The sequence below is a fragment of the Leucopleurus acutus genome (assembly GCF_964270905.1).
Source record: "Leucopleurus acutus genome assembly, chromosome: 3".
Taxonomy (NCBI): domain Eukaryota; kingdom Metazoa; phylum Chordata; class Mammalia; order Artiodactyla; family Delphinidae; genus Leucopleurus; species Leucopleurus acutus.
The window spans coordinates 1,454,960-1,523,393 of record NC_139145.1 but is presented as its reverse complement, the minus strand read 5'-3'; the positions used below and the strand labels follow the sequence as shown (position 1 = coordinate 1,523,393).

The 68,434-nt window shown below is 57.0% G+C and overlaps 2 protein-coding genes across 2 annotated transcripts; one reads left to right on the top strand and one right to left on the bottom strand.

Moving 5' to 3' along the window:
- Nucleotides 1–19,642: 19,642 nt before the first annotated feature.
- On the bottom strand, nt 19,643–24,407 carry LSM7 (LSM7 homolog, U6 small nuclear RNA and mRNA degradation associated). The gene is made up of 4 exons (XM_082835264.1): nt 24,393–24,407; nt 24,173–24,263; nt 21,351–21,422; nt 19,643–19,891 (listed from the first exon to the last, which is right to left on the bottom strand). The coding sequence occupies exons 1-4, from the start codon at nt 24,396–24,398 to the stop codon at nt 19,749–19,751; spliced, it is 312 nt and encodes a 103-aa protein (XP_082691390.1). The 5' UTR covers nt 24,399–24,407; the 3' UTR covers nt 19,643–19,748.
- Nucleotides 24,408–24,570: 163 nt separating this feature from the next.
- Nucleotides 24,571–39,633, top strand: SPPL2B (signal peptide peptidase like 2B). The gene is made up of 15 exons (XM_082835080.1): nt 24,571–24,634; nt 29,647–29,766; nt 30,332–30,514; nt 30,910–30,999; nt 31,601–31,740; nt 32,304–32,446; nt 32,616–32,712; nt 33,543–33,659; nt 35,391–35,472; nt 36,189–36,263; nt 36,343–36,405; nt 36,491–36,590; nt 36,924–37,001; nt 38,391–38,551; nt 39,332–39,633. The coding sequence occupies exons 2-15, from the start codon at nt 29,665–29,667 to the stop codon at nt 39,557–39,559; spliced, it is 1,659 nt and encodes a 552-aa protein (XP_082691206.1). The 5' UTR covers nt 24,571–24,634; nt 29,647–29,664; the 3' UTR covers nt 39,560–39,633.
- The last annotated feature ends 28,801 nt before the right edge of the window (nt 39,634–68,434 follow it).

Genomic DNA, 68,434 nt, shown 5'->3' with positions numbered 1-68,434 from the left:
AGCCCCCAGGCATCCCCTGACTAACCCCTGACACATGCTTACTGCCTGTTTCCTCACTGTTCCCACAGGCCCGGCTCAGCAAAGACCCAGGCTGTAGATCCTCATCTGCTAAACAGCGGTGTGGCCAGCTCCAGCCTTCCTGGGCCCTTTTGGGAATTTTAGGTGAGCATGAACACACACAGAGCCCTGAGTAACTTAATGCCAGAGGTGAACCATACGTCACTGGGGGGAGAGTTTGTACTTTGCAGGGGTCATCAATTTAAGATGAGGTCATACTGGAGCAGGGTGGGCCCTGATCCAATGACTGGTGTCCTTATAAAAGGGGAAATTTTGATGCAGACACTCAGGGAAGATGGCCACGTGACAACAAAGGCAGAGACTGGAGTGATACCAAAGATTGCCAGTAACCATCAGAACCTGGAAAAAGCAGGCAAGGATCCACGCCTAGAATCTCTGGAGGAAGCACAGCCCTGCTGACACCTTGATTTTGAACGTCTGGCCTCCAGAACAGAGAGAAGAACTTTCTGTTGTTTTAAGCCACCGTGTTTGTGGCATTTCATCGTGGCAGCTACAAGACCTGACGGGATATCCATGGATCCGTAAGAAAAACTCACACGTGGGAGCAGGGTGAACAAGGAGGTTTGCTGCAGGGTCGTTTGGAACCGCAAAAACTGGGACTCACCTAGATATCCATCAATAGGGGATCAGGTAAATAAATTGTGGTCCGTGCCCGCTGTGGAACACAGGGAGACTTGTATGTACCAGTGAAGAAAGACAGTGATGTAGTTATATGGGGGGGCAGTGAATAAAAATCCCCAAACTAACCTAAGTGTCCATCGATACGGGATTAGTTAAATAAACTGGGGTCTGTGCCTGCTGTGGAATCAAGGAGATCTGTGTGTACTCAGTAGAAAAAGGGAGCTGAGATCTAGTTACATGGAGGAAAAATGAACTAACCTTAGCACCCATCAATAGGGGATCAAATAAGCCATAATCTATGGTTATTGTGCAAGGCTGGGAGATTCAAATGTACCCACAAGGAAAGCTGGCTGAGGTGTAGTTCCACAGGAGGCCAGGGGGAAGCAAGGTTGCCAAACAGTCACAGACAGCACAATCCTATTCGTGGCGAAATAAAACCAAACACCAAACTCAGTTCTTGATTTGGGCGGGCACATAAACACAAGCGCAGGTGCCCCTGAAACGCCTGGGAACTCACACACGTTCGGGACAGCACTGTGAGTGGCGGGAAGGGAGTTGCCGTAGTGGAGGGTGCGGTCCCATCATGAGGAAACCGAGGCGCCCCTGGCCTCCAGGAGGTCACGGGTCTTAGCTCCCTGTCCCCGGCTGGGAAACCCAGCAGGGAGGCAGAGGGAGGGAGGGAGAGGCATCTGGCTGTGCCTTCCCACTGCAACTGTCCTTAATCCCGACCTGGGCATTGCAGGGAACATAATCCTCCCCTGAGGCAAACTTCTTTCCCGGCTCTTTTTCTAGGTCATTCCCTCCCGTGTAGTTGCCCTGGAGAGCATGTGGAGAGGCCGTGTCCCAGGAGGGGACATGACAGTCAGAATTGATGGTTCCCTGTTCAGCTGTCTCTTTTCTACGTTAAAGGGGCTCTGAGGTCACTCCCAGGTCGCCAGCCCAGCCCAGGCCGCTCCCTGTGGTCAAGGGATAACGGTCCCCCAGCCGGGGATGGGGCACAGCTCCTCAGCAGTCTGCTTTGGAGGAGCAAGGCCCTCCCTGGCTCTGCCCCAAGAAGGAAATGGCTGGTATTGTTCAGCCCCCCAAACAGACTCCTTGTGGGGGCAGAGCTGCCTGCATTGTGCCTTCTGCAGGAGAGAATTTCACGCGCCCGGCCTCTCCTTGCCTCCCCCTCCTCCCTCTCTCCCCCTCGCTCTCTCTGCTCCAGCCCCACAGGCCTCCTCGCTGTTTCTCCAACATGCCTGCTGTGGTCCTGCCCCAGGGCCTTTGCACGGGCTGTGCAAGACCCAGACCACTGTCCCTTCATGGCTCTCTCCCTGACTTTATTTGGGTCTCGCCCCCAGTGTCACTTCCCTGGTGACTCTCTGCACTAAACTACCCCTCCCCTCCCCCCAGGCTCTCTGAAATGCACCTTAAACCCTGTTCAAAGCTGGTCTTTATTCCTGGACTGGAAACATCATCTTCATCATTATCATCATCTTCATCAAAATGGCAAACTCTGGGGGCTTCCCTGGTGGCGCAGTGGTTGAGAGTCCGCCTGCCGATGCAGGGGACACGAGTTCGTGCCCTGGTCCGGGAAGATCCCACATGCCGCGGAGCGGCTAGGCCCGTGAGCCATGGCCGCTGAGCCTGCGCGTCCGGAGCCTGTGCTCCGCAACGGGAGAGGCCACAACAGTGAGAGGCCTGCGTACCGCAAAAAAAAAAAAAAGGCAAACTCTGCTATAGGCTCTGCTCTGGGCCAGCCCTGGGCTAAGGCTCTGCCTGGATCGGCCCATTTAATTCCCACAACAACCTCACAGGGGTGGGTCATGCCCACTTTACAGATGGGAACACTGAGGCTCAAAGCAACATAAGTCACCCGCTCAGGTTCACACCGCATGTCAGAGGTGGCAGGGGATAGTCTCGGAGTGAGGTGGGGTGGTGCTAATACCCTGTAACACTCGCTAATTTTTTTTTTTTTTTTTTTTTTTAACAGAGGCAGGAGAGGGTCCTGGCAGTTCATTCCGCTAGAATTCAAAATACGGCTCTGTTTTTGCTGGACCTGTTTTCATCGTCACCTGCAGAGATCTGTAACACTGGTCTCCTCTCATTCGTTGATTCCGTCCGTCAGTCAGTCAACAAACATCTACTGTGCCAGGCATTTTCCACGTGCTGAGGACACACAGTGCGTGAGACAAAGGGGTCAGCTTTCTTGGAGCCCACGGATAATAAAAGAGGTAAGTAAATACACTCTCTCCCACCTTAGGTGGCCATAAGTGGAGAGAAATAAATCCAGGAAAAGGGCGAAGGGGGTGTTGAGGGGATTGCAATGATCTAATTTGCCAAGGAAGGGACATTCATACAAAGACTTAGGGAGGGAGAAAGGGAGCCAAGTGGGGCGGGGCGGGGGGGCAGGCAGCAGGACTGGGCCATTCAGCCACGGAGTCCGGGGTCGGGCGCTGCAGAGAGAGGAAGGTGGACTTCTTACAAACTTAAATTTTTTTTTTTTAAGTTGGAAAGAATTTAAAAAAAAATAGTTGTCACAGAACAGTATCAGGAAGGAAGTACTTAAGTGACAAGAGGCCAGCACGGCCAGGGCACAGCCACTGTGACACAGTCGCAGAAAGGCCGGCAGAGACCTCGGTTCTGACGCGCTGTGTGACCTCTAATGAAAAGTGCGCCCTCTCTGAACCTCGCCTGTCAAAGGGAGCAAGTCCGGGGGCGCCCTCGGAGCACTCGCGCTGTAACTGCTCCCGGGATGAGAGGATAGCTGGTCCTTGGCGCCCAGCGGGGTCTGCTCCAGCTGTGACCCAGTTTGTGAGCTATAACCTCTCCCCCCAGCATGGGCCTGTCATCTCTGTGTGGGGTGGATGGACTCACAGCTGGGCTGGAGCTTGTGATGCCTCCCCCTCCACTGTGGAAAGGTCTGGTCGGGGCGAGGGAGCAGCGGGGACTTGACTCTGTCTCTAGCAACCCTGTTCATTCACTTACCTCGACGTTGGCTGAACTGGGAAGCGGGAGAGCTCGCGGGAGGGTGGTCTCGGTGGAGGGCTGGGTGCCCTGAGCAAGTGAGTCACCCTCTCTGGGCCTGTTTCCTCGCGTGGAGGCCTGGGCCTTGAGGTGGGGTTAGAAGGCCAGGATCCCAGGTCCCAATTAGGGTGGGGGTCTGGATTCCAGTCCTGCTTTTGCTGCTACGTTTTCAGGGCATCGGGTCCATTTCCTGAAAGGTGGTGAGAAGGCCAGCCGGCTGTGAATGGTGGTGGGAAGGGCAGGCGGGGGGTGGGAGGGACAGGTCTGGCAAAGGCCGCTCAGTGGGGCCATGCTGGGTGGTAAAATGAGGCCATGTGGACAGGTCCATGTTGATGCTACACCTTCTCTGCCCCTTCCCTCCTCCTTGAGGCAGGGGCCTCGGGGGAGGTGACACCCACAGGGCGGTCAAGGTCACCACCTGCCCTCCAGACACTCCTTTTACCCCCAGGGACCTGCCACCCTGTCTGCCCAGGACTAAATACCATCTGTTCACTGATGACTCCTGACCCTGTGTCTCTCCTGAGCTCCAGCCCTGGGGACCAGCCACATCCCGACATCACCCGGAGGCCCCGCAGTGTCCCGACGTCACCCGTCCCCTGGCAGCTCCTCATTCACACCCCCGACCAATCCATCACCAGGTGCTGTCAGCTCCACCTCCAAACATGTCCCAGATCCACCGTGCTCTGCATCTCTGCCACCGCCAGGCCACCACCAGCCCACTCCAAACCCTCTTCCTGTCAGCATGGGCTCCAGCTCACCCCGCACCGTTCAACAGACACCCTGCTTTTTTCAGGACTCAGCGTCCCCACCTTCAGAAGGCACTGGGGTTGTGTGAGGTCCCTCAGCATCGCTGACTTCCGGGGCTGGATCATTCTCTGTGGGAGGCCATCCTGGGCCCTGGGGGGCGTGGAGAAGCATCCCTGACCCCCACCCCATCGACGCCAGGAGCCCCCCAGTCGTGACAACCACAGACGTTCCCAGACATCGCCCACGCCCCCTGGGGGGCGGGATCGCCCGGGTGAGACCCGCTGTCGGTCGTAGAGGATGCTGGGCACAGAGCAGGCATCCAGTGGCTGCCCCAGGAGGAGACAGGCTGACTATCAGCCTGTGTTATAGATGGGGAAGCAGAGGCCCAGAGAGGGGAAGTGACTTGCCCAGGGCCACACAGCAGGTGAGAAGCAGATGTAAGACTTGAATCCAGGACTCCACACCCAGTCTTCCCACGGTTCTCCCAGGGTCGGGGCGGTGGGAGCCCATCCTTGTGGGACCCTGACTTCCACCAGCTCTGCAGACCCAGGAGCCTGCCCTGTGCCAGCCGGGCAGAACTGTGAGGCCCCGGGGCTGCCCTTGGCAGAGCGAGGCTCCCTCCCCCCACGCCATGGTCAGCGAGCACATGGCTTGTGGCCAAGGGTGGAGGAGGCCCTGGGGGCCAGCCTGGCCCTTCCTGGGCTGCGGTGCAGCCGTGTTGGGGCTGAGTCCCCATGTGACTGTTGATGTGGGAAAAACTGCTCGCCACGTGGACTGAGCCCTGTTCATGCGGAGTGTGCTGCAGACCAGACCCCCTGGACACCCAGGGCCACCCCCCCTCATTTTCCACACAGAGGAGCCAGAGCCTCGGGGCTGGTGACCGAGAACCTTCCCATCTCTTCTCCCCAGCGAGGGGCAAATCCCACCGGGGCAGGGCTGCCCTGGCCACACTCCAGGACTCCCTCTCTCTCTCTGAACCCCCAGTGGGCCAAGCGTGAGTGCTGGGGGCTCAGCAGCACCGGGGCCTTCCTCGGGGCCTTTTTTTCCCATTTCAAGTGGCCAGTGTTTTTTTTTTTTAGTACTTTCACATATATGTGCAGCCATCACCTCTAATTGCAGAACATTCCATCACCCGCAGAAGAAGCCCCGTCCCCATGAGCACTCACCCCCTACCCCCTGCCCCAGCCCCTGACAACCCACTCTCTGTGTCTGTGGATCTGCCTGTGCTGGACGTTTCCCATCCGTGGAATCACACCCTGTGTGTCCTTCTGTGTCTGGCTTCTCCCACTGAGCATCGTGTCGGGTGGGCAAACAGGCAAGACGTGCAAACACATCCGTGAAGTAGATCGCTTGGGAAAAGTGGGGTCTGTTATCTGGTCTGATGCTTTGTCCAGCATGGCCGGGAAGGCCTGTCTGAGCTGAGTCATGAACGGCGGGCAGGAGCGAGCAGGTGGAAGGCCGGGAAATGGTGTTCTGGGGGGAGGGATCCACTGGGGCAAAGGCCCTGGGGTGGGAATAGGCTGGTGCTCGGAGGACAGAAAGGGGGGTTGCGGCTGGAGGCTCAGGGTGCGTCTGAGTTTGGATCTGGGGGGTCGGGGTTGGCAAGGGTGGAACCACGCAGGGCTCTGAACCCACAGTGAGGTGTTGGGACTTGATTCTGAGAGTGCGGGGGAGTCATGGGGGGATCTGGGGCAGGAGCAGGACGTATCTGAGCTGGAGTCTGAAGATGCGTCTGGCTGTGTGTGTTCTGGCCCTGTCACCCCACATCATCTGAGGCTGGAAACTTGTGTCTCCTGCCTGGACAGCACTGTCCCAAGGGCGGGGACCACGTTAGTCCTCTTTCTACCCCCCCATCACCAACATGCACAGAGCTGGGTGCTCAGAGGGCCCAAGAATATCCAACGAGGGGCTTCCCTGGTGGCGCAGTGGTTGGGAGTCCGCCTGCCGATGCAGGGGACACGGGTTAGTGCCCCGTTCCGGGAAGGTCCCACATGCCGCGGAGCGGCTGGGCCCGTGAGCCATGGCCACTGAGCCCGCGCGTCTGGAGTCTGTGCTCCGCGACGGGAGAGGCCGCAGCGGTGAGAGGCCCGCGTACCGCAAAAAAAAAAAAAAAAAAAAAAAAATCCAACGAATGAAGCAGAGAATCAGCGAAATCCCGCGCCAGGACGAGCTCTTCGGGGTCCCCGTCGGAGCCCGCCCCCGACCGCCCGGGAAGAGACTTTTAAGGCCCTGAGCCGCAGCCTCCTCTTCTGCAAAAGGGACTCATGTGACTAACAGCCGCCTCCCGGGGCTGACAGAGTGGCAGGTGAGGAGTCAGAGAGAAGATACTTTATAACCTGGGCACCTTCAGAAAAGTCTCCACTGGGTGCCGGCTGGGGTCGGGCGCCCCGAGTCCTAGGCCTTGTTCTGCTCTCGGCCAAGTCCTCACCTCACCTGTTCATTCATTTATTCATTCATTCAACAAGTACTGAATGGGCACCTTCTGTGTGCCGGGCGCTGCTCTTTGAGGGAAACAGCAACATGGACTGAATCCCTGCCACTCATCCACGGGTGATAAACAGGAGGAGTAAAACAGAGGCCACGTGTGGACAGGGCTACGGAGAGAAAACGGGGCAGGTGGCGGTCTGTGGTCGGCAGAACAACGCCCCATCCAAAGATGCCCGCGCACGACCTCATCCCTGGAACCTGCGAGTGTTACTTCATGTGGCAAAGGGGGATGAAATTAAGGATGCTGAACAGTTCACCCTGAGACCGGGAGGACCCTGGATTCCCCGGGGAGCCCACTGTCATTCCAGGGTCCTTGTAAGAGGGAGGCGGGAGGGTCAGAGGCAGAGAGAGACGGGAGATGCTGCGCTGCTGGCTGTGAGGATGCAGGAGGGGCCGCGAGCCAGGGAGGCGGCGCCTCTGGAAGCTGGAAAAGGCGGGAACCGCTGCTGCCCTGGAGCCTCCGGAAGGACCAGCCCTGCCCACGCCTGGATTCAGCCCCGTGAGACCCCAGTCGGACTCCTGACCCCCAGGACTGTCAGAGAATCAATGTGTGTGGTTTCAGCACTAGGTTTGCAGTGATTTGTGGCAGCGACCTCAGGAGACTCACGCAGGGTCTCTGCAGATTTGAAGAGGAGGTGGGTGGAGGCCTCCCACCCACCTTGCGCTAGCTCTGCGGGCTGGAAGGTGGAGGGGGCCGAGCTCCCCCCAGGGTGTGCCATCAGCCTCAACTGCAGTGCAGGGACCTACCCCGGGGGAGGAGCCCGAAATCTGTCCGTCCAGGCAGGACCTGGGAAATGGAGACCCCTCCTCCCCTTCGCCCCAAGCTGTCCTTTACCCAAGTTTACCCGGAAGTTCTTCAGCCGAGGGGGCTGGGGTTGCCGGGGCCCCTCCGCTGGAGCAGAAGCAGCCCAGCCCCAGGGGCCCTGGCCAGGTGGCTAGCTTCCTCCTTCCCTCCTGGCCAGGGTCCGTCCCCCTCCCATCCCTTCTATCTTGAGCCAGCTTTTGCCCCCGACAGGCCACATGGGACTCATCCTCCCGACCCCTCTCAGGCTGGGGGATGCTGAACACGCCCTTGAGCAAGGCTGAGCCAGGCCGCTCCTGCAGGCAGCAGCTGAACCCACCAGGAGGGCGGGGGCGGGGGGAATAGATGGTTGCAGCCAGCCCCTCTGTCCCTGGGGCCACAACTGGGGCCAGAGGGAGCAAGGGCAGTGCGGCTGGCAGGTCCTCAAAGCGTTCCCTATTCCAGCGGCTAGGCCGACTCAGCGCCCGGCCCCCTGAGGCCTGCTTTTGGGGACGCACTGCCGACCCCTCAGGATTGGTGCATCCTTCGGCCTAGATCTGGACCCTCCCGGGACTTCGATCCATGACAATTCATTAAGCCCTAATTAGCCTCCAGCTGCCTTTAGTCCCTGTTAAACCTTCGGGGGGCTGGGGGCCTCCCGACCCACTTTCCTTGCCAGCCTGTGCAGGGGGGCTGTGGACCGCCCTCTCAGGGGAGGCCTCTAGAACTGGAACCACGTTTTGAATGCCCGCTGTATAGCACGGCCGCTCAGCCACGAGCCCGGCCGAGCCCCGAGGGGGGAGAATAACGAAACCCACTCGGAGAAAAGGAGACTGAGGGTGAGAGTGGTCCCCAGCTCTCCTGGCAGCGCTCCGCTTGAGGGTCAACATCTGAACCCGGGTCTGATGCCGGCTCCCTTCCACGGAATCCCAGAGCCCTACTGGAGGGTGGATGGACGGCCCTCTTAAGAGGTCCAGGATTGACATGGGGTGGTGGGCGGCTCGCCCGGGCCCACCCAGGACCAGCTTTGCTCGGAGAGTTCTCCAAGAGGCTCCCTACCTGGTGACTAGGTGGTGACTCAGGGGAGCCCAAGAATGACAGCACTGTGGGAAGAGAAATCAAGTTGACGCCTAAGATCTGCTTTGTAATTCCCACTCAGCAAGGCACCTTCGGGTCCCAGGCATCACGCGGGGGCGGCTAGGCGCAGCCACCTCCATTCTACAGATGATCAACTGAGGCCGAGCAGGGGCAAGGCAGAGCTGCTGGGGTACCAGTGAGGACGATCACGGCTGCCCCACGGCCTCAGAGCACCTACCTCATGGCAGCCCCATGCCGGGGGTGCAACGCACCTCCATTTATTACATCCCGTGTTGATGTCCATCTCAAACCTGGAGCTCAGAGAGGGGCTGTCCTTCGCCGGAAGTCACCGGGTGGGACGGGGAACAGAGAAGCAGGCCGAGGACAGCTGGCTTTAGCCCTACTGAGCCCTCGTCCCGTGGTTGGGCGTCCCCTTCCCATTTCCCCACGCCATCCAGGTAGAGCGGAGGAGCTGCATCTGCGGGGGAAGCCTATGGGGTGGGCCCACGGGGTCTTCCAGCTCAGATCCTGTCTCAGATGGCTGCCACTCCGGCTCAGTGGGGAATGGGCAAGGCAGTATACCCGCAGCCCGACGGCCCCAGACCTCTCCCTGCTTGCCTGCACCTGGTTTCACTGGTCTCATCCACAGAGACCCTGTGTCCTCCACCTCTGGGCACTCACACACCATAGCCTTCCCAGCCTCCACACCTCCTCCAGGGAGCCCTCCTGGGTTGCTCCAGGCTTCAGAGTCCTGCTGTGCCTGAAAGTTCCCCCATCGAGCCCCAGATGGTCCCTCTGCTGCTGCCATGCTGCAGCAGACACCCCCTCCCCATGCCCCCACCAGCAACCATCTCTGTACAAACATGGATTCACCAGGCACTGCTTGTTAAAAATGCAGGTTCTGGGGCACAAACCCCGGAAGTTCTGATTCTTCAGAACTGGGGGGCCGGGGTGCCTGTGTTGTCAGTGCCTGGGGCGCGTGTTGAAAAAACCAGTCATAAGGCAGTCTCAAAAATAAGGACCGGGTCCTTTTCTGCACCCAGATCACGCAAGGCATAAGGTGCTGTCCCCCCCCCCCAACTTGTTGAATGGGGCTCAGTGGCCTCCCAGGCCTGGCCCCAGAGGCCCTGGGGGGCACCTATGCCCAACCTCACGGGATGGAGAGAAGCTCCCCCGACCCCATCCTTGCTGCTGCTTGGACACAGGCCCTCAGTGCAGGGGGCTCGGCTCTGTGCTCCCAAATCCCTCGCACCCGGCTGAGCTGTCCCCAGCCCCAGGGATGCAGCAGGTCCTGGTGTGGACCCCAAACGCTTCCTTCTCCTTCCTGGCAGCTCGGCACCCCCTAGGCTGGACCAGACCCCGCTGGAGGGGAGGGCAGGAAGGCTTGGGGCTGACGCTACCATCCCGACCGTCGTCCACCCCCAGACCCAGCCAGTCCCCCTTCCTTCCCCTCATGGAAGGGGGCGCATCCCCCCAGGCGTACCCACTGCCCCAGAGAGAAGCCCATCTGCCTCCCTGCTCCTCGGCGCCCCAGGGGAGGAACAGGGGGACCCCAGCATGGGGAGTGGCCCCCCAAAGTTTCCAGGGGGAGCGCTGGGGGCCTGGCGAGGAGCAATGAGCCCGGAAGGGGCGCTCAGTGAGAGTGGTCCCCTGGCGAGGGTGGGCGCTCGGGGGGGGGCGGGCTGCGGAGGGCAGGCGCAGCGGGGTCTCGGGGTCCGGCGCGGCCACTCACCTGGGCGGCTCCGCCGCGGACAGGGCGCGGGCTGCGGCGCGGGGGCCGCCCGGAGCCGACAAGAGCAGCCGCCACCTCCCGGGTCCACCGTGCGCGCCGCCGCCGGCGCGTGCCCGCCGCCGCCCTCCACGGCGCGCGGTGCGGGGGCGCGTGGGACTGCGCTCGGACGTGCGCGCGGCCCGTCGGCTGGGGTGCGCGGTGACCCGACCGCAGGCAGGTGTGCGGGGCTGCGGGGCGCGAGGACACGTGCGCGCAGGTGCCGGGACTTGGCGCCAGGGCGGCGGGCGGGGGAAGGGCAGGGCGTCCAGGACCCGGGAGCGCCTGCCGCTCGGTGCGCACCCGAGGCGGTGGCGCGAGTGAGGGCCAGCCCTGTGGCCATGGCTTTGGTGGGCCTGCAGAGGCTGCGGTGCAGGGAACGCAGGGCTCCCCATCTGTGACCCTCTGGGATCTGGCCTCTCCTCGCTGACCCCACTCCAGGCCTCCGCCACCCGGCACCTGGATACCTGCCCCAGCCTCTCCCGATCCGGCCAGCGCTCCAGGCCCATTCCTCACGTGGGCCCCGGAGGATGCTTAACCACTGGCCTCTAGAACCAACTACGGCTCCCTGTTGCCCTCAGATTCATGGCTAAACTCGGTGTGTGTTTCTGGATCTTCCCTACCCATGCCTTCCTCCTGCCGGCCGCCTCACTCCTTCCCAGTGAGGCCCCCTCGCCCCTTTTCAAACATGCTAGGCTCCTGCCAGTCTCAGGGCCTTGGCCTTCGCTGTTCCCTCTGCCTGGAATGCCTTCCCCTGCATCCTTTGTTGGCCAGTTTGTAATCGCTTGTTTATGCTGCAGCTCAATGCTGTGCTCAATGGATGTTTGTGGAAAGAATGACCCTTTTACTTTTACTGTGGTGGTTTGGGGAGCCGTGGGCACCCCCAAGCTTGGGAACCTCAAGTTAGGAGGGAGGCCTGCCTCATCTGATGAAAGGCGTCTTGTTGGAGCAGATGTCCTAGAATCACTAAAAGTTGGGGTGAAGTGTCCCTACCCTGACTCCCAGGTTGGGATATTGTGCAAGCCAGGGCAGAAATGGAATCAGGAGTGGAGTGTCCTGACCCCCCCAGGACAGAGCCTGCCCAGCATCGGCCCTGTTTAGGGAGCTCACGCTGTGGAGTCCAGGGTGAGAGGCAGGACATTACTGCAGTGTGGGAGGTGCAGGGGCAGAGGACGGGGTGGGGGCACCCTCCCCCCCCACACCGTCATGCTAATACACGATTAATTAGCGAGATTACTGAGCACTTACTATATGCTGGGCTCCGTTCCAAACACGGGCCCTCTTGTGCTTGCTGCAGGGTCACGGTTACAGGCGGACACTTATTATTCCCATTTCACAGATCAGCAAGTCGAGGCTCAGAGATACCATTTGTCCCAAGAGAGGGGCTCAAGGTGGGCCTGGCTGCCCAGGGGGCTAGGCGTGTAACCTCTCATGATCCCACCCCCACCAGCCTTCCCTGCCCGCTGCGCCCTCCCAGCTGCCTCCATGGTGGCCTGGCATCAGCTCAGCCAACTGTGATTCGAGCAGGCTCCATTCCCAGACTGTCGTGTTGGCCGGAGGCCCGGAAACCGCATCCCAGGAGGCCGTAGGCCAGGTCCCCCTGGGACGAGGGGGCAGATCCCTTTCCTGGCCAACAGAGTTCCAGGAGGAGGACGTGGGCTCCCCTCCCTTGTGGTTCCCCATCCCCGCGGACAGCCCAGCGTCCGCATAGAGGAGTCACTGCTGCAGAGGCTGTGTGACCTCAGGGCAGTCGCTTCCCAGCTCTGAGCTTCTGTCTCCCTCTGTAAAATGAGGCTCTGGTACCTGCCACCCAGGGCTCTAGGAAAGCAAGCACTTTCCTACTGTGTGCCAGTAGGTCTGTGTACCAGGCCAAGCGCCGGGCCGGAGGGAGGAGACGTGGCCGGGGGGAGGGCTCGCCATGGGCCTGGGGGAGCAGATTTTGTGAGATTATCACAAAAGGGGGTGGCGGAAAATTCAGCAGATGATACCCGGTACCCAACCGAGGCTGGGGGTCAGAGACGCTTTTCCAAGGAGAGGGTGCTTGAGATGAGTCCTGCAGGGAGAAGGGGGTAACCAATGCAGTGGTCAGGGTTCGAACCTACTTCCTGCCTGTGGAACTGTGGGACACTCCCCTGCAGCCTCAGTTTCCACATCTGTAAAATGGGGACCCAAACAGTACCTGTTTTCTAGGGCTGCAGAGACCCCACTCAATGATGGAGGGGGACATCACTGTCCTCAGTGTCCACAGGGGGACACCAGGGTGCTCAGTGGCTGAAGGGCAGGATGAGGTCTCGGACACTGCCTGCCTCAGGACCTTTGAACAGCTGTCCCCTCTGCCTGCAGTGCCTTCCCCCAGCCATCAGCCTGGCTCACCCCTTCCTGACTCATGGCTCCACCCTTTGCCTCCTTCTGTCCCCTCTCTGCCTCCTCGGCACTCTCTCCAGTTAAGACACTGTGTAATTTACTGATTTATCCTGTTTATCGTGGGCCCTGCCTTCTTCTCGGCCGCAGCTCCAGCAGACACGGAGTAGGCGTGCAGTAAGGACTGGCTGAATGAACCGATAGTCCAGTGACGTTGAGGGCTGTAGGTTTTGGCCCCGGAGGTGGAGGTTCTGCGGGTCTGAGTAGGGAAGCATCTACGGCTGCCTGAAACCACTGTCTTCTCTCTGTCCATGGTCAGCATCAACCTGCTCTCTGTGCCAAGAGGGAGCCCAGGAGCACATAGTAGGTCCTCAGCAACTGGCTAGAATGTACACATCGTCATTGCGGTTCTGTTGCATTTAGCAAGGGGAGGGAGGTGGGCTCAGCTTCTGGGTGGCCTCTCCCGGCCCAGCATCCCCAGTGGGATGCTGCCGTGGGGGCTGAGGGGGACATGGGAAGGGGATGCGTCCAGGGATCCCAGCCTCCCAGGTGGTGGGGCAGCGGTACCTGGTCGCCAAGGTTACGACCACCTGTGATGGGGATGTTGCCGTGGAGACAGACCCCCTGGGAGGAGAGGGTGGCTCCAGATGGGGGAGCTGTGGCAGGGGCAGGGGGCCTGGAGGTGGCTGCCAGCCCAGGGGGCTTCCGTAACCCCCGTGTGTCCCTCTGGGTGGGAGTGTCGCAGGGCCATGGCTCTCCCCGTTCTGCGTCCTCATGCCTGGGAAAGCCAGCAGGAACCCTTAGGTGGCAGTAACTATTTCTAAAATTAAAAGCTCTTCTCTCCTTCGTTCTCTGGCGAGATGTGCAGGACTGGCGGTCGGGGCCAGGGGAGGGAGGGGGTCACATGGCCTGGGAGCCTCAGGTGTGGCTTCAGACAAGTGGCTTTCCCTCTGTAACGGGAGCAGAGTCCTGGATTTCTGGCAGGCCAGAGAGCAGAGGGATTGAGGCCTTGGGCTCCAGGCCCCTGGGGCTGTGCCGGGTCCCCTCAGGATGACCTTGACTAATGACCTAACCTCTCTGAGCCCCAGGAACCTCAAGTGTAATGTGGGAATCATAGCAAGCAGTCCCTCGAGGCTGTTGGGAGGATGACACAGGACTGTATGATTCACAAGTCTGTCTGCCCCATCCACGGTAAACAGCCTTGAGTGGTTGGTTAGCTGGTGTTATTTACTGAGTCAGCATTTTCCCGGGCTGTGCGTGGGGATGCTGGTCCCCAAATGCGGCTCCCGCCACAAAAAGGGGCCCAAAGCCAGACTGTAAGGCAAACATCACAGGACAAGCTCTGAGGGCCCCAGAGGGTGGGAGAGGCCTGCCGGCAAAGGGCCCGGTGTGGGCAAAGCCCGCAGGGCTGCCCAGACGTGGCGTTGGGGCCTCTGCAGCCATTCTGTGTGGTCAAGCGGGGGCCTCGAACTGACACTAGCCTCTTGTGTAAGGCAGGCCCTAGTCGGCAAGTCCCAGAGTCCCAAGTAAGTGTAGGTCCCTGGTACGACTGGAGAAACAGTGCCCTCGGGGCCTCCCTACGTGCACCCCATGGAGCTTACCAAAACCCCGCTCTCTTTTGGTTGAATCGACAAATTGGCCAATCTGGCCTCAGCCCGGGGACCCCACAGTGCTCCAGCCTTGGGGCAGGTGCCATTTTGATCCAGCTGAGGGGTGCTGGGGCCTGAACCACAGCAGGTGTTTTCAGCAGGTAATTGTCATTCAGCAAGTAAGCCTTGCAGCAGCTTCAGATTTTGCAAATAGGGCCCATCTTAGTTCTTCTTTCCCAACACTTACCGTGGATTTGGTTTTCCTGTCCTATCTCACTGTTCAGGCTCTCAAGTACAATGTCCAAGGTGACCGTGGGTGTCCTTGTCTTGCCAGCCTTGCCAGGTCTTATGGGGAAAGCGTTCGTTTTTCACCGTCTACGGTGATGTTAGCTGTCAGTTTTTTCAGATGGCCTTTATCAGGTTGAGGAAATTCCCTTCTATTTCTAGTTGCCACGATTTTAACCTGAATGGGTGTTGAACTTTGTCAGATGCCTCTTCTGCAGCTATGACATGGTCATGGGTTTTTTTCTCCTTTATTCTGTCGACGTGGTGAATCACATAGATGGATTTTCCTTGCGTTCCTGGCCATGACCACCTGGTGGTCACGATGTGCAATCCTTTGGCTCCAATCTGGTGATATTTGGTGAGGGGTCCTTGCATCTGTATTCGTGAGGGATATTGGTCTGTGGTTTTCTTTTTCTGCAATGTTTTTGACAGGTGTTGCTTACACTGCCCTCATATAACAGGTGGGGAATATTCCTTCCTCCTCTGGTGTCCGAGGTTGGATTGGTGTTATGTGTCCCTTAAAAGCTTCGGGATAAGTTCTGAAGTAGAGTTGTCAGTACTTGCTGACGGATGGGATGCATGGGGTGGGCGGGGGGGGGGGGGGCGGTGTCAAGGGTGACCCCAAGGTTTGGGGCCTGGGCAAGCGGGGGACTTGTGGGGATGGATCCTGGGATGAGGAAAGCTGGGGAGGTGGCAGGCGGAAGGGGGAGCATCAGCTTGGGGCACATTAATTTGGGGTTCCTCTAAGACACGCAGTGGGTGTGGATCTGGTGCTTTGGGGGAGACGGGCGGGGGCGGGGGCGGCGCAGAGGTGAGGAAAGAGAACTCGGGAATTAGCGACAGGGTGGGGCCCAAAGGCATATCCGCCTGGATCCCAGGCTCCCGGTCAGCCCCCTCAGCCAGGAATGTTGTTTTCCCTCTGGGCTCTTCATTCCTGGGTGAGTCCTGACCCCTGCAGGCTCCAGTCAGCATGGCCTGGGGACGGGACGGGGTGGGCCAAGGAGCTGACCTGGGCCCTGAACACAGGCAGAGAGCATGAAAAGACATGCGCTTTTCAGCGGAGGGCATTTATTGCACATCAGAGCCAAGAAGCTCTCGGTCTGATGGAGCGGATGGGGCGGGGTGGGAGGCACTATTCCTGCGGACAGTGAGGGCTTCGGGCTTGGAGCTGGGGAGGAAGCGAGAAGCAGGAGGGCCAGACCCCCCGGGGCGTCACAATCCAACAGCCCCAGGGATCCAAGACCCCTCCCCCCCACACCCCATTTGCAAAGTCAACAAAAGCTTCTTCCTTTTACATCCACATCCACGTCTGGGTCCAGGCAGAACTGGATTCCTCTCCTGCCTCACTGGCCAGCCATGGGGGGCTGCAGGGCTCTGCGGCATCACTGGTGCTCCAGGGTGGAGATGAGGGCTCCCCAGGTCTGTGGGTGGCAGGACCAGACCTGGTCGTGAGAACGGGGGAAGCTGTTTCCTCCCAGCTCCTGGGGCCAGGTGGGCAGGCGGTTCCTTCCCCTGTTTGCTTCCCACCCACCTAGCTTTGGACCTGTTTCTCACCCACGAGACAGCTTTCAGAGCACAGGAGGGATGTGGGGGGCAGCCCGCCCCCTGAGTTAGGATCCCGGCTGTGTGACCCAGTACACGTTGCTCAGCCTCTCTGGGCCTTAGCGTCCTCATCTGTGGATGGGGATAAGGAAAGGGTTTGGGGTCGGGGGCTGAGTGAACCAGAAGGTGTACGTCAGCCCAGCCTGTTGCTAAAGCTGTTCTGGGAACAAGGCAGCTGTGGGGAGGGGCAGGGCTGACCGTCAGCAATGTCAAGATCCTGTCCACCTTCAGAAGACTCTGGAATCTGCCGTGGGGTGGGAGCCTGGTCTGGGCTCAAGGTGGGGCCTGCCGGGGCCTCTGGCGACGTCTCCCGGAGCGGGGCCTTGGCAGACAGCACCTGGAAGCTGTGGGCTGTGGTGACCATGGGCACGTGGAGCAGGACCGGCCCCCCCCCCCCACCCGCGTCCAATGGCCGCAGCCCCCGCCCGGTGTTCCAAGGCCCGCGCTGACCGTGGGCAGGGAGCTGAAAGGGTGGGAACTGGGCAGGGGTCAGCGGGGAGCCTCCGGACGGCATGGTGGGCTGGCTGGCGGGCTGGCCGGCCGGGGATGCCAGGGATTTATACGGGGGCCAGGGGGCAGAGGGGGCGGGATCAGTGTCACCGGCTCTTTTCTCCCTCTTCCTTCTCTAGTCTCCGCCTCTGTGTCTGCCTTTCCTAGTCTCCCTCGGTCTTGCCCTGCGTCTCCCTATCTGCCTCTGGCCTTCTCTTTCTCAGACTCCTTGTAAAATATTAAAATTTCAATATAACACTCTGTAACATATTAAATTTCTCCTCATGAAATATTAAAATGTTAAGGATAGGCTAACATCCCCCTTTCATCACCATCTTCAATCCTGGGTCAGCAGGATCTTTCTAGATCCTTCTCAATATATTTAAAATCATAGAAACATAAGATCTTCTTAATAAGGATCATCTTAAAGAAATGGTGTTACACCACGCGCATGCTACACTTGTATGTCAGCAAGTCTCGGTGACCTGTCACTGCGTAACAAACATCCCCCAACGTAGGGGCATAAAAATTTATTATTCCTCATGATTCTGTGGGTTGGCAGCAAAGTTCCTCTGCTGGGCTCAGTGTCACCTGGGCTAACTCAGGAGGCCTCAGACACACGGCCACCTCTGGGCAGTGTTCCAAGGGGACAAAGGTAGGAGCCGCAGGGCTCCTTGGCAAACTAAGCTCTGAATGCCACGTCACTCCTGCCGTATTCTTACCATTAAACCAAGCCCCCAGATTCCAAGGGGTGGAGAAACAGACTCCCCCTCCTGCGAGGGAAGCTGCAGGGAATTAGTGGCTGCACAAAGAGATGTATCTACCTCTCTGTGAAAAGTTGCTTTGTATTGATATTTGGCCAGAGGAACCTGAGTTTCTCCAGCAGATCCCCCAGTGATGGGCAGCTAGGTTATTTACAGTCTTTTACAAACGAGGTCATAGTGACTCTGTAGGGTGCATATGGTTCAGTGGAACAAGCTCATCTTACCCCCCTTTCTGGGGAGTTCTGCCTGAGCCCCCAGGAGGTCAGGGTCTCCCTCTCTTGGGCCCCTGGAGCATCTTGTTCTCAGCCTCAGACTTGAACACAAAGATCTGTGCTCTTAACCAACTCCCCGTCCAACAGCAGCCCAGTGCCCGGCCACAGAGTGGATACTGGATGACTTTTTCTGAGCTTAAGAGAGAAGGAATGGGACCTCAGAGAGGTTGGGACACTTACCCTCAGCCACACAGCAAGTGGTGGAAGGAGATTGGGGCCCCTGACATTGTGGTCACAGAGAACTTTTGCGCTCACCGGCTGGGAGGTGAGGGGTGGGTGGAGAGCGGTCTGAAGCCTTTGAGGGCTGTAATGATGGAGCAGAGAGGCTCCCGAGACAAGCCTTGCTTTCTGTGCAACCAAAGCTGGGAGCTGGAAAGCCAGGTGTCCCTGTCCATCTGTCCTGGCCCCTGGCTGCCCCAGGGCTCTAACGAGGTCTGATTAGCCTCCAGCCCTCACTGCTCCCTCACCCCACCCCACCCTGGGGTCCGGACCCCTGGGCCTTCTGACCCCAAGATCTGGGTATCAGCCTTTGTGTCTCGGCCTCAGATAGGGTAGGCTGGGTGCGTGGAGAGAACAGAGGCACTGGTGCCCAGGTTCTCGGTCCCTCCACCGTGTGTCCCCCCCTGCCGGAGTCGCAGTCCCCCGGCTGTGGAATGGGCACGGGAATTGCCCCCAAGAGCAGGACGCGTCGGGTTGGATGTTTGCTGTCACAGCCTTCCCCGGGGCTGTGACCCCAGCTAGCCCAGGCGCCCCCGCTGCCCAGCTGCTGGGGCTGAGGCCTCTGATGAGGGAGCTGCATGAGGCAGGGCCGCCAGCTGGCAGGGAAGCGGGCCGGGAGGGATGAGCACACGGGGCTCGGCGACGCGGCCCCACGACTAATCCCCGGCAGCAGGGCCACAGCAGAGCTCAGATCCCCGCGATAAGCCAGCTGCTTTCAGTTTATCTGGTGGCAACGACGGACAGGTAGTGTGGAGGCCATCCAGCCGGGTCCCCTTGTGTGGTGGGTTCCTGTGTGTCGCCAGCCGTTGGTGGAGGGGCCCTGATCTACAGTTCCCGCCAGGACAACTCCCACTCACTCCTGGCCCCGCTCGTCCTCACATGCCCAGCACTCCTACAAATAGCAGACAGATGCCTGCTCTCAGCAGACGGTGCCATGGAGGTAGGGTCCTAACGAGGACACGGTTTAGGAAACGGGGCCAGGAGAAAGCCCTGCTTCCTGAGGGCGGGGCATGGGGACATTCAGGATCATGGCCCACGGAGTCGCCAGCTGAGGGGCAGGGGTGGGCTCGTCCTCTGAGCTGAGGCGGGAAGCAGGTTGGGCTAGGAGGTCGTGGGACCGGGCGGACAGCAAGGCTCCATCCAGTTTGTTCTTTGTGAGGTCACGGCTGTGCGGGGATGTGACACAGAAGGACCCGGCTTTGGGGGACCACTCGGGCCGGCGTACAGAGGCACTGAAGTGACAGGGCCTGCCGCTGAGAAGGCTGGCTGGGGGGTCTGCATGGGCTGTGGCCCCAGGGGGGCTCTGCAAAGGCTCCGGCCTCCACGTCCCGTGCCCTCACCTGGACCGTGCACGCTCAGTCACCTCCGAGCCCCCCAGCCCTGGGCCTGGACCCCAGACGGTGCGCAAACTCTGCTGGATGGACCGCATCCCTGGGGCCCAGGTCTTGCCAGAACACCAAGGCCAAAAGCCAGAGTCCAGGGCTCCTGGACACTTGAGGTTTGCAATTTTATAAAGAAAACAAAAACATAAGCAATACAAAAAGGAAAGTTCCATTCCTACGGGTGGCCCGAGTCCTGGGGGAGGGGCGGCCCCGGCCGCTAGGCGTCTTGCTGCTGGATGAAGGGGTTGGGGATGGCTTCCATGCCGTCCTGCGGGCAGATGAGCACCACGGAGGTGCCCCTGCACACCACCAGGCCCAGCTGCCGGGTGTCCTCCGTGAGCTTGTACTGGTCGTCAGGGTCTGCAGAAGAAGAGGGGCGGCAATGAGGCGGTGCGGGCTCAGAGGCCCAGGAGGACCGGAGATGGGCCCGCGGTGGGGGGGTGGGGAGGGCAGGCGAAGGGCCCCACTCCCAAGCCAGCTGGCAGCCTCTCCCCGAGACGGACCACGAGGCTCAGGAAGAGCTCTGGAAATAGCCGCGTGCAGCCTGTCCTCCTTCTACAATGAGGACACAGCCCGGGGGACAGCGGAGACCGAGTTCTCAGATGGGCGGCAGAGAAAAACCCCATCTGCAGAATCTCGGAAGCCCTGCGGGGCCACCATTCACCCCCGTGCCAATGGGCTGTTCACAGTGGGGCGAGGGACCCGGGGAAGTGATGGCACGCCGAGGAAAGCTCTCCTGAGGTCACGGCGGCGAGGCCTCCATTACTGTTACTGCACGATGGCGAGTTGGGGAGGCCCGACTTGGGGTGTGGCCCCCCACTCCCAGACCCTGCAGGATGACCGCTGGCCAAGCCTGCCCCTCCCTCCTGGAACCGTGTGCATGCGTCAGGGCCTCTGTCCCAGGGCCGTTCTGGGGGTGAGAAGAGGGCGCAGACTCAGCCAAGGAGCGAGCCCGGGCCCAGGTGGGAGCGGCCTCTGGCGCAGGGACAGCAGCCCTGCCTCCAGGGCTCTTCCGCCCGGCGCGTCTAAGCGCGTGGCACACCCCAGCTCCCTTGCTTTTCCCTGCAGCCCCACGAGGTGAGGCTGTCCTTTTCCAGAGTCATCTGCCCAAGGAGGCCAGGCCACGATCCCAGCGGGGGAGGACTCTGGGCAGACTCAGTGCGAAGAGGGAAGACGAGGGCAAAGCAAGAGGCCCCACGGGGTCGCTTCCCCACAAAGAGGGCCTCTCCCTGGGGGCCCTTTGACACTTCTGTGTGGCTCCATTAACTCTTCACCAGACTAACGTGTGTCTCAACATCGACAGTTCCCAGAAAAGACACCCCCTCTCTCCTGGGCCTTGTGGTCCCCTTCATGCTACGGTCAGGCTGAGCTGGAGAACTTGCTGGCTGATGGGCAAGGGCTGGCCTGACCACCATGCGAAGGGTCTGGGGACCTGGGGGGACAGGGAATAAGGGGGAGGGGGCCCTCCGTCAGCAGCCGGGGGTTAACACACAGGGACAGCAGGAGATAAGGGGGCAGGACGAGCCACAGGGCAGCCGGCTCTCCCCCGGCGGGCGCGGCATCTTTCTAGCCCTGCTGGGCACGCCTCAGCCCCAGCAGGGGCTCAGTGTTGTGAGGACTGGATCCGGAAAATACCAAGTCCTGAGACGATGGTCTACTGAGCCTCGCCGGGACCGCGGGAGATCCGACACATCTGTCAGCCACGTGATCCGCAAGGCACCACGTTCACACAGCGGTTGGGCGGCGGCGGAGCAGCTTTGGAACAAGCAGTAAGGAAGGCCCAGTGAGGACGCCCCCGAGCCCCACGGGCTGCGCTCACCTCTCATGTACTCGATGGTGCCATCCAGCACGAGGTTGAGCAGCGGGTCAAACCCTTTCAGGATTCCACTGGCTTGTCGGAATCACCGAGAAGAGAAGAGAGACAGACAGGCGTAAGATCAACGGTCATCCTGGGCAGATGCGAGCTGTGCCCGGGTGTCAGCACGTGAGATTGGGGTGCCCCCGCCGCTGAGGGGTCTCCCCAGCCGGATGCAGGTGTGGGAGCAGCCTCTCCAGGGACGGGACAGATGGGAGACCACGGGGGAAGCAAGGGAAGGGCTCCCGGACGGGGAGCAGTGACAGCGGACCCCAAAACCATCGCCACCACAACACAGTCGGCAAAGTCCACCTGCGCCTGTTTTGTAAACAGTTTAACTGGCACCCGGCCATGCTCATTTGTTCAATGTCGCCTGTGGCTTCTTTCCTGCTGCAATGGCAGAGTGGAGTAGCCGCGACAAGAGACCATCTGGCCGGCGCAGCTGAAAATATTTCCTGTGTGGTGTCCTACAGAACAGGTCCACCAGGCCCGCCTGAGGGCGACACCCTGGCCCTCTTCCTCTCCTGCTTACCCTCCCCTTCAGAACAAAGACCATGAAAGCACCACCTAACGGGGTTATGGAGAGTGACAAATCCAGTAACACGTGCAGGCACTTGGCCCCAGCGGGGCAGCGAGCCCGCACCCGCGGGTCTGCCCTCCTCACCAGGACAGGGGCGCTGCAGCAGGCGGGCAGGATGCTCAGACAGAGCCAGCGTTTCCCCCCCCCCCCCCAAAACCCCAGTGTGGGACGGGACCCACGACGGGACGTCAGTCTGTGCTCAGGCTGCAATAGACGGCTTCGTGGATCTCATTAACGTCCATGAGTCGGTAGACTTTCAGTACATCTAAAGAGAGGCTATGCTGGGCGGGCCTGACCTGATAGGTGAGCTGTTAAAGGGATGGGCCCTTTCTGAAAAAAGAAATTTCAAAAATGAGATTTTCCTGCTGGTCTTGAAGACGTGAAGTGCAGTGCTGTAGACAGAGTCCATGGCAGGGGCGGTGAGCAGCCTCTAGGAGCCCAGGGGGTCCCTGGCCAACTCTTGGCAGAAAACGGGGACCCCAGGCTTGAAAGAGGACCCTGGGCCTGAGATGACAGGCTCTCAGAGACACTCCTTTACTGCAACCTCGTCAGAGACCTGAGCCTGAGGCACCCAGAGTCTGGAACCACAGGCGCTGTGAGATAAAAACGTATGTTGTTTAAGCGTAGAAAACGAACACTAGCGCCTTGAGAAGCAAGAGCCCCATCTCTTCATACATCCCAGAGCCAGCACGGTGCCAAGTGTTTGTTAAGATTCCGATCCTCACTGCATTGGGTACCTAGACGGGCAGGCGCTGTGTTTTTAGCCCTCTGAGGCTGCCCAGTCAGCCACATCTCAGGGAAGGAGGAGTCTGGATCACTGTCTTACAAAATAAAGAAACTGACGTTCAGAAGCAGCTGAATAAGTGAAATGTTGACCGGCTCTCACTAAGTGTCAGGAACCCTGTTAAACACGTTACCTGTGGCTTCCCTGGTGGTGCAGTGGTTAAGAATCCGCCTGCCAATGCAGGGGACACGGGTTTGAGCCCTGGTCCAGGAAGATGCCACGTGCCACGGAGCAACTAAGCCTGTGCGGCACAGCTACTGAGCCTGCGCTCAAGAGCCCGCGAGCCATAACTACTGAGCACGTGCACCACAGCTACTGAAGCCCGTGTGCCTAGAGCCCATGCTCCACAACAAGAGAAGCCACCACAATGAGCAGCCCACGCACGGCAACGAAGAGCAGCCCCTGCAGCTAGAGAAAGCCCGTGCGCAGCAACGAAGACCCAGTGCAGCCAAAAAATAAACAAATAGATAAATAAATTTATTTTTTCAAAAAAGAAAAACACGTTACCTGCTTTAAACACTTTAATCTCAGTACCACTACTGAAGTAAGTGGAGTTAATAACCTCTGACAAATGAGACTGAGGCTCAGAGAGGGTAGCAACTTGCCCAAAGTCCCATAGCCAGTGAGCTGGGGCTGTGCCATGGGCAGCGCTCCCTGCATAACCCTGCAGCATCCTTCCTGCCGTCTTCGCAGCAGACTCCCAACAGCAAATTCAGAGTTAAAGCCTCACAGTGACAGCATAGAGCCGCAAACTGTGACAAGTGCTACCAGGAACTTATAACAACAGGGGCCTGACCCGGGGTGGAGGCGTGGGGGTCAGGGAAAGCTTCCCAGAGCAGTCGAGAGCTCCCTGCATTACTCAGGTACAAAACGTTCATCGTGTTACCCTGGAACAACCGTGAACAAGGAGACGAGATTTGTTTTAAACAAACTCTTAAGGCAGCTTGGTGGAAACTGACCATAGGGCCGTAGTTCGCAACTGCGGCAATTCTGCCGCCCAGGGGACACTAGGCCATGTCTGGGACGTCACGACTAGGCGGCTCCTGGCACCGAGTGGGTGGGAGCAGGACGGCCCCCAACGGAGAAAAATGCGGCCCCAACGTGAGCAGCGCCGAGCCTGAGAAACCCTCAGGTGCAGGACGACCCGTGAGGAGCTGGGACAGTCGCCTGAGTGAGGCAGGACCCACAGGAAGCAGAGCCGTGAATCCCAGCCACTGTAGCTTCCGGTGAGGTTGGGGACCCTTTGCGTGCCTCAGTTTCCCCACCTGCAAAAGGGGTGTAACCGTTCCTACCTGCCGGCGCCGTCAGGCCAGCACGAGTTGTCCGAGCCTAGCGCTTAAAGCGCAGCCCAGGCATCCGTTATCGGTACCGCCGCCCGTCACTCCTCGTGGACCGTGGAGGGGGCGGGCGGAGGGACCTCACCTTCTCGGCCTCCCTGGAACTTCACTCGGATCGTCTTGTCGATGTACTTGGACAGGTCCAAGATGCTCTCCTTCTTTTTCTTCTCTTTGTCCTGCAGGGGCAACAGAGCTCCGTGAGGCGGGGAGCGCAGCCGGACTCCGCCCCGCCAGCCCCGCCAGCCCCGCCAGCCCCGCCAGCCCCTCCAACCCCGCCAGCCCCGCCAGCCTCGCCGCACGCTCACCGCCATCTTGCCGGCCGCGTCGCTGTGCGCAGGAGCCGCCGCCGCGCCCTTTGTACCCTGCCCTGCGCGCATGCGCGGCGGACGCAGGGCGCCTGCGTGGCGCGGTGCGCCGGACGTTGCTGGGAAACATCTGCCGACGCCTGAGGCTGGGACCGGGCGACATGGCGGCGGCGGCGGCGGCGGCGGCGGCGGCGGCGGCGCTGGCGCGGCTAGCGGCGGCCTTCCTCCTCCTCGCGGCCCAGGTGAGGGCGGCGCCGACCCCGCCGGCCTCGCCGGCCGCGGTGCCCCGGCCCCTCGCCCCCCACCCAGGCCCCGCGCAGGACCCCGCCCGGCCCGGCCTGGGGCCAGCTTAGGGGATCCGTGCCCCGCGCGCGGGCGGCCCGCTGGTCCGGGGCTCGGTCGTGACCTTGCGGGCCTGTCCCCGGCCCGTCTCCCTTCCCCGCCTGGAAGTCCTTCTCAGCCACAGCGTCACCCGCTCCCGCCCCGGCCCCTGCTGGTCCGTCTCGGGGTCTCCCACCGCCGCCGGGGACGCCCCTCTCTGGCTCCGTGGCCTTGGCCGGGGGGCTGCCCCTCTCTGAGCCTCAGTTTCCCCTTGAGTGCCATACTACTCCCTCTTCCCGTGGTTGTGGTAAACTGTCGAGCGCGGCACCCAGTGTCTGGTAGTGTCGGGAAGCGGCCAGGAGCCCAGCCCTGGAGTGGGGTCGAATCGCCGCCCCATCTTTTGCTCCCGTGACCTTGGCAAGGGAGTTTCCCGCTTTGAGCGTCCGTTGCTAGTCTGCAAAAGGAAGATAAGTATACAGTGCAGAGTCAGCAAAACGATGTGGGGGATCACGAGCGCGCAGCATGTTACTTGTTTGTCACTAAACCTTCAGGGTCTCCAGTGCTAGCGGGGGACCGACCAGGAAATGGCTGATGTACGTTGTCATAAGCGCATCTTTTATTTCCAAATCCTCCCTCTCCCCGCCAGGTTCCACAGCTCAGGAAATACCCCCCACCCCGCAACAGCCCTACAGACTGGGCCGTTAACCTTGACCCTTCTGCTCCAGTGCCCCCACCTCTGCTCCAGGCGGTTGGCGTTCTCCCGTGGCCACTTTTGTCCCCCTGAATCCCCAGTTCATTCTCAACACTGCAGGAGTGATCCCTTTCAAAGTGTGTCTTGTGCCCAGATGCGAGCCTTCTGGTGGCTTCCTGGCGCATTTGGGAGGCCTCTGTGATCTGGCTATCAGGAAGCTTCCCGTTTCTCTCCAGCTCTAGTGTCTTGAAGGCACTCTGCTCGCTGGTCTCTGTTTCCCTGAATTCCCTGGTTATGCTTCACGTCTCAGCTTAGCTGTCCCTCCCTCCCAGAAGCTCTCTGGGATGCCCCCTCCCCAGCTGCTTTGCCAGCCCCCTGTACTTCCCCCAGCCCTGTTCACTCATCTTCCCCAGCAGTCTGAGCCTTTGGAGGCAGGGACTTTAAGCTCTCCGGATATTTCAAATGAGGGCCGAGCGATAGGTAGGCGGAGGATCACGGGAACACCACAGAAGGAGGGACGCAGTTGGCCTAGGAATGCTTTTCAGAAGCATTCTGAAAAGAGGTGCCTGAGGGGTGATCTGAAGGATGAGTGGGCGTTTGCTAGGTCAAGAAGGTAGAGAAGGTTGTTGCAAGTGATGGGAGCAGGGCTGGAGGTGTGAGAGCTGATGTGTTTTTTTTTTAAATAATAGATTTATTTATTTTAATTCTTATTGGGGTATAGTTGATTTACAATGTCGTGTTAGTTTCAGGCGTACAGCAAAGTGAATCTGTTATACATAACATATATCCATTCTCTTTTAGATTCTTTTCCCATATAGGTCATTACAGAGTATTCAGAAGAATTCTCTGTGTATACATTAGGTTCTTATTACTTATTTATTTTGCATATAGTAGTGTGCATGTGTCAATCCCAGTCTTTCAATTTATCCCTCCCCCTTACCCCTCGAGAGCTGATGATGATTTCCTTGGAGATGGTGAGGGTCCACTACAGCTGGCGTGTAGGATAATCCAATGGTTACACCTGAGGAAGGTGTCATCCCAGTGGAGACCCTTCAGGTGCCCTTGCAGGGAAGGCCATGGAGGGAGCAGCAGTGGGAGTGGCTCCAGGCGTAGGGGGAAAAGGGCAGGCTGAACGTGTGGCCTCTCCTGGCTGGGGTCCAGGGGAGCAGACTGGGCTGGTCGGAGCTGGGTGCTGGGACGTTTGGACTTTATTCCCGCTGGCTGAGGATTTGGAACTTTACCCTGAATGTGGGGAGCCAAGTAGGGTGCAGAAGCGAGCGGGAGAGCACCTGGGCCAGCCCTTCCCAGGACAGAGCCCTGTGTGTGGTTCTTGGTGGCGCCCCGGTGAGGCCAGCTCCCCACGGGGCGGGAGCCTGCTTGCCCACAGGTCGAAGCTCATTCCCGACCATTCTGTGACCCGGGCGAGAGATTGGGCCCCCTGCCCAGTTGCTGTAAGTTGTGCACATACAGCCCATGTGGGGCTGAACACATCTGAACACAGTGCTGTTCTCCCTGCCTGCCCCCTCCGCCCGCCTGCCCCTTCACCCCTCCACTGCCCCCTCCGCCCGCCTGCCCCTTCACCCCTCCACTGCCCCCTCCGCCTGCACATCTTTTTCTAAGCTTCCCGGGTCCTAATTAGCTCCTTCTAGAATTCACCAAGTCCTAGGAAGACTGCTCCCTGTCTGGACCCCTTAGCTTCTTTCAAAGTCCCGTGACATGGATGCTTTCACTGTCATCTTGAAGCATAGTTTCCCTAGGAGTTCCTGAGCTCGATATGACTGTGGCGCATTGGGAGGTAGCCTGTCCTCGGTAGCCCCAGCTGTTTCTCGTCCTCCAAACTGGGATGGGCTATGCTGGAACGGGGGGCACTCACAGCCCTGGGCCCTTTGGAGGAACTTCTCCTAGCCCTTTAACTCCCCGGGGAGGAGACCGTATTCACGGCGAGACTGTGTTCTCGGGTGTTTGATACAAGCCCAGACTTACTTCTTAACAGAAAGCCAGTTGTGCACATTGTGAGGGGAGAGCTGTGAAGTGTGCCCTTGTGCTTCTCAGTGACTTTTTAAAAACAAATGCTTTTAGTCATTCCCATTTTATACAACCGACAGTTTTCACCAGCAACTCGGATCCCATAGACCAGGGCTCAGCAAACATTTTCCAAAGGGCCAGACAGCATTTGTGGCTTTTCAGGACACATGTCCTCTGTTGTAACTCCCAGGCTCTGCAGGGAGCAGCATACACCCTACCCTGCGTTCAGCAACCAGGCAGACATGTTACGATAAAACTTTATTGACAAACACAGAAGGTGGGCCGGATTCAGCCTGGGGGTTGAGGGATCACAGAACCCCTGCAGTGGCCCAAGGTGGGGGGCTGGGCAGGGCTGACCTGGGGTGGGGGCACAGGGCTGGGCACTGTACTTGGGGACAGCCTGGTGGGGAGAACCTGGAAGAGGGGGCTTCTCATCCTGCCTCTGGTCAAGGGAACGAGGTTGGCCAGGCAGGGGTGGGTGGGGAGGTCACCACACTTCCCTCCCTCAAGCGCTGGTGGCAGTGCCCACGTGCCCTGCAAACATGGCCTCACTGAGCACACCCCTCCGCCCATTCAGCTGTCGGCACCTCGCTCCAGGCGACAAACCAAAGCGCTGGGCAGGGGCAGTGGGGGCCCCGGTTTCTCTCCACGCCGCCAGTGGATGTGGATCAGTGGGGAGAAGCTCCTGGAGCGGCTGGGCCCCGTTACACATTCACAGAGGGCCTGGCCTTCCGAGCTGGTCTGTGCCCCAGGCCTGCTGTTGGGGCCACGGCCCCTCGGGACCCCAGCTGAGTCGGAGCACCGCTGCCTGCACCTTGGGAAGGCCAGATGGGGGTGGGGGTCTGTCCCCGCACAGACAGGCTACTGCCTGTTGTCACCGAGGGGTGCAGTCTCTGTCTCAGCCTCCAGGTGGTACAGAGGGATGGCCCCAGGAGCCGGAGTGTGCAGAGCTGGGGTCCAGTTGGACCTCTCCAGCTCCAAGAAGCCAAGGGGCTGGGGTGGGCCCAGGCCCCTGTGGGCGTGGCATGGCCGGGCTCCCTGCTCAAGGCTCTCTCTGGGACCCGTCCTCCCTCACAGGTCCCACAGCCCCAGGGAGCAGCCCAGACCAGGGCCAGACAGCGTGAGACCCGCTGGGGCTGAGGTCCTCGCGGGGGCTCCGTAGCCGAGCCCGGCCTATAGGAGGAAGCAGCCCCGGCAGGGACGCAGCGGTCCAGGCGGGAGGGGACGAGCAGGCAGTGGGGACACTCGTGTGCGATACTGGTTTCTCATGTAGGTAAAGCCGCTCCCAGGTCCTGACCACCCCGCTGCCCTCAGCGGAGGGGCTGGAGTTCCAAGGACTCTGGGGCCTGCGCCTCTGCCTCACTCTGAATTCACACGCGGAGCAAAGGCCCCGATGGCCCGTGTGCCCAGCCCGCCCTGTCCTCCGCAGTCAGCCAGCTGCCCTCGACCTTGCTCCGTGTCAGAGCGGGCAGGGTCCACGTGGACTCTGGGGGACCCTCCACAAGCAGCCTGCTGCCTGGCGGGCCTGGGCAGGAGGAACTTGAGGCCTTGCCGTCCTCCTGGGAGTAGTGGGCCAGGAAGCCGGGCACTTCTGCCGCCCGTGCCCATCGGGAGCGCTGCTGTACTTGCTCGGGACGTGCTGGGGAGGAGGTTCTGTCAGCTGCCTGGGCCCTGCTGGGGTCGTGGGGACGCCACCTGTCATGAAGGGCCCCCTGCCCAGAGCAGCCCTGCCTCTCGCACCGTCCACTTGCCACGCGTTTGGGCAGGGAAGGTCAAGGTTCTGACCCAGGGGTTCCCACCGGCCTGTGGCCCAGCAGGTGCTGGTCAAGTGACCCGGGCTCCGCCGCCCCATTTCTGCCCTGAGCCTGCTGGCCTCGCTGGGTGGGGGCCTGTCGGGGAGCCTGGAACCTGCTGGGCCACCGCTGACTCCCCATCCCCTTCTTGCCTTATGGCAGTGGCGTGGGGCTCTCGTTCTCCCTGTAGTCCCAGGAGGACTCCCCCATTCCTGCCACTGGAGCCACAGGGAGGGGACCTGACACAGCCACTGTCAGCGCCCAGGTCTCCCTGAGGAGGCTCGGCCCTGCCCTCCTCATCGTGTCCCCCCCTAAGATGTGACAGTCGTATCCCATCTGTGCTGTCGGAGCGAGGGACCACCCAAGCCAGGTCGTGCTGTGGGCCGGCCCTGTGTCGGCTCTCTGACTGCTGCCCCCTGTCCAGGTGGCCTGTGAGTACGGCATGGTGCACGTGGTGTCCGAGACCGGGGGCCCCAAAGGCAAAGACTACTGCATCCTCTACAACCCGCAGTGGGCCCACCTGCCGCTCGACCTCAGCAAAGCAGTGAGTACCGGCCAGCGCGGGAGCCCCCTCCCAACGCAGGGTCTTGTCTGTCTTGCTTGCTGCCCTCCCTCCACTCCTCCCCTGGGTCTCCCGAGGGCCTCTGGAGGACGGGTCTTGCAGAGAGCCGTTGAGGACGGAAGAAGGGCCTGTGCCCGGCCCCGTCTTTGGGGTAGCCCGGATGCTCTGCTCTCTGCTCTGGCCTCACTCCTCCCAGAGGGACTCAGGGTGCCTAGTTCCTGGCTTGGCGGGTGGAACGAAGGCCAGCACTCCCGCCCGCACCTTGTGCTGTTTGTGACGGGCTCGAGAGAGGCGGGGAGGGTTCCTGAGCACACGCCGCCCTGTACCCCTCTCGTCTGCCTTGTGCTTGGGGTGGGTGTGCACACACGCTTGTGCACGTGCGTGTGTGTGCGCGCGCGTGTGTGGGGCTGAGACCACGTGGGCTTGAGGTGAGGCTGCGTAGGGGCGGTGGTTGCCGCAGTGGTGGCCTCCGCCGACCTGTCTCCCCGAGGATGCTGCGCGCCCTGGCTCCCCTGGAGCGTCTCACGTGAAGGCCGCCCTCCTGCAGTCTCTTCTGCAGGTGCGGGACTGGACGACCTCCGTGCTCTGCTCTCCGGCCGACCTCCCTGCCAAAGGCTTCAGTAACCAGATCCCCCTGGTGGCGCGGGGGAACTGCACCTTCTACGAGAAAGTGCGGCTGGCCCAGGGCAGCGGGGCGCGTGGGCTGCTCATCATCAGCAAGGAGACGCTGGTGCGGCCGCCGGGCCCCTCCTGGGCAGCCGGGGGCCCTGGGGGGCGGGGGTTTCCTACTTGTGGCCTTGGAGGGGCCCTGTCCCAGGGCAGTGCTGGGCTCCGACAAGGCCTGGGGCGGAGCTCTGGGCCGCTGCCTGAAGAGCAGGTGGTGTGGGCCACGTGCCACCCTCTCCCTCAGGCCCTTCAGGGCAGACCAGCGTCACCCAAGCCCAGGGCTGAGAGGGAAGGGGAGCTTGCCCTCCCCCAGAGGGAGGGGCCGAGCCTGCAGGCCTGCCCTCAAGGCAGTGTGACCCTCCCACCTGACACACGTCCCCTCGTCCCCTCGGGGAGAGCTGCCCCGCCCTGGGTGGGCCTTGCTAAGCCATCCAGCCGCCCTCTCCCCCTCTCCCCCAGGTCCCCCCAGGAGGCAACAAGACGCAGTACGACGAGATCGGCATTCCCGTGGCCCTGCTCAGCTACAAAGACATGCTGGACATTTTCGAGGTAGGCTCGTCCCCCGCCCTGTCTGCAGCTGGGCCCAGTGCCTGAGGAGACGGTGTGCCCGCAGTGCTGTGAACGTCAGGAATGGAGACCCCAGCCCTCCCCCATGCCAGAGACCCTGCGTGTCACCCCCATGCTCAGGCCTGCCCGGCCCCTCGCCCGGCCCGGCCCTGTCTGGCCAGAGGCTGGTGCGTCTTTGATTTGGGGAGCCGGGTCCCGAGCAGGCGAGCTGCAGCACACAGTGACATGGGGATAGCCAGGTTCCCCACTGCAGGCTTCGCGTCTCCCCCAAGGGACCCACCGTCCGTCTCCGGGCCGCTTCCCAGGCCACGTCCACCCTCGTTCACTCATGCTTGTCTGGGGGCGGGGTCTGTGTTCCCACACACGCGCGGTCCTGTCACCCACCTTGTGTGAAGCTCATCCCAGCAGAGCCCGCTTCTCTGGGGTCAGGAGTAGCGGGTGAGGGCGTGGGGTGAGGCGGGATCTCCCGGCCCCCGGCTCCTCGAGTGGGCCAGCCTCGGCCCTCTGGGTGGCGAGGGGACGGGTGGGCCCCCCCCCCCCCCCCCCCCCCCGACCTTAGCTCTCTTTGTGTTCCCTGAGGCAGACTTTCGGCCGGGTGGTACGGGCAGCACTGTACGCCCCCAAGGAGCCCATGCTGGACTACAACATGGTCATCATCTTCATCATGGCTGTGGGCACCGTTGCCCTCGGGGGCTACTGGGCCGGGAGCCGGGACGTGAGGAAGTGAGTGGCCCGCGCGTGTGCGTGCGTCCCGGATGGGCGGCCGTAATGCTGGGCAAGTAACCACGAGAGTCCGCATGCCCAGAGAGCCTTCTGGAAAACAGCTGCTATAAACACCCAGGAGACCCGTTGAAAGCCCCGAGGGCCCCGCTCCCCACGATTCTGTCCTGCCCTCAGGGTTCCCGGCCCGGGCCCAGCCTGGCGGGGGCATCCACGGGAGACCTCGCCCCGGCCGTCCAGGGAAGGGCGGTGGTGGGGTTGGTACAGGGCCAGGGTCCAGGGTGGCCCCCATGCGGCCACCACAGCTGGGCCCTGGGGACCGGAGCCCCACCTCTGGCAGGACTGGCTCCGTTGGGGGGGACCCCAGGTACACATGGTGGGTGGGGACGGGGGACTGGCCGACGGGGCAGGTGACGGTGGTCACCTCCGGGCAAGCTGTCCCTCAGCCTGTCCAGACCCCTTGTGTCAGGCTGCCCCTGCCTGTCCTTCCCCATGTCTGTGGCCCTCGGCCCCCGGGAGTAGTGCCGGCCGGTAGGGCGTCCCCCAGCCCGTTCTTGTCTTTCAAGGAGGTACATGAAACACAAGCGGGACGACGGGCCCGAGAAGCACGAGGACGAGGCTGTGGACGTGACGCCCGTCATGATCTGCGTGTTTGTGGTCATGTGCTGCTCCATGCTGGTGCTGCTCTACCACTTCTACGACCAGCTCGGTGGGTGCCCGGCCCCGGCTCTCAGGGCGGCGGGGGTGGGGGCAGTCCAGGGGCCTCGCCAGGAGGGGCCTGGGGCTACCCCTTCCTTCCCTTGGGGCGGTCACCCTGCCAGGGAGTGCGGCACAGAGCCGTCCTTCAGGCTCCCCTCACCGCCCGCCCCGCCCCGCAGTCTATGTCATCATCGGCATCTTCTGCCTGGCCTCCTCCACGGGCCTCTACAGCTGCCTGTCGCCGCTCCTCCAGAGGCTGCCGTTCTGCAGATGCAGGTGAGCCCCCGGGCGACCCCCACCTGGCCCTGCTCGCGGGGGTCCCCCTCTGCTGCCCTGTGGCCCGTCCGCTCCCACCTCCCGTTACCCGGCCCCCGGAGGCTCCACAGCTTTGCTGAGGCCGAGGACCCTTGCCCTCCGGAGCCCTCGGTCAGTCTGGCACGGTGCAGGCATTACAGCAGGTGCCCACTCCGTGCTGGCTGGGGGCTCACGGGCCCCACCTCCAGCCCCTGGGTGGGCCTCCCGTTCTGGCTCAGGGCCTGTGGGATCCCTCGGGGGACGTCGGCTGGGGGCAGCAGGCGGGCGGCGCTGCTGATCCAGGCTCCGAAGGTTCTCTGTGGTCAGGGGTCTGGTCTGCTTGTCGTGGAGCAGGTGGGAAACGGAAGGGTTTAGACGAGGTCCAACGGGGTCAGGAAGCTTGGCTCAGGGGACTTGGGGGAGGGCCTGGAGCAGGGAGGGCTGTGCGAGAGGGGTCACAGCACCCGACGAGGGCTCCTGCGGGTGGGGTCAGCTTAGTGACTGGCTGAGGTCCGGTCGCTTCCCCCAAGGCCCTGCCCCTGCCCACTCTGCCCTGCCCTGCCCTGCCCTTGGGAGCCTCCCTTCTAGAAATAAAAGGTGAGGGATGGTGAGTTTAACAGATAAGGTAAAGTAGAGGAAGGGACAGGGCCAGGGGTGGCCCTTGGGAGCAGAGCCCGGCGGACAGAAGGAGGACAGATGGGGAGGCCACGGGCTTTTGGGCAGGAGTTGAGCTGACCCTCCGGGTGCTGGGCAGAGGCAGGGCTGTGAGGGTCAGAGGCCGCTGATCTCTCCACCTGCCTGCCTGCCCTCAGGGTCCCTGACAACAGCCTGCCCTACTTCCACAAGCGCCCTCAGGTCCGCATGCTGCTCCTGGCGCTGCTGTGCGTGGCCGTCAGTGTGGTGTGGGGCGTCTTCCGGAACGAGGACCAGTGAGTGCAGTCCTGGAGGCCCTGCTGGGGGTGGGTGCAGCTGTCCTCGGGTGCTCTGACCTCCCTGCGACTCCCCGAGCCCTCCGCTCGGGGCGCCTGGAGCTGGGCCAGCTCCCGGTTATGAAAGGCTCTCCTGTCAGTGCTCTGGACGCAGTGGCCGCACGCCGTCCAGGCCTGGCCCTGTCTGCCCTGTGGCTTGTCCGGTGCCCCGGGATCTGCGATCGCAATCTGGGCGTGAGATGCCGCCGGCACTGCTGCCCGGGCGCCGAGCCGTGTGCTCCGGGGCAGCCTGGACGTGGCCTGGCGCCGCTCGGCCGCTGCTCCGTTGTGGTGCCCGCCCGCCTGCTCAGCTAGCTCTGCTTCTCCCAACACCCCCCCCCCCCGGGGGGCCTCCCCCGCGAGGCAGCGCGCCACCGCCTGCCGTCACTGACACCATCTGGCGCTCTCTCTGAGCTTCTCCCGGGGCAGTTAAACGCTCTTGGCTGTGCTGCTGTTTGGAGCTATAACAGATTTAACTGGCAGAAGGAAAGCATGAAAATATTTTGAGTCCTTTGTACACAAAGAGAATAGGGACGCTCACGGTTAAATCAAGCCAGGAGGCTCGCTCCTTCGCATAAAAGTAGAACAGGCCATGGCTTCCGCCATGTCTGGGCGCCCATGTGGCCTTGGTGAACCTTCTCTGTTCTCACCAGCGCCCTGGCCCAGAGAGGTTCTCATCGTGCGCTCAGATGAAGCTCTGATGAGTAACTTGAGGGGCAGGGAGGACGGGGCCGGCTGTGGGGCCATTTCCCAGCGGGGAGCCTCATCACACGCGGGCTTCATCACACAACTTTGACTTCCCAATTCGGAAGTGGCCCCGCAAGGGTGGCGCCCTGCTTCCCAGGACTCCAGATGATGTCCTCAGGGCCCCAAGTCCCTATTTCCTCAGAGAGTGTGAGGCATTTGGCTGGGTGGGTACAAGTTTTGCTTTTCTAAATTTTTTTTTTTTTTTTTTGCAGTACGCGGGCCTCTCACTGTTGTGACCTCTCCCGTTGCGGAGCACAGGCTCCGGACGTGCAGGCTCAGCGTCCATGGCTCACGGGCCTAGCCGCTCCGCGGCATGTGGGATCTTCCAGGAACGGGGCACGAACCCGCGTCCCCTGCATCAGCAGGCAGTCTCTCAACCACTGCGCCACCAGGGAAGCCCTGCTTTTCTAAATTTTTTAAAAGATATTTTTGAGGGACTTCCCTGGCGGTCCAGTGGTTAGGACTCCACGCTGTCCCTGCCGAGGGCCCAGGTTCCATCTCTAGTAGGGGAGCTCGGATCCCACAAGACCCGCAGCACAGCCAAGGAAAAAAAAATTTTTTTTTTTTTTAAAGAAATTTGAATCCGCTGGATACATGGTCCCCCCTCGCCCTGCACCCCCTGCCCCGGGCTGTGATCTGGGTGGGAGAGCCGCTGCTGCAGAGGGGCAGAGGCCCTGGCACGCGCCTGCATTTCTCTGGCCGTGGCGTCAGGGTTGGGGGGTCGGTTCACCCCCTGCTCCTACCAGCCATTGCTGCCCCTCCTGTCCCCCCACGGGCCTCAGGATGTCGGCCGCTGCCTTTGTCTGCATAAGGGCCTCCGTGGCTCATCTGGGCTCGTCTGGACGGCTTGGACTTGGCGCTGAGGCTTCCAGGGCGGGGGAGGGGCCTGGCAGGCCGAGGTTCTTGGTGGAGGCCCCGCCCAAGGGTGGCTGCGCTGCCTTCCAGGTGGGCTTGGATCCTTCAGGACGCGCTGGGCATTGCCTTCTGCCTCTACACCTTGAAAACCATCCGCCTCCCCACGTTCAAGGTGAGGGCCCCTCGGGGTGGTGGGGGCGCTCTGCGGACGAGGGGACGGGGTCTCTTGGGGTCAGCCCCTTGCCCGCCAGCCGTGCAGCCCTGCCCAGGGCCTTCCACTCTGAGCCTGGCCCTGTGTGGGCCGTGTGGTCTTGGCTCATACGTCCCTCTGGCCACCCTCCTGGGGACGGGGCTTAAGGATCAGTGCAGAGTTGTCTCACGGCGTGGCGGCAGCGTCTGTGACCGCTGGCCGAGGGAACACCCGGGCGGGCGCGCGGAGCAGGGCCGCCTCCTTGCTGGTGAGGTGAACAGAGGAGGGAAAACCAGGTGAAACTAAGGGGGCAGAAGCACAGGGCTCGGGCCGGGACCCTGGGCCAAGGCCCAACCCCAGCAGGAGAAACCTAGAAACACATAGGCAAACGTGAAGCCGGGCGTCACCTGCCCAGACCCGTGGCTGGCTGGTTGCGGCTGTGTCTCTCTCAAGCGTCCCATCAGAAAGTCGCCCTCCCTGAGCCTCGGGCCTGACATTGCCTCCAGGGCACCGAAGGTCAGGCTGCCCTGCTCAGACTTTGTCCTAAAGGCTTCGTCCCCACAGGGAAACTCTGAGCCTTGGGAGAGGCAGGGACACGTCCCGGAGCGTCTGTGCGTCTGGGACCCTGGGCAGGGTGGGGTGGAGGGCAGGGCCGGTGGAGGTCCCCGAGCACAGCCCTCAGGACGCCCCGTTCCCAGGCCTGCACGCTGCTGCTGCTGGTGCTGTTCATCTACGACGTGTTCTTCGTGTTCATCACGCCCTTCCTGACCAAGGTGGGCTCTGGGCCCCGCCCCGCCCCCCCCCGCCCTGGCCCCCGTGTTCCCCCGTCTGACGCAGTCCCCCTTCTCTTAGAGTGGGAACAGCATCATGGTGGAGGTGGCAACCGGGCCGTCAGACTCGGCCACCCACGAGAAGGTATGTGGTGCCCGCGGCCGAGGTGCTGAGCAAGCGGAGTGAGCGCGGGCTGGCGGGTCCTGGACACGCTGCCCCCTCTCCCCAGCTCCCCATGGTGCTGAAGGTGCCCAGACTCAACGCCTCGCCGCTGGCCCTGTGTGACCGGCCCTTCTCCCTCCTGGGCTTCGGGGACATCCTGGTCCCAGGTACCTGGGTGCCCTTGGGGGTGTCAGGCCACAGGGGCTGGTGGGCAGAGGCAGAGTTGAGCCAGTGGGGCCTGGGGGCCAGGGAGGTGGTCCCCCGGAGGCGTTGTCCCAGCCGTACTGTCCCCAGGGTCCCCCTCCGGGCCCCTCCCCACACCAGGCGGCCTCTGAGCTGGGGTTTGCGCTCGCTGGAGGTCTGGTTGCCTGCCAGGAGTCGAGGGTGGCGCCGGGCCAGCTCCCTCCTGAGCTGGGAGGAACGCACGGTGCCTCCGGGGGAACCCCCGGTGCCTGGCTGGGGCTGCGGCCCGGCCTCTGCCCATGGCCTCTCTCCCACAGGGCTGCTCGTGGCCTACTGCCACCGCTTCGACATCCAGGTGCAGTCCTCCAGGGTCTACTTCGTGGCCTGCACCATCGGTAAGCCCGCTGCCCCGGGGGCTCGGCCGTGCCCCGTCCTCTGCCGCGGGGTGGTAGGGGACAGGCCTGTGCCCGCGTCACAGGCCTCCTTGTCACTTTCCACGGTGGTCGTCGTTTCTCTTTTCTTTGGTCTTCTTTGTCTTTCTCTTTTTTCCTCTGTCTTCTGTTTCCTTTGTTACTAAAGCCATTTACACCAAAGGGATGTTTTCTCATTTTCTGTTGAGTCCAATCATTTCTAAAAATGTCCAAACCAGTTCTCTTGTCCTGCTGGGTCAGCTCTTCAGGACGAGCAGGGGTGCAGAGCGCACAAGCCCCACCAGCCGACACGGGTGAGGGGAGGCCCCGCCATGGCCCCCAGCAGTGCCAGGCGGACGCAGGCTGGCCTTCCCGGCGTACTTTGGGCCGTTGGCGTCCGGGTTCCTGAAGGCCCAGACAAGTGCTCCCCGCCTCTGCCCCCTGGGTTCACACTCCATGATTAGCTTGTCCAGATGCGCCTGCAGAGCTTTTCTCCGTGTGAACCACAGTTTGTCAAATTGTTCTGTAGTTCCCGTCACTGAAATCCTGTAGTTGGCTCGGTTGAATCACTTCTTTAGGACAGGTGGCTAGTCCACAGCCGATAAGCGGGAACTCTCCCTGCACAAGCCTATCGTTTGGAAACATGGAGGTAAGGGGCAGGGCAGGCAGCCCGAGCAGACGCAGGTGCTGGAGACGGGGCTCTTTGCCTCGGAGGGGATGTGCCAGTAAATGGTGTCTTTCTTTGTAACTCTTCACCTGGGAGTAATTGCACGTGTACGGCTGCAAGGTTAGTACAGTGAGCCCCACGCCGCTGCACTCAGGCCGACCCCTCTAACTCCTCGTGTGTGCTGTGTTGTATGTCCGTCCCTGTGCTCTACGTGCGCGGGGGTCTTTATACGTTGGACTCACGTCCCTAAATAACACACGCTGTTTTATGCTGAACGGGGAGCAGGAAATGCGGACGCTTCTCACCCCTCAGTGCTTTCATGCGGTCACAACTCAGTCATGAAAGGTCTGATTTCCTAATTCTGTACCTATGTTACTTCAGTTCAAATTATTTTTCTAACTAGAGGCTTACAAAAATGAGCTATTGGGGCACCTCTGCGGCTCCTCCAGCCGCTCCCGGGACTCCAGGCCTTCCCATGGCGGCCGCCCGCTTCCTCTCCCCAGTCTGGCGGCTGGGCCCTCGTTCCCTCCTCTTTCCCTGCTGACCCCTGTGTGCACTCTCGCCTGCCAGCGTCCGGGAAGGTGTGGGTGGGGAGGACCCGCTGGCCACGGCCCTGGCGCGAGCTCTGCCTCTCCTGCCCCTGTGAGCAGTGGGTGGTGAGCTTGGGACCGGCCAGGGTAACGTGCTGCCTGTCTCTGCTTCCGCAGCCTACGGCATCGGTCTCCTGGTGACGTTCATGGCGCTGGCCCTCATGCAGCGCGGCCAGCCTGCCCTCCTCTACCTGGTGCCCTGCACGCTCGTCACCAGCTGCGCCCTGGCGCTCTGGCGCAGGGAGCTGGGCATGTTCTGGACGGGCAGCGGCTTTGCGGTGAATACCAGTTTGCTATGAATGTCTGCGAGAAATAATAGCCTAATAAGCCCTAACTAGAGTTAAAGTTGAGTAAGACCTCCTAGCACTACAACTAAACCCCGCAGCCCGTGTCCCGTCTCTGGAAGGTTTTGCTTTGGGTGTGGTGCTCTCGTGGCTGCAGGGCGGGGAGGGGTGCTCGTGGGCTCGGGGTGATGCTGCTGCCCTGCTGCTAACCCTAACCCTAACCCATTTGGTTGGATTGGTTGGACTTGGGGTTCCAGCTGCTTCTGCCACGGGCAGGGGGCGGGCCGGGCCTTGTTCTTGTCTGAAACTGAAGAGGAAAGGGACAGAGGCCACTCCCCGTGCAGCGCAGGGCGACCGCTGTATCCCTGCAACTCAAGGGCATTCCGGGCCTGCGGGGTCTCTAGCGGGCCCTGTTAGGAGACCCGTCCTGCCCTGATGGGGGCTCTGAGCGCTTCCGGTGTGTGTGTAACTTGTTCGCATAGATGTGAACACGCTTTACATGTGGTGTGACGGTTGTGACCCGGTGAGTCGGGAAGGCTTCCTGGGCGCAGTGCCCCCGTCCCCAAAGGTCTCCCTCCCGGCGGGCGTTGGCTTTGCTACAGAGCGGGTGGATTGGTTCTGGAAGGTTCTGGAGGGAGAGCAGGCCAGAGAAGGCAGGGTGGGGGCCCTCCTGGGGCCCTGATGCGGTGCTGGTGCCAGTTGGCGAGCGCGGCTCCTTCCTGGGTCCGGAGCGCCCCCGCGGCTCCACCAACCCGGGCCTCCTCCCTCCCTCAGAAGGACCTACCTCAGTCGCCGTGGGCGCCAGCCTCTGCCGACGGCCCGCAGCCCCAGGCGGACTCCGACGCCGCCCCCTCCCAGCAGCCTCCCGGCCAAGAAGCGGCCCCGTCCCCTCCGCCCGCGGAGCAGCCCCCAGAGTCGTCCGCGCCCGAGGAGAGCGGGGCCGGCGCGCCCCCCCAGAGGCCCGAGAGTCCGGCAGGCCTCGCCCCCGGCCCCTCGGCCTAGGGGAGGGCGCAGACTCGGCCCCCGCGCCCCGGGACTGGACCCGCGCGGCCCCCAACTTGGTGCTCTGGCCTGGCCGATGCGCACGTCCTGCTCCAGCCCGGCCACACCCCGGACCCCAGCCCTGCTCCGAGCTCGCGTGGCTGCCAAGCCCCCGGCCGGCTGAGGCCAACCCCGCGCGCGCCCCGCTTCCTGCGGCGGCGGTGCCCCGGGAAGGGCGGGGCCGTCCCCTCCGCCGTGGGCCGCGGACACGCCCAGTTTGGTGCTTGCCCTGCTGCTGCTTCCCTTCGGGTCCGGGCCGGGAGGGGGCGGGTCTCTGGCTCCTGGTGGAGGGGCGCCTTTGCTCAGCAGGGCCCCCAGGGGTTCGGACTGGACGCCGCCGCAGCCTTGGGGGCCCGCGGTGAGCGCCGAGCCCTGCGCCCGGCCCTTCCATCGCCCGGAAGCGCCCAGCGCCTGTGGTCCAGCTCCTCCAAGTTTGAATAAACGGCCACGACTTTTTGAAATTCTGGTAGTGTCGCCTCGTGGGGTGCGAGCCCTTCGGACTGCCTCTCTCGGGGGCGGGGCTGGTGCCAGGCCGGTGGCCCCATCTTGCCTTTCAGCTCAAGGGAACTCGGCTCCCACCCTCGCCACAGGCACCCGCACGCTCTCAGCACCCTATCCAGTGCACGCACCTCGGCCTCCAACTCCAGCACGGGGGACGGGGAGCTTCTGGAATGCGGGAGGATATTCTGGAACTGGCGTTATGTCTTCTACCTCACGGACAGGGTTCTCTGAACCTCACGACGGAGATGCCGCCGGCCCCCGTGTCACCGCCTGGCGACAGAGCCGGCGCCCGGACAGGCACCCGGGGCTGCTGATCGCCAGGGCCCCGGCCCGCTCCCCCCCCACCCCCCACCCCCAACACCCCATCCGCGCCGCACGCCGGCTCTGTGTCCCTCTGCGCGCTGCTGCGCTGCACACAGCAGGCGGGGGCGACCACGGTCCATTCCACACAATACCAGCGCCAGCCAGACTCACAGCCTCTCAGCCACGCCTCTCGAGGAAGAAACGATGTTTATTCCTAAAAAAAAAAACAGAAGGCGTCTCCCACCTGCTTCTGTGTGTTTCTCAAAAGAACAGGTGATCCGGTGGGAGGGCGGGGCTGGAGCAGCTGGACCTGCCCAGCCCCACGGGAGCCCCTGGCCTTAGAGGCCGGGACCAGGACGCAGCCACGGGGCAGCCTTGGGGGAAGGCCCGAGCGGACCTCCGCCCTCCCTCTAGGGACTGCGCCTTCCTCTAAGCCATTTTGTACGTCGGTAAAGAGCGCGGAATCTCTTTTTTTTCTGTTTTGTTGGTTTGACAAACGTCAAAGAAATCAAAGGAGGATGTTAGTTCCTGAAGTTTCAGTTTGCAGTTTTTGCCTTGCTTCTGTTTGAATCTTATAATTAAACACAGCTTTTGATACTTATGGCTGGGTCTTTGCCTTTTCTGTGCTGCAGTGAGCCGGGGCTGGGGGGCGGGGCTCGGGGGCGTTGGGGGGAAGCCCTCGGTGGGCCGGCCGGGCTGGGCCCGGTGGCCTTCAGCCTGCAGGAATTCCTGTGTGGATGGAGGTGTCCGGAGCACACCCGCAGCCTGTGGCCGCTGGTGCCGCCCAAGTGGGGTTTCAGCTTTGCCGCCTGTGGCTACTTGCCCTTACTCGCGTGGGGTCCTCGTGAGGGGAGGGCAGGGTAGCGGAGCCTGCTGTTGTCTGTGTTTGGATACCGTTAGCTTGTCTGTGATGATCTAAGAACCACGGAGGGAGTCACCTGTAGCAGGGCCTGCGGACTTTCTGTAAAGAGCCAGATGGTCAATGTTTGGGCCTTTTTGGGGCCACATGGTCACTGTCACAACCGGTCAACCCAGCTGTGGAGCCGGAAGCATCAGACAACGTGTAAGCAGACAGGCGTGACTGTGGCCAAAAACTTGGTGGACACCAAAATGTGCATTGGTGTCATTTTCACAGGTCACAAAATACTCTCATTTACAACAATTCAAAAATGGAAAGCCTTGCTTAGCAAACAGCTGAGCAAAAACAGGTGGTGGCCCCGGCCTGCAGGAGCGCAGGTGGTGAGGACTGCAGGCCGTGTGTGGGGCGGGGGCCCGTGTGCTGGCCTGTTTCAGCTTCACACACGGAGAGGTCGAGTCTCTGGAGCCAGCACCTCCAGGCTCACGCCAGGCTGTGCCACTCGCCACATCACCATCAGCGTCTCGTGTTTGAGCTACAAACAGGACCAATGCTGTGAGCACAGTGATTTTTTTTTTTTAAAGAAGATGCTGGGGGTAGGAGTTTATTTATTTTTGCTGTGTTGGGTCTTCGCTTCTGTGCGAGGGCTTTCTCTAGTTGTGGCAAGCAGGGGCCACTCTTCATCGCGGTGCGCGGGCCTCTCACTATCGCGGCCTCTCCTGTCGCGGAGCACAGGCTCCAGACGCGCAGGCTCAGTAGTTGTGGCTCATGGGCTTCCCAGGCCAGGGCTTGAACCCGTGTCCCCTGCATTAGCAGGCAGATTCTCAAACACTGCGCCACCAGGGAAGCCCCAGTGATTTTCTTTCACTAAGTAGACCAGATCTTAGGCATTTCTCATTCATTCACCTGCTCATTCACTCACTGGTTCATTGCACGCCTGTGTGCCAGGCGTCACTCAGGCCTGGGATGCCTGTGTGAGTCTGGGAAGGCAGCCCATCCGAGGGTCAGCACGGGAGAGGCCCCCAGCTCTGTCTTGGGGGCCAGGTAGCATGGAAGGTTGCTTGGAGGAGGTGACTGTCCAGCCAGAGGGACACTGGAGAGGCTGCTTTGGGTGGGGAAGTGATGGGCTCCGGTGGGGAGGTGAGAGGAGGTTAGGAGCTTGGCCGGGGAGAGGTGGGGATTGCCAGCCACGTGGGCAAGGCACTCACGGGGTGTCACCCTCAGGTGTTCTGAAGTTCTAGAAAGCCCTTCGGCTGGCCTCGGGGAGGGAGGACGGTGGCCCCCAGGAGCACGGGCTTAACGAATATTGTTGGTGATTGTGACCACGTACCACGCTAAAGTAAGTAGTCAGGAATGGGGACCCGGGGCCGGGTGTGTGGGAGCTCTCAGTACTGTCTTCACAACTTTTCCATAAGCCTGAAACTGTTCAAAAATTTAAATTTCATTTAATAAACTACCGTAGTTATTCGCATGCACACTCCTCCCGGCAAGCTGTCTCCCACCCTGAGCATCTGCTCCACCGGGCCCGGGCACCCCTCCCCTGCCCTGTGTCCCAGGTCACCTGCCCACGTGGGCTCACCTGCCCAGGTCATGCCCTCCACCTGGACCTCACCGGCCTCCCGCAGCTTCCAGACAGCCGAAGGGTCCAGAACCCGATCTCCCCACGTGGCTCCCGCGGCACCGCCCGCCCACTCCCTTCCCTCTGCCGATGGGACCCACCTGGGCTCCTGACCAGGTGCGCAGGGCGACCCACACCCAGTTGTCCTTTCAGAGCCTCTGGGAGCTGGGAGCGGCCCGGATGAGTCCCAGGTGCGCAGGGGAAGGGGTGTAGTGGGGGAGCAGGCAGGGGAAGCTGGCGAAGGCGGTGCTGTCCGGGTGCGGGGGAGGGCGCCGCCCCCAGCCCCGGTTGATGCCCGGGTGGGGAGGAGGGCGGCTCCCCCACCCGGTGCCGCCCCCAGCCCCGCCCCATCCCTGAGCCTCTTGGAGTCCGGGTCGTTTGCGGAGGGAGCCGGGCCGCGGTGCAGCCTCGGGAGGAGCGCGGTGAGTCCGGGGTCCCCCGAAATGAGGCGGCAGCCCTCTCCCCGCGCCTCGGTTCGTCCGGCCCGTGCGGGAAACGCGTCGGACTGTGTAGACGCCCTCGGGGAGTGTGACTGAGGCCGTGTAGACACGGCCGGGCACCCTGCGTTTTTCGGCACCCCGAGGGCTCCCCAACCCCGACGGCCGCTTTCCCGCCTTCCCACCCATTAACTCGGCTAAACCCGCGGTGGGGCTGGGCCGGCAGGAAACGGCGCGCAGAGCCGGCCGGCGAGAAGGTTTCCAGGGATCTGGTGAGGGGCCCCTTGCTTTCCTCCCTGTGGCTTCTCTCAGCCAATCCCTTGCTAGTGAGTAAAAACACGACAAGGATTTGGGGGGGTAACAGTTTGGGGAGGGTGTGGTCACAAGGCCTGAAGCTGGGCTGGGGGTCCTATGGGGGAGGGGCCGTAGAGTCGGCTGCCGACGGCAGGTGTGGCGTGTGAGTGATTGTGCCTGTGATGGATTGTGTGAGATTGTGTGGTTACAGGCGCGGGGTTGCGTATGGCTGTGTGGGGTGGTGTCATTGCCTCTGTGTGTGCTGTGTGTCTGTGTAACTAGTGTGTGACCACGTGTGCGTGATTGCACTGTGAGGTCATGTATGATTTTGTGTGTGGTTGTGTGTGTGTGTGTGTGGACGCCCCTTCCCTGTTTCCTCGCCTGGGAAAAGGGGACGGAAGACCCTGGGAGCCCCCAGGACGTGGTGGATAGCCCTCCTGTCACTCCAAACAGCACGTCAGGTGTTGCCCCTGATCTGCCCGCGGTGACGGACTGGAGAGGGGACCCTGCAGCTCTCCACCCCCAGGAGATCTGCGTGCTGTTCAGCGTGTGCGCTTGGCAGGATTCTGAATGTTTAGGGTGTAAAGTGTGGAGCCGGGAGAGTCTTTGAACAGAGGCAAGCCAGGTGGCCTTTGATTAAGTCTGGGCACAAGCTGCGCGCGCGGAGAAAGGTCTGCTGGGGTACCGTGGCTGTCGTGACAGGGCAGAGGCCCTGGGAGGGACCCGAGGCCGCGTGCAGGTGAGTGTGTCCTTCCTGGAGGAGGACACGAAGGTCTGGGCGCCTCCTTCCAGTTTCTGCAGTCGAGGAAGGAGAAAGAAACCGGCGGGGCGAGCGTGGGGGTCTGTGGCCGGCACGTGGGGAGCTGGGACCTGAACTGGGGCGTGGCCGCTCGCCATCTGTCTTCCTGCCCTGGGGCAGGGTTTCGAGCTCTTGGTCCCCGTCCCCTGGGCTCACCTGCCTTACCTGGACCACAGGGGCCTGGGGGAGCCGTTCCTGAATTCTAAGAACTCTGTGTGGAAGAGGGAGGAGGGGGGAGGGGGAGGGAGACCGAGAGACAAACAGTGAGACAAATGGAGAGAAAGAGGGAGAGAGAGACAGAGACAGAGGAGATAGTCTCTCCAAGCCTCAGCGTCCTCACCTGTAAAGTGGGGATCATTGTGCCGGCCCCCTCCCCATGGGAGTGCTGGAAGGTCTGAACTAATTGACCTGAGGCTGTGAGCCCACACAGATTTTAGGCATGAACTTTCTGCTCGTAGCTGCTCGTGTTTCGGGCACCCATCCACATAAAAGTGAGAACGGGGAAACAGCTGTCGCCAGTTATTTGAACATGCGTGGCTCTAAAAGTAAGGCAGAGGGTCACGTGTTCTGGGTCTCTGGCTCGCGTCGGCATCAGGCTTTGCCATTTTTCCCGCTTTACTCTATTAATTAAAAACAGTGATTTCAGAATAATTGTCATTGCAAGGGTGGTGCAGAGGATCCTCGTACACCCTTCACCCAGCGTCTCCTAGTGTTCAAACCTTGTGCCACCGTAGATCAAAACTAAGAAATTGACATTAAAATGAACATAAGCACTCGCAGCCTACTTTGCCTGGATTTCCCCAGTTTTTCCCCTAACGCCTCTTCTGTTCAGGGATCCAATCTGAGATGCCCCACTGCATGGAGACCCTGTATGAATTTTTTAAAATTAATTAATTAATTTAGTTTTGGCTGCGTTGGGTCTTCGTTGTTTTGTGTGGGCTTTCTCTAGCTGCAGAGACCGGGGGCTACTCTTCGTTGTGGTGTGCGGGCTTCTCATTGCAGTGGCTTCTCTTGTTGCGGAGCACGGGCTCTAGGCGCACGGGCTTTGGTAGTTGTGGCACGCGGGCTCAGTAATTGTGGCACGCAGGCTCAGTAGTTGTGGCGCACGGGCTTAGTTGCTCCGCGGCATGTGGGATCTTCCTGGACCAGGGCTCGAACCCGTGTCCCCTGCATTGGCAGGCGGATTCTTAACCACCGCGCCACCAGGGAAGCCCCCCTGTATTAATTTTAACTTACAAGTTGTAAGTGATTGGAAGTTTCTTTTTTTAATCTACGTGTCTTTATCCGTTTTCCTGGGTATCACTCGTGTTTATCAGCTTCTGGCCTCAACCGCACACCCCCCTCCCCCCAGGATCTCTGACTCCTTTTCCTCTGTGCACGTTAAAAAGCTACAAAAACACGAGATATCATCACCGCAAATAGTTCTCTCACAAACACCTCTTCCTATGAAAACCTAACAAAAAGTCCACAGACAAAAAGGAAAAAAAAAAAAAAAAAGGCCAAGCTTATTAAATTTCCTAAAGGCTTGCCGAGTGATTGATTTCATGGAGTTGGGGCAATGGGGGAGGGGAGGTTTCCTGGCTGGATCTGAGCCTGAGAAGTAGGATAGGGAGAAACAGGAGAGGGTGTAGTGTAGACAAGAGATGCCTGTTCCATAGACCAGCGTTGGCTACCATGGAAGCAAAGAAGCAGAGACATACGGGATGGAAAACGGTGATTGTCTTGGATGAGTGGCAAGAGAAAAACTTATCCAGAGAGATGGGCGAAGAGTTGAGAGTGAGGAGGGGAAGAAATGTAGGAGCCAGGAGCAGAGCTGGGATGAAGTTTGGGGTTTTATTAAAGTTGATAGTTGACTCTGTTTGGAAAAAAGTGATCCCAAGTGCTGTATTTCCCCTTGGAGAGGCTGAACCACCGTTTGAACCGACTAGATAAAATCGGCCGTTAAAGGCAAGTGGAAGGAACTTCCCTGGTGGTCCAGTGGTAAAGAATCTGCCTTGCAATGCAGGGGACGTGGGTTCAATCCCTGCTCAGGGAACTAAGATCCCACATGCCGCGGGGCAACTGAGCCTGCCCGCCACAACTACTGAGCTCACACACCTCAACTAGAGCCCGCGTGCCGCAGTAGCCTGTGTGCCACAACTAGAGAAGACAAAGCCCACCACCACACCTAGAGAGAAGCCCGCGCACCACAACGAAGAGCCCGCATGCCTCAACAGAGATCGCACGTGCCTCAACTAAGACCTGATGCAGCCAAAAAAAATAAAGTAAAAATTAAAAAAAAAAAAAAAAGACAAGTGGAAGATTCACAGTGGGCGCTTGGTGGGCTGCAGGAGAGAATAAAGAGAAGGGAACAGGATGGACCACTGAGAATAGAGGGTGTGGTTCCTGGGAGGGAAAATGGGAAGCCAGGCAGAAAGGTCCTGGGGCCTGGAGTCTTGTGTATTAGTTAGCAGTTGCTGCATAACAAATTATCCCCAAAGTTAGCAGTTTCAGAGAAATATTTATTATGCCAGTTTCTCTGGGTGAGAATTTGGGAGTGATCTGTTGCGGGGGGTGTGGTGGTTCTGGCTGAGGGTCCCTCATAAGGCTGCCTCACCTGAGGGCCTGATGGGGGCAGGAGTTGCAGCTTCCAGGAGGCCCCCTCACGTGGCTCCTCCTCATGTGGACCTCCCAGGCGCTGTTTGAGGCTTCTCACTACATGGCAGCCGGCCCCGCACAGAGCAGGCGAGGGAAACCTCTGTGCCTTTTATGACCTACTCAGGAGTCTCACGCCATTTCTTCTGGTACTTTCTATTCATTAGGAGTAAATCAAGTCCAGCCCACACTCTAAGGAAGGAAACTTAGGCTCCACCAAAGAGAAAAGAGGCAAGAAATTTGTGGACCTCCTTTAAAACCACCACATCCCGTGACCTTGGGCAAGTGACCCTGCTCCTGTGGGCCTCTGTTTCCTCTTCCATCAGAATGCAGCTGGTCTTGTAGGAGGGTTGTGGTCATAAAGTAGGTAATGCTTGTAAATATTGTTTAGTGAAATGCCTGCCACGTAGAACATGCTTGTTGACTTATTTTTACTGAAGGCATTTTTTTTTTCCCCCGGTACATTTCCATTCTCTTGAGGAACGATATACCAGCTGGAGTCATCTCCCAGGAACTGTGAGATCAGGGTGCAGAGTAAGATGACTCGCTTTCTCCATACATATTGGGCTGTACTTGTTCTTTCCCTGGTTCCCTTTCCAGTGCTCAGCCACTTCTCCCAAAGGGACTCGAGGGGACTCCAGGCTCTGCACCTTGGCAGAAACCATCTTAACTTATACCCCCATGAGTGCAGCTGGCACAATTCAGGAGAAAACCAGCAAAGCAGGGGATGCAGCGGGGGAAGTGGAGGTGACAGCCATGAGGGTATAGGCAAGCTCATCAGGTAGAGGGCACAGCAGATGCAAAGGCCCTGAGGCAGGGCCGTCATGTCTCTGTATGGCTGGAGCAGAGGGAGGGAGCTAAGGACAGACAGCAAAGAGTGGGTGAGACCAGGTCACTTGGGGCTTTTGCCCTGAACGAGAGCCAGGCGGAGGTCCGAGCAGAGGTGGATGTGGCCTGGGTCAGGTTTCAGCTGGCTCTCTGAGGCTGCCGTGTCGGTGGCAGCAGCTGGCCCTATGATAAGGCCTGGGAGATCTCTGCTTAGCCCAGGGTAGAGATAGTGCCGGTGGTCCAATCCTAGGTGCATTTCAAAGGAAGAGCTGACAGCATTTTCAGGCCAATTGGATGGGGACTGTGAGAAAGACATCAGGATGACCCTGGGGCTTTGGCGTCCGAGTGATCATAGAAGTGGAAATTCCGTCTGAGATGGGGAAAACTATGGGAGGAACAGGTATTCTAGGGGCTGAGGAGGGCTGCCAGTTTGGCATGTGTCAGATCTGAGAAGTCTGTCAGTCATTGGACTGTGGTAACAGATTGTCACCAGTGTGGGGGCTTGAAACGGCTCGTGTTTATTATCTCCTGTTCTCTGTGGGTCAGGAGTCTGGGCGTGGCTTAGCCAGGTCCTCTGCTCAGGGTCTCACAAGGCTGTGATCAGAAGGCTGGCTGGGCTGTGTTCTTATCTGAAAGATGGGCTGGGGAAGGATCCAATTCCAAACTCGTGCAGGTTGCTGGCAGATGACCAGGGGCCCAGCTGGTGGGCACCCTCAGCTCCTACAGGCATTCACAGTTCCTTCCCATACAGCCTCTTCCAGCAAACCAACGTATTCACCAGGCCAGCCAGGAGGGTTTTTTGTTTTGTTTTGTTCTGGTTTTTTTGGCCACGCGGCGCGGCATTCAGAACTTCCCTGACCAAGGATCGAACCTGTGCCCTCTGCATTGGGAGCGCAGAGTCTTAACCACTGGACCACCAGGGAAGTCCACCAAGAGGGTTTTAAGTCTGCTAAGATGGGGTCCTACAAGATATAATTTAGTGATGACAGTGACAACACATCACCTCTGCCATATCCTACTGCCTTTTTTTTTTTTTTTCGGCCACGTGGCTTGTGGGATCTTAGTTCCCCAACCAGGGATAGAACCCGGGCCATGGCAGTGAAAGCACAATGCCCTAACCACTGGACTACCAGGGAATTCCCCATACCCTACTGCTTAGAAACAGAGTCCTGACCACAGTCAAGGGGAGGTGATTACACAGGGGCGTGAGCACCAGGAGGTGGGGGTCATTGGGGGAGTCACCTTAGGTCACCCAGAAGGAGGTTCCAGAAGCCAAGCTGAGTTGGGCATTCAGAAGATAAGTCTGGCCTGGAGCTTGGAGGCGTCAGGGGTGTTATTAAAACCACAGACCGGATGGGATCACAGGGGCCAGGCGCATATCTGCAGGTAGTCTGTGAAAATGTTTATTTAACCTTCAAGTGGTCTACTTTTTGTTGTTGTTGTTGGCTGTGCCACACGGCATGTGGGATCTTAGTTCCCCCGACCAGGGACTGAACCCACGCCCCCTGCAGTGGAAGCGCAGAGTCTTAACCACTGGACTGCCTGGGAAGTCCCTCTTTTGATTTTTAAAATGACAGCTGTATTGAGATATAATTCACATCTCATAAAATTCACCCATATAAACCAATTCAGTGGTTTCTGATATATTCACAGCTATATGCAACCATCACCACAATCAATTTTAGAGCATTTTATTGATTTTTTTATTTTTATGAAGTGGTCTACTTTTTAAACCGAAAAACTTTTTTTTTTAAAAAAGGAAACTAGGGGCTTCCCTGGTGGCGTAGTGGTTGAGAGTCCGCCTGCCGATGCAGGGGACACGGGTTCGTGCTCCGGTCCGGGAAGATCCCACGTGCCGCGGAGCGGCTGGGCCCGTGAGCCATGGCCGCTGAGCCTGCGCGTCCGGAGCCTGTGCTCCGCAACGGGAGAGGCCACAACAGTGAGAGGCCCTCGTACCGCAAAAAAAAAAAAAAAAAAAAGTTGCAGAAAATACTATTGATCTTGATTTTTTGTTTGTTTTTTATTGGAGTCTAGTTGATTTACAATGTTGTGTTAGTTTCTGCTGTTCAGCAAAGTGAATCAGTTATACATATACATATATCCCCTCTTTTTAAGATTCTTTTCCCGTATAGCCTGTTACAGAGTACTGAGTAGAGTTCCCTGTGCTATACAGTAGGTCCTCATTAGTTATCTATTGTATATATAGTAGTGTGTATGTGTCAATCCCAATCTTTCAATTTATCCCTCCCCCCCACCATTGATCTTGTTGACGGAGGTGTTTGGTGTCCCCTGAGGCCAGTGTCTCATCACCCCGCCCCCTGCTTGGCCTGGCATCCTCCCTGAAGGCCCTGCACCTGAGGTTCCCTCTCTTTGGAAACAGACTCTGGCAGGCGTTCGGGTGGCATTGAGGACACGCTGGCTTTACACCGAGACTCTCCGTGGCACGTCAGGAGGCTGGAAACAGACACTGTTCCTGCCTCATTCACTATTATGGCTCAGATCTCAGGGTCCCCTGGCTGAGCCCTTCCTTGGGACCCCCCCAAATGACTCCAGACCCTCTCTGGCACGTGAAGACAGAGGGGGAGTAGGGTGACCAGATACCCGGATTTCCAGGTTAAAATTGGAAGAGTCCCGGGCAACCTGGGTTGATTGGTCACCCCATATGGGGGTGACTTGCTCAGTGTCACCCCATCACTGCCTAGTTGGGACGAGAGTCAGGTCATGAGATGACAGTGGGGGATGTTATGGGGGAGGGGGTGCTGTTGCACCCCTGGGTCAGCTGGAGACCTCAGAGCTGACCCTTTGCCGTCTGGTTCTGCAGTCTCTGTGCTGTAGTCATATGTTCTACAGCCCTTTCCTTTTCTTTTCTTTTTTTTCTTTTTTTTCTTTTTTTATTTTTTAAGCTTTTAATTTTATATTGGAGTATAGTTGATTAACAATGTTGTGTTAGTTTCAGGTGTACAGCAAAGTGATTCAGTTATACATATGCATGTCTCTATTCTTTTTCAAATTCTTTTCCCATTTAGGTTGTTACATAATATTGAGTAGAGTTCCCTGTGCTATACAGTAGGTCCTTGTGGGTTATCCATTTTATTTATTTATTTAAAAAAAATTTTTTTCTTTTTTTAATGAAATCAATATTGCTTCTTTGTAAATTTATTTATTTATTTATTTTTGGCTGCGTTGGGTCTTTGTTGCTGCGTGCAGGATTTTTCTAGTTGCAGTGAGCGGGTCTACTGTTCGTTGTGGTGTGCGGGCTTCTCATTGCGGAGCACGGGCTCTAGGTGCACGGGCTTCAGTAGTTGTGGCACGTGGGCTCAGTAGTTGTGGCGTGCCAGCTCAGTAGTTGTGGCTCGCGGGCTCTAGAGCTCAGGCTCAGTAGTTGTGGTGCACGGGCTTAGTTGCTGCACGGCATGTGGGATCTTCCTGGACCAGGGCTCGAACCCGTGTCCCCTGCATTGGCAGGCGGACTCTCAACCACTGCGCCACCAGGGAAGCCCTAATTTTAAATATAGCAGTGTGTACATGTCAATCCCCAGCTCCCTAACTATCCCTTCCCCCCACCCTTCCCCCCAGCCCTTTCCTTTTCCATCCCTGTATCTGGGCCCGCACTTCAGATCTTCCAGAAGGATCCGTATCCTTCTGGAAGCTTTCACGGGTCACTCCCGTAACCGGGGACAGCATCTCCCGCCTACTCCTTTCTCTCGCTTTACTGCTGCACAGTCATTCTTCAGATCTGCCTGGGGTGTTCTCACGTATCTCTCAAGCTGAGGCGGTAACTTATCCTCCGACATTGCCTTTAGAAAAATAAATTAGTCCTCAACCTGTCAAGGGCGCTCTCTCAGCCCAAGGTCTCCGTGTGGAGCCAGCAATCGCCTCTTCGGTTTTCTCTGATTTCTCTTATCTTCCCTCCTTCTACTCTGCTTTTGTATTCCACCCCCGATCTTTGCAAATAATAAAAATAAAGCAAATTCTAGAAGATATTTTGCCGTCTGAGATTAGGGGTGTGTAGGATCTTCTTGAATCTTCCATCCCTTTGCCTCTCTCTTCAGGAAAACACCCACTGGCCCGAGCCGGGCTGTCTCCATTACATCTGAGTGAACGGGGAGAGATACATCCAAACAGGCAGGTTTGTTTCTTGGTCTACCCAACACCAAATAATTTGAGCTGACTTTTTTTTTTTTTTTTTTTTTTTTTTTTGCGGTACGCGGGCCTCTCACTGCTGCGGCCTCTCCCGTTGCGGAGCACAGGCTCCCGACGCGCAGGCTCAGCGGCCATGGCTCACGGGCCCAGCCGCTCCGCGGCACGTGGGATCCTCCCAGACAGGGGCACGAACCCGCGCCCCCCCGCATCGGCAGCCGGACCCTCAGCCACTGCGCCACCAGGGAAGCCCTGAGCTGATTATTTTTTTAAAAACCCTAAATGGACTTTACAGGGACTTCCCTCGTGGTCCAGTGGCTAAGACTCTGCGCTCCCAATGCAGGGGACCCGGGTTTGATCCCTGGTCAGGGAACTAGATCCCACGGGCCACAACTAAGACCAAGCACAGCCAAATAAATACATAAATATTTAAAACTAAATAAATGGACTTTACATCTTGCTGAGAAGTTTATTTCAATCTAGAAATAGGGGTGTTTGGGAAAAGTTGGGTTTCAAATGGACTTTACGTTATGACTGAAGACAGATAATTAGCAGGGGATCAATCCAACCTTCTGCTTTTTGTGCCTCAACATTAGATGGAAGATAAAGCAACCCAGAGACGTTGCTACTTGGAGGGTTTTGGTCCACTTCTTGCAAAGCTAATAAGCACACTCCTGTTTCTCCTTTGGTAGAAGTGTCAGCTTTTCACTCAAGAAACAAACATGTTTTCTGCACCAACTGTTTGCAAAGACTTTGCAGGGAGATGAGGGTAAGGGACAGGTGTGGAAGGCCCTTCTCTGTCCTTAGGAATATATGAGAGTCTGGAAGTTTCTGTAAACCAGGTGCATCCCTGTGGTACTTTATAATCACTTTCCCAGCCAGGGGGTCTGCTGCCTCCATGGCATCACTGTTTTCTACTTGTGTGAAGTCATTTTACCAGCACCAAATGTTCCTCTTTCTTGTGTCCACAGTCACGAGGAGAGACACAGACTTCCACCCTGTCCACTCTGTGCTTATGTCTCTCAACAATTATTTTACGGAGGTAAGATGTGTGCCACATAAAACGCACCGTCTTAACCGTTTTTAAGTGCGCGGTTCGGTGGCATTAAGCACATACACATTGTTGTACAACCGTCCCTACCATCCATCTCCAGAACTTTCTCATCTTCCCAGACTGAAGCTCTGTTCCCATGAAACAGAGTCCCCAGCCCCTGGCCCCCACCATCTACTTCCTGTCTCTATGGATTTGAGTCCTCCAGGGACCTCCTGTGAGTGGGACTAGACAGCATGTGTCCTTCTGTGTCTGGCTTCTCTCACTGAGCGTCACATCTTCAAGGTTCATCCACGGTGTAGTGAGTGTCAGAATTTCTTTGGGAGCAGAACAGACATGGAGTGACTGGTGGTGGGAGCGGCTGATGGTGAACGATGAGCCTGGGGAGGGAAGTCAGGGCCGAGATTTTGAATTTGGTGCTAAGGGCAGTGAGTAGCTACTCATAGCAGGGGAGTTGCACGATCGTATTTGTATAGACCAGGGTCTCCCCCCGAGCACTGCTGACATGGGGCCCAGATCATTCTCTCTGCGGGGGCCACCCCAAGCACGGTGCGGTGATGAAGCAGCATCCCTGCCCCCACCCCCTTGATGCCAGGAGCCCCCAGTCGTGACCACCACAGATGTCTCCAGACATCACCCAGTGTCCCCTGGGGGCAGGCTCAGCCCACATGAGACCCCCTGGTCTAGGCACATCTCTCCAGTTGTCTGAAAAATGGCCAGGTGGTGGCAAGCCTGGGGTTAGCAAGACCACCACAAGCCCAGGGAAGGGGGACAGGTCGTGAGAGCGGGAATGGCTGGGTGGCGCCCCTGGACAGGAGGAAGGAGGTGGAACAGCTAGATTTGAAGGTGACCAGCAAGGAAGAGAAGAAGGATGAAGAAGTGACAGGAGACCCCAGAGGCTGGTCTAGGGTATCGGGGGTGGGAGAGGTGGTACCCGAGAACTCAGGAGAAGGGGGGTGAGAGGCTTGTCAGGGGAAGGACACCCCATGCCGGGGACATGCTGAGCTTCAGGGGGAGACATGCAGGTGTCCATTCCTGCCTGAAGCTCCAGAGAGACATGAGCTGGAAACTTCTATCTGGGGATTGTCAGTGGATAAACGATCCTTGCTGACTTGGGCTCTCCTTGGGAGGGAGAAGGGCTTTTGCACGGACTGTGGTATGGACGCCACTTACAAATAGTTGGACAAGCTTTATTTTTTTAATTTATTTTGTGGCTACTTGCATTGTCCCATCAAGATTTTTCCCCCAAAGGAGGCCAGTATTGAGAACACAAAGACCTCAGGGGAGGCTCCTCTGTCTCCGGGGCCCCTTTGCAGACTTGGAAGGTGCGCTTAGGAGGGAGGTCCTCTCCTGACCACCAGCTATGCACGGGTCTGCCCAGGCCTCATGGGAATGGGCGTCCCCGTGTGTGGGGAGGCGATGCCATCTAGAATTTGGAGAAGCCTGAGGGCATGTTGATTGAGCGCTCTCTTTTTTACAGTGGTGGAAGAGGTGGTGAAGGGCTGTAGTGTCCTTGTAGAAGTTACTGCTCCCTGCTTTGGTTTGTCCAAGAGCCAGAAATCTTGATGTCCTAAGAGAGAGAACCCCAACTTGAACCAGTTCAAGCAAAGGTTGGCTCCAGTGCCTGGGCAGTCCAGAGGAAGACCTGGCCCCAGGCAAGGCTGGGCCACTCTATCTTGTCCCGTGAGGTCCTTCCCTGGCTGTGGCCCCTATATCTACCCAGGCTCTTCCTTCCAGATTCACCTCATCCTTCCTTCCTGTTAGAGGCCAAGACGGCAGCCAATGGCCCCAAGCCTAGCCATGACAGCTTAGGAGCCCCACTGGGAGGAAGCCTGCTCCCTCCCACCTATTATTAGTTAAACCCTATGAAATTGATCATGTCCTGTTGTTTTTGGCCTACCGAAGTGGCAATTTTATACTGCTGAAATTCAAGGAAGAAATCTGGTTGGCCTACTTCAGTCATGCAGTCCTTTGGACCAATCACTGATGGGGATGAAGGAGTGGGTAGTGTGATTGGCAGGCCTGGGTCCAGTGTGGACCAATCACTGATGGGGATGGAGGGGTGGGTACTGTGATTGGCAGGCCTGGGTCCAGTGTGGACCAGTCATCAATAGGGATGGAGGGGTGATTACTGTGATTGGCAGGGCTGGGGGCCAGATGGGTGGGGCATCATGACTGGGGCATCATTGGTTCCCACCTTTTCCAGCTTCTAGAGGCACCACATCCCTGGCTCATGGCCCTTCCTGCATCCTCACAGCCAGCAGCGCAGCATCTGCCGTCTCTCTCGCCTCTGACCCTCCCGCCTCCTTCTTATAAGGACCCTGGGATGACGCTGGCCCCCCCCCCCCCGGGGAATCCATGGTCCTCCCCATCTCAGGGGCCTCAACTTAACCCCACCTGCAAAGTCCCCTCTGCCCCATGACACATCCACAGGTCCCAGGACCAGGGCGGGGACGTCTTCAGGGGATGTTATCTTGCCTGTCACAGTGTCCAAGCAAAACGCCATTTCTGTGGAAGGACCTGGAGACACTGTCAGGTGTTTTGGACCAAACAGTCACTGCCTTTTCTGGTTCCAAGGCAGATTTTGGAGCCTGATTTTTATCTGCACTCCACCAGGCTTGCCAACAGCTGGGTGAGGTTTCTGTGCCCTTCAAGGAGGCCGAGGTGGGGTCGGGCCGGGTCACAGATGCACTGGCGCGCATCCAGCCCAGCGTTTGCTGGACTCGGAGGTGGGGCGGGGCTGGCCCTGAGGGTGGCCTGGCCTCTCCTGAGCTTCCTTGTTTGTTCACAGATACTCGCTCTTGGCCTCCACGTTCTGGATGTTTCTGTCTGTGAACAGTTTTCCCTTCTCACATCTCTGCTTCTGGCATGTCAGTTCCTCTCCCTCTTAATTCCTTTCTATCTATTTTTATTGGGGTAAATTATACATAACATGAAATTCACCATTTAACCACTTTTAAGTGCACAGCTCAGTGGCATTAAGTACATTCACACTGTTTGGCAACCATCCCCACCATCATCTCCAGAACTTTCTCATCTTCCCAAACTGAAACTCTGTCCCCATGAAACCCTGACTCCCCGGCCCCTCCCCCAGCCCCTGGCCCCCACCATCTACTCCCTGTCTCTGTGGATGTGACTCCTCCAGGACCTCCTGTGAGTGGGAGCACACAGTATTTGTCCTTCTGTGTCTGGTTCTCACTGAGCATCATGTCCTCAAGGTCCATCCATATTGTAGCAGGTGTCAGAACATCCTTCCTTTTCAAGGCTGAATAATATTCCACTGTATAGATGGACCACATTGTGTTTATCCATCATCCATCCGTGGACACTTGGGTTGCTTCTACCTTTGGCCATTGTGAATACACTGCTGTGAACGTGGGTGGGCAGATATCTGTTTGAGACCCTGCTTTCCTTTCTTTTGGGTGTATGTGTACCCAGGAGAGGAATTGCTTTAGCGTATGGTGGTTCTATGCTTAATTTTTTTTTTTTTTTTTTTTTTTTTTTTTTTTTGCTGTACGCGGGCCTCTCACTGTTTTGGCCCCTCCCGTTGCGGAGCACAGGCTCCGGACGCGTAGGCTCAGCGGCCATGGCTCACGGGCCCAGCCGCTCCGTGGCATGTGGGATCCTCCCGGACCGGGGCACGAACCCGTGTCCCCTGCATCGGCAGGCGGGGACTCTCAACCACTGTGCCACCAGGGAAGCCCTATGCTTAATTTTTTGAGGAACGTCCAGACTGCTTCCCAGTCAGCTGCACCGTTTTGCATTCCCAGCACCAGTGCACGAGGGGTCTGATTTCCTCACATCCTCATCAGCCCTTGCTGTTTTCTGGGTTTTGATGATAGACGTCCTAGGGGGCGTGAACTCTGTCTTTTTAACTCTTTTCCTTCGTGAGGCTGGCAGGGCCCACTACAAGATCAGAGGTCACAGTCTCCGCGCAGGACTGTCCTCGATTCTGAGATCAATTGAAAGTTCAGGGATGTTCTGGGTGAACTGTGTCCCCCTCGCCGAAATTCATATGTTGGAGTCCTAACCCCCGCAACTCAGAAAGCGGCCTTATTTGGAAATAGGGTCTTTGCAAATGTAATCAGGTTAGAGTGAGGTCATTTGGGTGGGCTTTCAGCCAGTACAACTGCTGTCCTTATAAAAGGGACATTTGGGTTGTTTCCACAGCCTGGCTATTGTAAATAGTGCTGCTATGAACACTGGGGTGCATGTGTCTTTTTTTATTTAAATTTTATTTTGGCTGAGTCGTTGTTGCTGCGTGTGGGCTTTCTCTAGTTGCGGGAAGCGGGGGCCACTCTTCGTTGCGGTGTGTGGGCTTCTCATTGCGGTGGCTTCTCTTGCTTGGAGCACAGGCTCTAGGCACGCAGGCTCAGTAGTTGCGGCACGTGGGCTCAGTAGTTATGGTTCACGGGCTCTAGAGTGCAGGCTCAGTAGTTGTGACACACGGGCTTAGCTGCTCCGCAGCATGTGGGATCTTCCCGGACCAGGGCTCGAACCAGTGTCCCCTGCACTGGCAGGCAGATTCTTAACCACTGCACCACCAGGGAAGCACCACATGTGTCTTTCTGAATTATGGTTTTCTCTGGGTATATGCCCAGTAGTGGAATTGCTGGGTCATATGGTAGTTCTATTTAAACCTCAATTTGCCAAGCAGAAATAGAGACACAGACGTAGAGAACAAATATATGGATACCAAGGGGGAAAGGGGTTGGGGGGGAGGAACTGGGAGACTGGGATCGACACATATACCCTATTGATACTATGTATAAAGTAGATAACTGATGGGAACATACTGTATAGCATAGGGCGCTCTACTTAATGCACTGTAGTGTCCTAAATGGAGGGGATATGTGTATATGCATGGCTGATTCATTTTGCCGTGCAGTAGAAGCTAACACAACATTGTAAAGCAACTGCACGCCAATAAAAATTAATTTTAAAAAGCGGACATTTGGACATAGACACACACAGAGAGAATGCAATGTGAAGATGGAAGCAGAGGTGGGGGTGATGCTGCTATAAGCTAAGGGACATCAAAGATCACCAGCGACCCCCTGAAGCCAGGAGAGAGCCTGAGACAGATTCTCCCTCGTGGTTTCAGAGGGAGCTAGCCCAGCTGACACGCTGACCTCTGACTCTTGGCCTCCAGAACTGGGAGATGACAAGTGTCTGTTATATAAGGCAGTGGTCCCCAACCTTTTTGGCACCAGAGACTGTTTCGTGGAAGACAATTTTTTCATGGACGGTGGTGGCAGAGGGCTGGTTCAGGCGGTAATGCGAGCAATGGGGAGCGGCAGATGAAGCTTCCCTCGCTCGCCCGCCACTCACCTCCTGCTGTGAGGCCCGGTTCCTAACAGGCCACGGACCGGTACTGGTCCACAGCCCAGGGGTTGGGGAACCCTTGATATAAGGCACCCCGCTTGTGGTGCTTTGTCATGGCTGCCCCAGGAAACTAATAAGGGGGGTGGTTCCCAAAACCACCCTGCGGTTTGACAATTCACTAGAAAAACTCAGAAATCGCTTAGAGCTGTCATAGTCATAGTTATGGTTTAAGATTAACTGTAACAGTTAGAGGGGTTAAGATTATCGATTAAGATCAACCGAAGGGAGAGACTCACGGGGCTAGTCCAGCTGTCTGAGTCCCTTCAGGCTGCTATAACAGAATACCCAGACTGGGTGGCTTACACACAACAGGCGTTTATTTCTCACAGTTCTGGAGGCTGGGAATCCAAGATCAAGGCGCTGGCAGGTCCGGTGTCTGGTGAGGCCCTGCTTCCTGGTTAGTAGGTGGCTGTCTCCCTCCCTTCTGTCCTCACACGGCAGAAGGGTCCAGGGGGCTCTCTGGGGGGGGGGGTCCCTTTATAAGGGCACTAATCCCATTCATGGGAGCCCCACCCTTATGACCTAATCACCTCCCAAAGACCCCACCTCCAAATACCATCACATGGGAGGTTAGGGTTTCAACATAAGAATTGGGGGAGGACACAAACAGTAGTCCACAGAATCGGGAGAATCACCAAACATGAAGTGATGCTGTCCTCTCCCCATGCACTCAGGATGCATTATTCTCCTGGCATTGATGTGTGATAACACACATGGAGTATTGCTAGTCAGGGCAGCTCCCCCATGCTACAGGGTGAAGAGTTTTCACTGGGCATAACTAATTCATTGACTGTCCATGTGGTTGACCTCAGCCTCCCAGAGATCACTTCCCAGAACCAGAGGCAAAGGCCAAAAGTTTTTTGTTTGTTCGTTTTTGTTGTTGTACTTTTTGTTTTTAGAATGTTCTTCCTCTTTTATTTTTTACCTCCCATTGTTTTGTCATTAAGTCATAGAATATGAGGAAATGTCCTAGAAAATAGGGCATGGGTTATGTAGCTCATTAGGAAACCCACAAGAACCTTCTGATGACTTAACAATCCAGTTCGCTTACAGGGCAATTTTATTGGCAAAGGCCAAAGTTTTGACTACACATCCCCATAAGGAGATATCTCTACCCCCTTGAATTCCTACCCCTTTCTCTTCCTGATGGATTTCCTTCTCAGACACTTCTTAAGGAAAAACTAAGAGAAGAGAAAGCAGTTATGATGGCCCGTGCGTACTCCTGGGACCACTTGTGGAAAGATGGGGTTTTGCTTGGGACAGAAAAACCCAAAACGTGGCCCTCTCTGCTGGGGATGCCAGGATCCTGGCAGCTGACCTCAGTGCAGTGAGTGCTGTTGGGGGGCCGAGCCTAGAGATTTGTGCTTTCCACAGAGGGTCGAGACCCCAGTGACTGCAACATTGAAATCAATGCCTGTCCAGCTGTCCGACTTGATGTAACATGGATGGTGACTGCCACGTCTTTGCCTGTAAGGGCTGCTTTGACTGCATCCAGGATTTTTTTTTAAATATTTATTTATTTATTTGGCTGTATCGGGTCTTAGTTGTGGCATGAGGTATCTTCATTGCCGCATGCAGGATCTTCATGGCGGCATATGGGATCTTTTAGTTGCGGCGTGCAGGATCTTTAGTTGCGGCATGTGAACTCTTAGTTGCAGCATCTGGGATCTAGTTCCCTGATCAGGGATCAAACCCAGGCCCCCTGCGCTGGGAGTGTGGTGTCTTAGCCACTGGACCACCAGGGAAGTCCCTGCATCCAGGATTTTGACGGGAAGCATGTTCACTGTCATTCAGTTCTAAATATTTTATTAATTTAGCTATAATTTCTTCTTGGAATTATTAATTCACTAGAAGTGATTTTAGATTTTCAGTCATAATTTTCTTGTTATTTCTAGACATCTCATTTAATTACACTGTGGTGAGAGAAGTGGTCTGAGAGAGTTTTTGGGTTTTGTTGAACCTTGCTTTGTGGCTACTGTATGGTTAATTTTTGCAAATATTCTATGTGTGCCTGAAAAAGGTAAGTTTGTTCTCTAATGCCGTGAACATATATTTCCATTAAACAAGATTGTCTGGTGTCTAGCTTGCTATTTGGTACATACGAGGTTAGAATTTTTATCTCTTCCATTCTGTGACTTTCACTGTTTACAAGAGACCACTTAAAACACCGGATAGCTTTTTAAAAAAAGTCTAACCTGACAAATTCTGTCTTTTACCTTGGAAATTTAGTACATTTGCACTTTCTCTTTCTCTTTCTCTTTGTTTTCTTCCCTTTTTCTATCTTTTTCACTGTACTTTTTTGGAAGTCATCCATTTTAGTTCTATTATTAAAGTTACCCGTAAAGTGTTCATGAATGCTTCACTTAACAGATTTGGAATTGGTCAATAGTCTCCCCTGAAACTTAATGTCTTTTAAAAATATTTATTTATTTTTGGCTGCATTGGGTTTTTGTTGCTGTGCACAGGCTTTCTCTAGTTGCAGCGAGCGGGGGCTACTCTTCGTTGTGGTGCACAGGCTTCTCATTGTGGTGGCTTCTCTTGTTGTGGAGCACAGGCCCTAGGTGCGTGGGCTTCAGTAGTTGTGGCATGCGGGCTCGGTAGTTGTGGCCCGCGGCTCTGGAGTGCAGGCTCAGTAGTTGTGGCGCATGGGCTTAGTTTCTCCGCGGCATGTGGGATCTTCCTGGGACAGGGATCGAACCCATGTCCCCTGCATTGGCAGGCGGAGTCTTAACCACTGAGCCACCAAGGAAGTCTCTGAACCTTAATGTCTTTTGACTGCAATCATCCCCTCCGTCTTGTGTGCTAGTTCCACCTTGGTTTTTATACATCCCTAATTGGTCATTATTACTATTTTATATACATAATGCTTATTTAGATGTTCCCACATGTTCACCAGTTTCTGGGCTCACAGTGCTTCCTGCTTTTTACATCTTTTCTGTAAATTCAATTTTATTCTCCCCCAGATACGTCCTTTAGTAGCTTTTTCAGTGAAGGTCTGTTAGTGGTTAAGTTTCTAAGTCTTTTCCTAGAAATGTCTATATTACATTCTCTTCCTTGACTAAATGGGTTTAGGCATGTAATTGTTGATTGACCTATTTCCTCTCAGCAATTTGAAGATATTATTCTCTCCCTTCCAGTTTCTTTTGTTTCTGATGAGAAATCTGCTATCACTCTTTTTCTTTTTTTAATATTTATCCATTTATTTATTTATTTGGCTGTGCTGGGTCTTAGTTGTGGCATGCAGGTTCTTCAGTTGCAGCATGTGGGCTCTTAGTTATGGCATGCAGGAGCATGGAATCTTAATCACCAGACCACCAGGGAAGTCCCAAGAAATCTGCTGTCACTCTGAATCAGCCTTCCTTTATAGATAACCTGTCTTTACTTTCTGGTTACTTCTATAATTTTCTCTTTGTTTTTATTCTGTAGATCATGGTACTTTTCAAATCTGAGGATGCATGTCTTTCAACAACTCTAGAAAATTCTCAACTAGTTTCTCTTATAATATTTCCTCTCTTCCCTTTGTCTAGTCTCTTCTTCTGGAACCCCTGTGAGATATACAATGGGGCCTTCCATTTTTTCTGTGTCCTGTATCTGTTAACCTCTGTCACAGGTTTTCCATCTTTTTACTTCTCTTTGCTGCATTCTGGGTAATATATCTGTCTTCTGAGTCATTTATTTTTTATTCATCTGTATCTGTTGTTTAACCCATCTACTGAGAATTTAATCCTAATGACCATAGTTTTCATTGCTAGAACTTCCATTTTTTTTAAAGTTGTACCCATTTTTTCATGAGATCATTTGTCATATTTTCAATTATTTTATGTCTGAACGAATGTTAAGCATACTTGTTTTATAATCTCAGATAGTGTCACATTCTGAATGTCTTCAGTGTCTAGTACTGCCTTCTTGTGTCTGCTGATTCTTCCTGATGGTGGTTTTTCCCCTGGTGTGTTTTGCAATTTTGAGGTGGGGAGCTTATCCTTAGCATGCTTTTATCTGTGGGAATCCTGCAGAATCTGAGATGAGGGTGTGTCTCTCTTGAAAGGTTTTGTTTTACTTTGTTTTTCTGTCTTCCACCCATTGGGTTTGACTGCTTACAAGCAGAGGAGTCACTGGGTTTTCCTGGTGAAAAGTTAGTCTGGCTCTAGTGAAGGTAATAAAGTGGAGGGTCCAAGTCACTGTAATAATTCAGATTCGAGGTGGTGACAGCTTGCACTAGGCAGTGTGGATAAAGACAAATGATGGATCCTAGACCAAGATCACCACACTATGGCCCACAGGTTAACTCCAGCCCATTGCCTGTTTATGGAAACACAGCCATACCCGTTTGTTTACTTGTGCCTGGTACAGCGTTCATGACATAATAGTAGGGTTGAGTAGTTACAACCTAGACTGTGGGACTACAAAGCTGAAAAGATTTACTCTCTGGCCCTTTGCAGAAAAAGTTTAATGACCCCCATTCTAGAGAAATTCAGGTTATAAAATCTGCAGGACTTGGTGACGGACAAGGTATGATAGGGGTAATTACATTCATCCCTCAGTATCTGAGGGGGATTGGTTCCAGAACCCGCCATGGATACCAAACCCCACAGATGCTTAAGTCACTTATATAAAATGACTTAGCATTTGCATATAACCTATGCAATCCTCTTGTATACTTGAAATCATCTGTAGATGACTTATAATACCTAGTACAATGTAAATGCTGTGTAAATATTGTAAGTACAATGTAAAGGCTATGTAAATAGTTGTTGGCATGTGGCAAATTCAAGTTTTGCTTTTTGGAACTTTCTGGAATTTTTTTCCTGAATATTTTCTATCAACTGTTAGTTGAAGTTTTGGGTAAAGAACCCATGGATATGGAGGGTCGACTGTAAGTGAGAATTCAGGGTTTGGTCAACTGCGTGGATGAGAGAAGGTTTAGAGAAAGAAAATTAGTTTAATTTTGGACAGGTTGTGTTTAGGTGTTGCCTGTGGGGTGACAACTGACTCTGTTTGCCTGGAATTGAGGGGTTTCCTGAGATGTGGGACTTTTGTGGCTAAAACAGAGAAATCCCGGGAAAACTGAGACAGTTGGTCACTGTAGGTGTTGGCAGGATATCTAGAGAGAGGGAGTGTCAAGATGGGAGTTGGAAATGCTTTCTAAATTTGCTTGAAACTAAACGGCTCCCCGTTGCTGAGAGCAGCCCTGGGCCGACAGCCAGCAATGAAATGGGACCTCAGCCTTAACATCACAAGGAAGCAAATTCCAGCAACAACAGGGAGCTCAGAAGTGGATCCTTCCCCAGCTGAGCCTCTGGATGAGAATGAAGCCCAGCTCACACTTTTTTTTTTTTTTTTTTTTTTTTTGCTGTGCTGCACAGCTTGTGGGATCTTAGTTCCCTGACCAGGGATTGAACCCAGGCCATGACAGTGAAAGCGCTGAGTCCTAACCACTGGACAACCAGGGAACTCCCGCAGCTAACACCTTGATTGCCAGCTGAGTGAGGCCCAGAGCGGAGGACCCCTAAAACATGCCCGAATCCTGACCTGCCGAAACCGTGAGATAACGAATGTGCATGGTTTTAAGCAGCTATGTCTTGGTGATTTGTTACATGGCAGTAGCTGACTGACGCACTTCCTCTAAGATGGCCCTTACTTCCTCCCTCCTGCCACAGGGCTTCTACATATTTTGTTCTTACTACGTGGACATCTGTTGCTTCCACTGGGCACTTACTGGATTCCTATTTATCCTTTCGAACTCAGATAACTCATCCCCCCCGTCAGGAAGACTTCCCTGGCCCCCTGTCTAGATCAAAGCTTCCTTTTTACAGAGACTCAGAGCCCCACGGATGCATCTCTCCTTTCCAGCCTTTATTGTGGCTGCAATTTTAATTTACTTGGGTCTCTGTCACTAAGATGTACGCTCTATGAGCTGAGAATCACATCTGTCTCATTCAGGGCTGGGTACCCAGCACAGAGCGGCCAAGCCTGGCCCTTTGTAAATATCGGATTGATGGAAACAATGAATGGAGCTTCTATATTCAATGCTAAATAGCAGTAGACCCCTTCTGTGCCCTAGTGACAGTGATGACAAGACAATTGAGAGAACACAGAAATCCTTAGAAAACCCACGGGGTGGGGGGGCGGCAGGATCATCTGGGCTTGAATGAACACAGTGTGTGTGTTTGTAGGGGGTGCTGTCAGTGAGCTCATACACTACGTTTGAGTTTCCAGCCCTAATCACAGAAGGGAATCTGGGTGTCTTTGTCCTTAAAACATTTCATCAAGTGATGCTTAGAGATTCTCTGGCTCCTCGAAAGGCAATTTAGCTCAAGTGTAAGAATAAAGGGGTAAGTGTTGTACAGCCTCGCCCCCCCTCCACCCCTGCACAGCTCCCCTTCTTCACTGACTCTGGTTGGTGGCAGTGAGGCACAGAGTGGCTATTCCCAGCAGAGATGTGTTATCTTGATAGGATGGGACCTTCTGGCTGGGCCCCAGGTATAACAATAAGCATACAGCACATTCAGATAAATCTGAACTTCAGGCGAACAACAAATACTTTTCTTTTTCTTGGTACAAGTATGTCCCCAATGTTGTGCAAGACATCTTAGCAACTGTATGAGTCATGGTTCTCCAGAGACATAGAACCAATAGAATGGAGAGAGAGATGCACACAGAGAGACAGACAGAGAGAGAGGAATTGGTTCACAGTCATGGGAGCTGGCAAATCTGAAGTCTGCAGGGCAGGCTGGAGACCCAGGGAAAAGTTGCAGCTCAAGTTCAAAGGCTATCTGGAGACAGAATTCTCTCTTTTTTTTGTGGGGGGGGAACCTTGGTCTTTTCTCTTAAGGCCTTCAACTGACTAGATATGGCCCACCCACACTACAGAGGCTTATCTGCTTCACTCAACGAATTAAATGTTCATTACATCTTCACAGCAACATCTAGAATCATATTTGACCAGAAATCGGCACCATGGCCTAGCCCCACGGACACACAAAGTCAACCATCACAGGGTTGTTTATGTCTTGTCAATCTGAAATTCAAGTTTGACTGTATTTTCTTTCTTTTTTTTTGTAAATGGATGGTCACAACAAAAGCAACAATGACTGCAATTACCAAACACGAAGCACACTCACACTATGTCATAATATTGACATTCAGTCCAGTAATCCTCCACTGTACAGCTCCTTCACTTTGCAGTGAAAATTGATTTGTATATTTTTTGCCTCTGAGTCCTTGTGGGATTTTTTTTTTATTCAAACAGAAAGTCACAAAAATTCTAATCATCCTCACCAGTTCACTCAGTCCCATGTAATTACTTTTTTTTTCATCTTGATCTTTTGTTAGCACTTTTCTGAATTCATCAGTTTTCCATTAGAGTTCTGAAAATGCTTATTCATTCAGTTCAGCGGTAGAGTCAGTTACCAGAAGGTCTGACCGTATTTTATCTGACACCCAGGCCTGCCGTTCATCTGTACGGGCCTCAAGAACAGCTCTACTCCCTCCAGAGAAGCACCTGGCTGAGTGGGCACCTTCATGGAGCCCTGTCAAGGGAAATGGAATGGGATTGTCCCCCCCACTTCCTTCTCTGTGGTGTTCAAACGGGGAAGAGTGTGTCAGAGGCCAGGTATGAATCATTCTCCGCCCACGCTGGACCAGCATCCCCGGGGGAGCAGAGGCAGAGGGGAGGTAATGAGATCCAGCTCTGCAGAGATGTAAAGGTGATTCATCCCCTCTGGAGAAAAAAGCTTCTCTGCAGGCTGAGAACGTGCTGGGTTTGGAGTAAAGGTCTGTTCAGGTCTCATGAATGGAAGAGAATTTTCCAGCAGGGGGCTGGGGATGGCTTAACACATTCAAGGCTCCTTTAGTAGCAAGTAGCAGAAATCAACAGCCTTAAGTGAATTTGTTGGCTCTTGACCCAGAGAAGTTTCAGAAGCAAAAGTGCCAGAGCTCAGCCTGCTTCTTGGAACTGAGATCCTGAGATCCTGGATCCTGGAGAGGAGAAATCAACCAGACGGCAGGCGTTGCATTCTGCCCATTTGACAGAGGAGGAAGCTGGATGCCAGAGTTGTTAGATCGCACAGCTATTCTTACCCTGCACCCTCCCTAATAAGAGATTAAAAAAAAAAAAAAAAAAAAGAATAGAGTTAACTGTTACGACGGAGAATCAGCGTAATGCTCAAAATTTTCAGACTCATATAAACGAACCCAACAGTTGACTTTCAAATAGCATTTAATGGGTGAAGTGGCATCGTATTTACTTTCTATGCCACAAAACAATATCGCCACACACTTAGTGGCTTAAATCAACACACATCTGTTACCTCTCGGTGTCTGTGGGTTGGGAGTCTGGGCACGGCTTCGCTGGGTCTGCTGCTCAGGGTCTTCCACAAGACAGCAATCAGGGTGTCAGTCGAGGCTGCCGTCTCATGCAAAGTCTCAACTAGAGAAGGATCCACTTCCCAGCTCACAGGGTTGTGGGCAGAATTCAGTTCCTTGTGGTTGCAGGACTGAGGGCCTCAGCTCATGGCCGCCATCTTGGATTCTGTCTACCATGGCGTTCCTTCCATCTCTCAGGGGCTGACGAGCTCTCAGGTTGTGTTTAGTGGGCCAGTTAACCGTGGTGTGGTATTTTGTGGGCCACCCTGGGGTGAATCTGCTGCCCCAAAGAGAGTGAGCCGTCAGCAGGAGAAGGAGCTTCTCTTCCAGCACCTGCATTGTGACACCAGGGCAAACTCTGACATTCATGTTTGCAAATCCTCTTCCGCGTCAAAGCATTAGTGATGACTCATCCGCTGGGGATGGCCTTATGCAGGATGGGCAGATGTTTCTAAAGGGCCAGAGAGTAAATATGCTCGGCTTTGCAGGCCAGATCAGTCTCTGTCTTGACCACCCAACTCCACCATTGCATCACGAAGGCAGCCAAAGATAATATATACCTCTGGGTTTCTCAGACTCAGCACCACTGATATCTTGGGCTGGATCTTTCTCTGTGTGGGGCCGTCCTGGGCACTGTGGGTGTTGAGCAGCATCCCCGGTCCCCACCCATCAAATGCCGGGGGCACCCCCAGTCGCGGTAACCCAAAATGTCTCCAGACATCACCATGTGTCACCACTGGGGGCAAAATTGCTCCCAGTTAGGAACCACTGATTTCATCAAATGGACATATCTGTGTTTCAATAAAACTTTATTTATAAAAACAAGGTGTGAAGCCAGCCAACCCTGGACTAGACGTTTACCTTTAAGATGAGGTCAGGACTTCCCTGGTGGTGCAGTGGTTAAGAATCCGCCTGCCAATGCGGGGGACACGGGCGCCACAACTACTGAGCCTGCTCTCTAGAGCCCACGCACCACAACTAGTGAGCCCCCGTGCCACAACTACTGAACCCCAAGCGCCTAGAGCCCATGCTCCGCAACAAGAGAAGCCACTGCAGTGAGAAGCCCACTCACCGCAGCTAGAGAAAGCCCGTGTGCAGCAACAAAGACCCAATGCAGCCAAAAATAAATAAATAATAATAAAGATCAAGTTGAGATCTGACCAAAAAAAAAGATAGAAGATATCAGTACACCCTGGGGCTGTGTTGCCAGCCACAATGCATTTAGAAAACGGTCTGATTGTGTTCTGTCCACTGGGCAACCTGGGAAACCAAAACCCAATGCAGGTGACTATTCCACAAGCCGTATTCGTTCAACAAATATCTGAGTGTCCTGTGAGTCTTTTGTGATGAGGATTTTCCAGGGGGATGGATGGATGTGGAATCTCAGGGAATAGCTGTTTGCAGAGAGGATACTCCCTGAGTGTGACAGAGGGCGGTCTGTAGCTGGGGGTGGAAGAGGTCAAGCGGGCTTCCTGAAGGAGGAGACATTCACCCAGACCAAGAGTGGAGGGGCTGCTTCAGACACCCCATGAGCAGAGATGGAGGGGTGGATGGTGGGGCCTGGAGGGGGGGCGGTCTACCAGACAACCCCCACTTCACCCCAGTCTCACCATGAGAGAAACACGA

What these genes read in the sequence shown, in the direction of transcription:
- LSM7 (XM_082835264.1), bottom strand. An exon ending in GTTCCAGGGAGGCCGAGAAG is followed by an intron (nt 21,423 to 24,172) that starts GTGAGGTCCCTC and finishes GATTCCGACAAG; the next exon opens with CCAGTGGAATCCTGAAAGGG. An exon ending in CACCATCGAGTACATGAGAG is followed by an intron (nt 19,892 to 21,350) that starts GTGAGCGCAGCC and finishes CTTCTTCTGCAG; the next exon opens with ACCCTGACGACCAGTACAAG.
- SPPL2B (XM_082835080.1), top strand. Translation starts at nt 29,665, where the DNA reads ATGGTGCACGTGGTGTCCGAGACCGGGGGCCCCAAAGGCAAAGACTAC. An exon ending in CGCTCGACCTCAGCAAAGCA is followed by an intron (nt 29,767 to 30,331) that starts GTGAGTACCGGC and finishes GCCCTCCTGCAG; the next exon opens with TCTCTTCTGCAGGTGCGGGA. An exon ending in ACATGCTGGACATTTTCGAG is followed by an intron (nt 31,000 to 31,600) that starts GTAGGCTCGTCC and finishes TCCCTGAGGCAG; the next exon opens with ACTTTCGGCCGGGTGGTACG.